Here is a 72,089-nt window from a genome sequence, read left to right on the forward strand (position 1 = left end):
GATCCGTGACCAGCGTAAAGGGGTTACCTCGGTTTTTCTCCTTTTCGTTCTCATGAAAAGAACCGAGAGGCTGGAACACACAAATAGTGTCAATGTGTTTAGCGAGTATGAGGAGAAATACTTCCAGTGTACCACATGAAAGAAATGTGGCCTCTTTATGACCTGCATGTGTCTCTGTATAGCGGCGTGTATGCTAATTTGGATAAATATACAACTTGCCCTGGGCTGTGAATTCTAATAATAATAATAATACATATAAGAGTCTCTTGCTTCTTTTAAATTCTCATTGGATCAAAATACCCTGATTGTCATGTTGTGCATTCTCCATTCCGCTGGAGATCTCACTTTGTTATTCAGCCAGTGGCTCCTTCCTTGGGAGCATATATCCATATTCATTCAGAACCTATAGGAAGTGTCAAATAGAGGTGTCCTAATTGTGTCCTTGATGAAAGGCTATTAATATTGAACACTTTCAGATTCACCCATGTGCCAGCACGGAGGGAATGTGTTCCCCCCTTCTTTCAGCGAGACAAAAAGCAGATCCGTTCATATCGCTAATGATACCTGATTCCCCGGGGGTTAGTGGCGAGACTAGCTGTGGCTTTAGCAGATTCATCAAACAAAATACGCTGCTCTTTCCTCAGGAGGCTGAGAGTCACATTGTATTATATCACTGTTAATTAGAATGAAATATGCAGTTCAATTATTCTTTGTATTGTTTCCTGACACATGCGCTTGTGCTAAGTATAGAGCGCTGATGTAACACCAAATGTTAGACAGCGTAACACTTTATTTCTTCTCCTTTTTTCAAAGCCTCAGTGCAGGTATTTTTATCAACAGTTTTTCCGTTTTTCAACACAACAAAGTAAGCTCTTACCATACAGGGGCTATAGACAATAAATGCATTTAATAGTTGGAATGTTCTTTGTAGCTCTCATAAGCGGCACTGATTGGCCGGGTGTCCCACGTGGTTCCCATGTGACATCGTTTTTTCCAGGCAGGCAGTAGCTGTCCAGTGGCCGGTGTCAGTACCCAACAACCTCTGATCCAGGATCAGCCACAGTCAGGCCTGCACCTGTAACACGGAGACCCTCTGTGCCCCCACCCCCCCCCTCCTATCCACAATGCAGGGGTGAGCTCAGGCACTCATTGGCCCGAGCAATACTCACGAGACGGGGCATGATCCCAGCTGTTGTCTTCATTTTAATGCACTCTGAATAATATTAAAGCAGAATCAGTTGAATTTATTAATGCAGCTTAGCCCTTAGAGAGATGCTTTTAAAGGCCAATGATTTAATTTCAGCTCTTAAAGGCCATCTTCTATTCTTGATGCTATAAAGAATGATGTCCTTTGCCATATCTTAACACCAGCGTGTACTGTGGGCCACAAAATGAATTATTGGTAAACTGGAGCTACTGAAAACAGCTATTAGAGAACATTTCTCTCCCTCTGTTGTTATCTCAGTCATATTCCCTCCCCTATTCCCAGAGACAACATCAATCCTGGTTACCGTGATTTATACGTTCTATCATCGGGAGAGACTAAAGCAATGTGCCGAGTGGTTAAGTTACAATCTGGAACAAACAGCGAATGCAGGCAAGCGCATCAATTTAAAAGCTCCCCATGCCGCCTCCTCAGGTAGATGTGCTCATATAGGCAGAACAATCCGCAGTCTGTTCCGTCATATGGACTGGGTTTCCACGGCGTCGGCGCCCCGGCAGACTCCGCTCTTTATTGGTGTCAGGGTTCTGTCTGGAGGCGGTCCGTCACCTCTGCACCTTTAATTTAGGCCAGTTGGGACTCGGAGCGCAGCCGCTGATCCCCGTGACCCGCTTCTCAGGTGGTACAAGCGGACCGAATAACACGCACAGGAGCTTTAACACATGTAAGTCACCGATGAGTCGTGCTTTTCTTACTTTGTCCTACTGTGCACATGATGTCTCTCAGAGAGGAGGTCAGAGCGCCTCCACAGCGTCGCACATGTAACAATTACTAAGGAGGTGCTGAAAATAGTGGCTTATTCAAATGAGGACGGTGTTTTTTTAGTTGTTGCTATGCATCTCCTTGTAAAGCGGCGCAGAGAGGACGGCTGCAGCGTTCTCTCTCTCTGCACTTGGTAGTTTGACGCCCGCTCCGGGGCTGAACATCAGACGAGCGGCTGCTGAAAAAACAGGTTGTATGGGTCCTTGCACACAGGCAGCCTGTGGTGCTGCCTGAAGGACTGCCATGGAAACAAGGAGTGTGACAGGCTCTGGGGGGGATCCGCCACAGCTGCAGGCACTTCCTTTCTGACAGCCTGATGAAGACATCACTGCCACACCATACACAACAACAACAACAACTAGTCGGGAAAAAAAAACGTGATCAGACAACGTTAACTGCTGTGTGGCTCGAATGTTCATTAGCAAGCGTGTAGAACATCCAGGGATTCTCCCCGCTGCATTCGGAGACCAGGTTGCACGGTGACTTCCTCTGCTGAGAGTTGTACCCTTCCCAGGAGGAACGACATTGACGAAGAATTCCTTGAATGTGATTACACCTCTGTGAAGAGGAGCGTATGGGTGTGCGCACCATATGCGTGTATGAGTATGTGCATCGGTGCATGCAGAGCAAAATCAACAATTGTTGTAAACCTGTCACACTCCTCCGTATGATCCATTGAATATGAACGATACAGCGAACATCCCAGTCCATGACCTCCGTGCCACCGATCCAAAGATTTGACAGTTTAGAGGCAGGAAACCATTCTGCCATACGACTTCTCGGAATGTCACCAGCCGTATTCGCCTCGATGATATATCTGCCACATCCGACGCACTATTATTTCAACTTAAAAATTGCTTTTCATTAAATTCGTATTATCTTTAGTTAAACGTGGCTCCGTGTCCCCAGTAAATCTCAGGTTTTTATTTTTATGGGTTCTGTTGGAGATTTAGATGTCCCGGTGCTGCAATTGAAATGTTTGCTGAGATGTCGTTTAGCAATACCCTGGGAGTATTGCTTAATTGGCTTCACCTCTCGGGGACACTTCGTCGGGTCTTCCCGGTGATCTCCTTGTACACGCCACACCTCCCTCCCCGGCTCTGCCCTCCTCTCAGCAGTCAGAACTAGCCCCCAGACCCAACCGGAGCCAAGAATGGAGGAGGGTTTCAGCCGGTGTGTGGGATTTAGCTCGTCAGAAGCTCAGGGTCACCTCCACACCCTCGCACTTTGAAATGGACCCCTGGTGGCAGATCCTGGGAGAGCCCAGTGATGTCTCTATCAGCCTGTCAAAAGAGATAGCCCGGGGCTCCACCAGGTCCCCCTGGGCCAATCAAACTCTCCACAAAGCACAGATGGATGCTCTTTCACCAGGGACCTGGCCACGATGTTCAGTCCCCCAATCAGTTGGAACAAACTCCCACTGGAGGGGTCCGAGCCTCAGTTCAGCCCAACTTCGGTTCTTGCTACAAATTCTTAAGTGTTTTCCATTTGCCTCCTATCAGAGAGACAGGAAGAAGGTGAAGGAGGGGACATGTAGGAGCAGCGGGAACGGCCTCTTATGTAGACCACGGCAGCTCATTTAAATGGTTTTACTTAGTTTAGTTTTCAGTAGAGCATTCATTTAGGAATACAAAATAGTCTTGGCTGTTTGTCCAGAAAAATGTCCAGAAGTGTCTATAAATTATACATATATATATATATAAATTGTCTCCACAATACATTTTACAAGAGGGTGTGTGTGTGTGTATATATATATATACACACACACACAAATAATAATTAGAAAAACTAATTATGGATGAGAAAATTTCCAGAGGATATACGACACCCTCTTCTTGTAAAACGTATTGTGGAGCGACAGATCGGAAAAAACCCGGAGAATATGTGTGTGTAACCATTAGATAGGCCAGGTGATTTTAGTGGAAATGTAAAGCACTAAGTGCTGAGGATGGAGAGAGTACTCTCTGTGAGATGAGCTCTTTCTCTCTCATCTGGACCCTGTTATTGTGAGAAGGCAACAAAGCAATGCATTAGGAAGCACACTGCAGCTACACAGCTTTGATGTGAGCTCGGTAACCAAGGCACAGCGGTGGCCGGTGTGTGAGCTCGGTTCCAATGGCTGTGTTGTGTAATCAGATGTGTTTACTGTGTATTCAAGTAAAGAAATGGTGTAATCCATCCTCACTAGAGTGCAGTCATTGAAATAACACGGGCAGAAACAAGAGCTCAAACTGATCAAGATTGTTTACTTAGGATTGCTGAGAATTCTCCATTTGATGAAGAAAACAAGATACGGAGTGAAAATAAAACTCTAATTAATCAGTCTAACATATTAGTTACATAAAAAGTCAGCTTGCAATAAAAACACATGCAGTACATAAATACATATTTGCTGCGAACATTAAAAAAATAAGAAAGCAGAAAGAATTATATTATATACATTAAAACCATACCACAAAAAGAATAGCATTCAGTACTCTGTCCTAATATGTTAAGTGTGCGAGAAACATATTGTGAGTATAACTTTAAAATCAATTGCGATATATGAACTTTTGATTTTGTATTGCATTATCACAGGTAATAAAAGAACATTTCCATGGTTTATTTTCCATAAACAGTTATGGTTATATTAAATTAACTGTGTAAGCAAATTTCTCAGGTTTAAAAGTTCAGAATTTAAAAAAAATAGTTTTAAAGAAGCAAAACAGTGGAGGTCTAAGGTAAACCAAACCCGGCGATTTGTATTCCTTTTCTAAATTATTTGGCTCTCTTTTCTTTACCTCCGGGCTGGTGATTGACAGCGCCATGTGCTGCCCTTCTAGCTGCTGCAGTTCACAGCTTCTGTCAGGGGGGCGGCCAACACACAAGCCAGAGAGCAGGCCGGCTGCCCCTCAGAGGCAGGGGGCAGAGTGAGGATGGTGTGGGGGGGGGTGCTCATGGGTCATGGGCTCTGCTGGCACCGGAGCATTGTTCTCAGGTGGACCGCGTCGTAGCGTATTCACCAGCAGAGCAGCCTCTCATCCCGCCGCGCTTACCTTTTCTTCCGCGGCTGGCTCTGGCTGCTGGGCGCCCTCAGCGCGCTGTACTGCACCTGTAAAAACAAACAGGAGTTTGGTCAGGGGCAGGTAATCCGAGCTCAGTGGAGCGCACGGTAATGGCTCCCCTGAGGAGAGCCGGTGCAGGGGAAAGCGAGGCGGGCTCGCCTGTAATGAATCATTTTTTAAACACAGGAGCAGAGGGGATTAATCACAGGGAGGAAGGATTTGAAGAGTCAAGGGTTCCTACCAGTGTGCCGCCCGCCCCCCCACCCCCTCATGCTGCACCACAATCACAATATTAGCAACAGAAATCAACTGTTGGGATGAGCTGCCAGGCCAGTGAGGGAGTTGCAAACTGCATAATCATTCACTAAGTTATGTCCCCTGAAGGAAACTTTGTTCACGACTGTGAAGCTGGAGGTAACCGACATCGGGCGGTGTGTAACTTTCCTCACGGCGTTGAAGACCCTTGGTGAGACTTTGATTTCTTCAGAGATAAACAAGACCTACAATGAGACATTTGAACTAACAATCTTGCTTTTTTTTCAAGCGTAAGATAGATTCTCTCATGTTTCAGTATTTCTTTTGCCAGAAACGCTTAGATGTTTAAGTACATTTACAAAATGAATGCATGTTGTAGAATCAATAAATTGTTCATAGTTTTCTCAATACGACCCAAATCCAAACAGGACTCCGGTTAAACTGAAAAGGAGAAGAGCCGGAATTTGAAAACTTGCTTTTGAAGCGTGCTTTCTGAGCTGCAACAATACGGCGAATCTGTTAAACTATATGCTAATTAGCTGGTCTCCATTATTAGAACGGGAGATGGGAAGTGGGAACAAAGTGACTTCCTCCTGCAGCAGAACATGAAACTGTCCTCAGAACTGACAGATGCTTCTTCTTTCAGGACGGACTGTTGTCAGAAGTCCCCGTTTGAGGCAGACTTTGGAGATGTGCACAGGCACTAATTACCAAGTCACATTTCCAAGAAAGACAGGAGTCCATTTTCAGCCTTTGTGGTGTTTGTGTGTCCACACCTATCTGAGGCTTGAAGTTCCAAGTCGACAAAAACTAAATATGTGGTTTATTGTTTCGAGTCTCCTGTGTGTATGATGTTCAGGTGATTCTTCACAGCACATAATGAAACGTACTTATGAGGAATCTTAAGGGTGTTTTGTTTGTTTCATGATTGGAGCTATTCTCAAGATGTAGTTTCTCCTTTAAACCAGGCTAAAAAGTATTGTTTCCATGAGATTTGAAAGAGTCGTTTTCAAAGCTCAAACATTGTCTCCCAATGGGGAAGAAGACGTACAAAGGATTCTGAATCAAAATGTATTCACCACCTTGTTTTGCCAACTCAGTCAGCCAAATCTCAAACAACACCGGCTCCCTCCCACATCACAGAGCAGTCGGCGCCGGCTCGCTGCAGGAGGACATCAAGGGTGCAGCAGAGGAACAGACTCGGGTGAGAGTGTCTTCCCAGATCCAGACTGTCAGGATGTCTCGCTGAATTCAGTCTGGCGAGTTACCTGGGAGATGAAGGCCCTGTGTGGCACTTCATTTCCTGTCTGAATTCGGAGTCCGGGAGCGGCGAGCACCCAGCACCACTTACAACACCCTGACAGCTCCCCTCAGCTCTGTGATGTAAATGCAAATGACATATCAGCCATGGCTAATATGTACTCGCATACGGCACCCGGCAAGGCGGCGGGCGCTCACGACTACATTAATTGCCTCTCCCACCCTGAAGTGACTGAGGCCACATCAGAGTTTCGGCGCTGACTGTTGTGTCAGCGCCGTCAGGAGCGCTCCGCCAGCCCTCGGCCAACCACTGACTTTAATGTCACAGCGCTTCAATCAGACGGACAAAACTGTTAATAACGGACGAGGCTGCAGCAATATGGCCGAGGACAGATCTGAGCATCTTCTCACTCGGGCAACACGGAGACGACATGGACCTGCACCGAGGAATAATTGGGCCAGGGCTGCTTTAAGAGGCGAGAGTCCATTAATAATCAAACAAAGGAGCCAGAGGATATATTTCCACAACACTTGGGAATTCTGGTACAGCAAATAATGCAGGCATCTCCAGGGAATTCCTTCCCTATCTGTATGTAAAATTGGACCCGTACCTTTTGAACATCAGAAGGCACCCTCTTGAGGAAATCCAGTATTTCATTATGGTCAACAGTATATGGGTTGCGCAGCTTCTTGGTAAATTTGTTAACGCCTGTGAAAACAAGAACACATTCATAAATAAAGATGTCATACCTACCAGAATTTTTTTTTACAGTGTCAAAAACAAACAATAAAAAGTGTTGTGTAACCCTATCTATATTCTCTAGAGTAGAGTTCCCACCGGTGTATCAGCGAGAGCATTTTATGATGTTGTTTGTATTGATTCCTTTAGAGGGACTGATGGAATTCAAGCCAAACCAAAACAATGGAGAAAAGTTAAAGCAATACGTAATCAATTAAAGCAGATGAATAAGGATAACTGTGATTTGAAACTAAGACACACATTTATGAAAACTTCTCCTCACTTTTGTTTGCTTCAGCCTGATCATTTCTGCATATCTATATTTACTTTGCACATGGCTGCATACCACAGGGAAACTAAACCATATCTCTGGGGTCCTGTAATGGGACCATTATATTCTCAGCTTGGTACTGCCTGTACCTCGACATGCAGACAAAGAACCTAAGGACTTAAATATGTGCAAGCAACTTGAAAGGCTTGCCTTGCAACCACAGAGATGGGGGTTAACTGGGGAGGCAGGAGTGTCTCAGACTGTGTGTTTTTTGTTTGATATGTTGGTTTTTTGGTATTGATCGTGTTGAAGGCAGTGTGGAAGTACAGTGGTTGTGGGCTTTCAGCTGGAGGAGGAGAGCCCGTTAAGGGTAGCATATCTCCCTGACCACTGAGATGACGGTCTATTCTGTATGACTACAACAGATAATGAGAGGCTAGACCAGGAGCCGACAGACTGCCCAAGGACATCATGTATTATACAGCTTGCTACTCTATCTCTGCTTTGTTTCCACACAAACCTTAGGCCTCTGCTCCATCAGCCCACACTGAGCGGAGCAAAGCTCTGCAGCTGCCTGATCTCTGTGCGTCTGCAGAGGTGTAGGCATGGCAGAGTTCTGAAATGACTGTACTTTATTATATCATGGATTTGTAGTGAAGTTGTGTTTTACAACAATGGCACAGCCGTTAGTTTATAGGCTTGTCGGCATGTTTTGGTCACAGTAATGACAAACTAAATAGTGGGATTTTGTCAGCTGTAAAATAATAGAGTTTTTAAATTGCACAAACGTTTATATTTTTTATTTTTACAATTTGTATGAATGTTAACTTGTTTGTTGGATGTAGAACTTACCCCATATCAGCACAATGTATCGCAGTGGGATGAAATACAACAGAGATGTTGTCACAAACAGCACCAAGCAGACCAGGCACGACAAGAAGGGGGTAGACCAGTTGATTATGCTATAAAAGGAAAATTGTCAGATTGATTGAAGTCCAATAAAAAATAATGAATGAATAAAAAATAATAAAATGTTTAGCATAAATATAAGATGGTCAAAATACTTCTTGATTCGCTCTCCGATGTTCGCGATTTCATCCAAAAGGTTCTGGACAACCAGCACTACTTCCTGCACCATATGTATCTTATCCATCAAACCCTTTTTTCCGGATTCCTAAAAAGGAAAAAAAACACTGTATGTCAATTTTTGGGCAGGGTAGACAAAGAGCAGTTTATCTCCGCTGTGCTATTATGTGTGATTTATCTATTGAATGGCCCATAATGAGAATACACTGTACATCTTCAGACTACGCTTTAGTAGATGAGACAGACTCGGGGCTCTGAAGCCGTTATGTTGACGGCTGAGAGATTTCAGCTTTTGTCCGCCACACACACACACACACAATAGAGCTGCTGCACAAGTGCCGCACAATCAAGACTCTCTGGCAGATGAAAAGTACACAAAATGGCCCTCCACAATCAGCCACACGAGACGACAAGCAGCGCAGGGGCCTCACGACTTAGGAAAGATTCCTTCCCAGCAGCCTGCACGGGACAAGTTTACACATGTTTTTACGAATCCGTCTGGCTTGCTAACCCAGCCGAACACTTTCTCTGCGTGAGAAGAACACTTCACCCGGCTTAGAACACCAGTTGGATGGGTTTCACTCTTTTCACTCGCATGATTCTTGTCTACGTGTCAACGAACACGGTACATGAAGTATGATTTGCTTTTAATGCACTGATATAATGATGACTGAGCCTGGCAAACAAATACATCAACATGCAAGGGGGTTAGAAGGGTCTCAAAGTAAAACATAAATGTGATCCCATCAAGGCTAGAAATAACAACGTGTGTGAAGCCTTGCAGAAGCAGAGGAGTGACCAGAGATAACACGAGTAACACGAGCTAAAAAGAGCTGAGAAGCCTCGCATCAAAAGGAGGAAATAATGACAGGAATGATGACAGAGGGCGGGAGAGGAAGAATGAGAGGGACTAAGGGGAATGAGAGTGTTGGGGGAGGGCGCTCTGATGGACCCGAGCAGGAGGCTTGAGGATGTCTATATGTTTATGTTACAAGTCAGCCGCAGCCTGTGTGCACTGACGGGGTCCAGACACAACGCCTTTATCAGGGCTTCGTGGAGCAGCCCCTGGGAACACACTGTCTGCCAGCACAGAGACTCCCCACTGCCAGGCCAACTCTTCTCCACGAAAGGCACAGGAAGAGAGCAATTCCCACACTAGCGGAGGCTCCCCCACGAGGCTCGGGTCTGGACAGACACTGGAGGCTGAACGTTGTCCAAAAAAGGAAAAACTATCTCAAATATGCTTTCAGATTAACATCTCAGGGTCTCATCATGGGGAAAGAGGACTATCTGTGTTTATGCATCATGTTACTCCTCTCCGTTGCCTTGGAGGGGGAAGAGGAGGAGGAGGAGGAGGGGGGGGAGGAGAGGGGGGGGCAGAGCAAACCTCCATGCATGTCATTTACTCCACATCGGGTGTTAATTGAGCTCTCTATCCTCAGTTTATTTTGAAAGAGGTGCGCGCTGGTAGACTCCGCTTACGATCTGTGCCGCGAGCACCTGATGGAGGCAGAAAGCCTCGCATTGAGAAATGATGGCTCTCTAGACACGAAGCCTCATCAGTCAGGCTCGCATTCCTTTTCATTTTTCCATTTTAACTTGTTTAAGCGACCAAATTACACAATTTAGAATTCCTACCTAATAAGACACTTGCAAGGTAAATTTAGCCAGGAGTAGAGCCCCGGGAAGAAAGAGAAGAGACACCATATTGGCTTTTCGTTTCTTAGAGGAAAAAACGACAAATAGATGTACTCTGAAGTATGCGTCGACAGGCAAAGCTCTCGTGATTATCATTATTCATGTGCTTTAAGATTCTTGAAGTCCTCCATCTCCTTAGCGACCATAACTGAAGTCCTTCCCACATTAATCATTTGATAATATTCTTTATCTTTGTTCATTTTTCTTTCAGCATTTACTTAAATGCAGCGAAAACAAACATTACTAAACGACCTCCTCCTGAAATGGAAAAGGATGGGGAAACCGGGGATGGACTAAATGAATCCTAAATGTCTACTGATTAGAAAACCTGTGTGAAATCATATTCTCATTTCAGATAAAATTGTAAAAGCTTGCTTTTAAGGTGCGGTAATGGAGAACCAATTTGATCTCCTGCACAAAGGTAAACATACTCTCACAGACATGTGGGGTGTTATCAAAGGATGAAAAAAGCTAATTTAGCATCATTCTAATTAGAATAAACTGTGCCAAATTTGAATTCTTAGGCTGAATATCTTTCGAGTGATTTTTTTTTTTTACAAAGATAAGATGTGCATCGAAATGAAAAACACCTGTGTTCCAAGAAAATTATCTCGCATTGAGATGAAATAAGCAAACAAAAAATTTGCTGGGATAAAACACGAAAAAGCTCTCAGGGGCTTTAATGTGTTGGCGGGTCCGGCACAGATCACGACACCGGCCGTGTGTCTGACTGGTGTGCTGGAGGAGACCCAGCGGTGACTGTGGACTATCGGGTGAGAGATGGAGTAACCCCCTAGCCCAGTCTAGCGCCCACACTATCAGCACCTCCCCCTCCCCCTAAAGTCCCCTGGGCAAGGCACTGGGAGCAAGTCAACCCCGGACCAGCACTGCCAGCCGGGGGGCAGAGAAAGGGCCGTTTCATCTTCCCTTTTGATTTCTATTGGAGATCTATGGACTTGTTTTGCCTCTCTGTTTCTTTATGTTATGATTAAATATTGTCTATCTGCACAATTGATACCTAAGGCCAAAGGGAAGTGACTTTGCCCACACATAATTTGTAAGCTGTCTCCTTCCCTGAGGACAGATTTGTTCACAGTCAGAGAATCTGTTCTGTATTATCCTGCTGTAACACTGCCTTGCCTTTCGTCTCTCTTGAACATCATGCCTTCACATTCTTGCTGCTCTGTCTGAGGTTTAAATATTTCCTTCCTCAAGGGGGAAAAGGGGGATAAAAAACATATTTGAGTGGTAATCATAACCGTCTCCGAGGGAAAAGCCTTCATTCGCAAGACTACGGGGGGAAAAAGAAAAAGCTTTGAAGTCATCACATTTAACACTGATCACTCTTTAACCCCAAATATTGTTAAAGAATACTTTGATAGGAGGTGTAAAGCTACACTGCATGATATCACATTCAAGTGACAGCAAGACCATAACAAGACTTTCAAAAAAGCCACTTTAAATTAAAGCTGACAGCTTAAAACAAACATGGGTGACTGCTTAATTAGTAAATGAAAGGAGATATTTCATTTCCTCTGAGTGTGAACGGGCTTAGGGAGGCTCATGGAAAACCTTTCAAAAAGCTTTAAGAGTGCGCAAACGCATGCAGCGTATTGAGAGCATCCTAAACCTTTCTAAAAGACACAGCTTTTTTTAGTGAAATAAATGGTAAACATTCCTCTGTTATATATTGAGGTCTCAAGGTAAAGACGAATGTAATAATCATTCTACAGAGCAATGATAATAAATTCAGTGCGTATCGGTAATCCTGTCAGATTCAATATTCATAAATACACAGAATTGTCGGTGTCACTGCTGTTTGTTTAAGCAGCGGTTTGCCTGTTCCTAGCGATGAAAGCAAGTGCGGCTTCTCACTTTGTGTGTGCAGACATATCATGCGAGTTTCATCTGGGAATTAGCCCATCCTTTCAGACAGGATTTGGTGGATGTGCCTGTGTTTTTAAAAGAAGCTGGCTTTTTTTCATAGCCCCAGGTCATCACAGCAGAATATATTGAGCGCATTATGGATATGAATCCTGGGCCTAGACACGCAGCACAAGGGTCATTGCTTGGAGGCTTTGCGTTAGCTCCACACTTCATTGCCATAAAGCAATAATACACATCCTGTTTACTCTTCCTTCTTTACAGAAAACAGTGGGATGAGTGTAATTGAATATTATGTGCTGTGGGGAAGTATAATTTTCAGGCTACTTAAAGATTTCCTGTTGTTTTGTTTTTCAAGAGACACTAGAGAGACACATTAATAAAAGTGATCATTTATGATTTCTCACAAATGAACAAGTGAAAAAGACTGATAACCTTTAGGGCAAAGTAAAGTTTACTGCTGTGTTACTCTACGGTGTTCATTTGTTCTGCTAGTAAAAGGTCACTCTTGACAAAACTAACCTATTTAATGGTACCAAAATTTAACAGCTGTACAAAATCTATTACTGGAGCTGTTTAAATTTGATTTATAGATTTTCAAAGGGCTGCAGTAGCTCAGCGGAGTGTATTTGTTGAGTGACACTGAATTACCAGAGGAACAGAAGAAAGATCTACATCCTACAACTGTTTTATAGATGTTGCCCTCATTTGGGATGCATGGAAATAGTTCTATTCTTAGTTAGAAAAGAGCTTCTGAGAAGAAACTGTCAGTGTAACTATGCTAAAATACAAAAGGAGAACCTGTGTGGCTCTTTGGGTGAATATTATAAATTTTCGCAGAAGCAAGCATACATTTGTAGAATAATAACATCTCTTTGCTGTATCGGGAATTTGTATCCAGCCAAGGCAATGCAGATATTGTTTTGCGAGTCGGATTTTACTGTGGTTATTCAGAAAGAAATATTAGCAGGGTTGACGCTTCTGATAAGTTTCAAAATTATTTTTTTATACGAGCCATTGAGTCGTGTCACTGTGAAATGTTAAAAGTTTGTTTTTATAGTTCATCATAAAAGATATATTTATGTTTATTGTGAAAACAGACGCGATAACATTCCACCAAAACATATTATCCCGTAAAATGTTACAAAGAGACAAGATAAAATACCTTTTCGTCTTCCTCTTCGTCTTCACCCATGCTCGTGTTCACCTGAGAGAAAATAAAGGGTAGAGGGTGATTTCAAACGAACGGGACATGTGGGCACTGGAGCATTTTTAACAAACACCTAGTAATGACATTTTCTTTGAGTACATTCACCCCTATTGGGAGAGGCTTGTTTCCATAGAGACTGCATCACAGGGGTGACCTCACACAAAAGGAGAGGTGAAAGAGGGCCTTCCTCACAAGAGCACTGTCACACCAAAGCAATCTCATTTCTCCACAACATAAGCACACAGAAAAACAGAAAGAGAAAAAACCCCAGAAAAAAACCACATTTAATTTGGATGCTGTTGCCTAGATCACTTTATATCAAGTCATCCCTGACCCCAATGTGTTGCACACTATGACATTGCCTGGGAACAGAGCTGTGTCGTGGCCGGCCAGAGGGTCACAGAGGGGTGGCAGTGTCTCAACACTGGATATGAGGGTGAGCCCGGGCTTTAACATTGCCCAGGGACGGCATCTTTGCCAGCAGCCATAAACACAATCACCGGGCCGGGGATGTTGCTTTGGGGGGGGGGGAGTGTGAGCAGGCCAGGCCCTCGGCTGGCCGGTGAGAAGGCTTACAACACAGTGAAATTGGGGGGCAGTCAGAAGTGTGAACAGCATTAACCTTCACAGACATGTGTAGGGCAAACATCATTTCCATAACAGTAGAGAGAGAGGAGATAGTGACATGTTGTGGAAAGAGCTATCGCCCTGCATTTACAGATGTAACCATAGTAAATCAACAGACTACAGGCAATACACACATTTACAGTAATTTGATGTTAGGAGCTTCTTATTTCTTGGCGTTTCATTGGGCCTCTGGAGAAACTGTAGAAACTAGTTTAACCAGCTATAAACCGTGGAATGCTGCTACAACCGGCTGTACTGTGAAGTGTATTTCATGCACCATCGTTTGTAATATACAGTGTACATGCAAGTGCAAGAGTAATTAATTGACATTAATTTAAAACTGCAAGTTGCCCAATGTGTGCCAAAGGGATTTAATTCCAGCAGGGTTTGACCAGAGTTGACATGCACCTACAGATCTTAAATGCTGAAAGGTTCGGAGTCCTCGTCACTCACCGGGTCCTGGTTGGAGCTGGCTTTCCACGCAGTGAGCTGTAAGTAGTGCCAGCCAATGAGCAGAAGCAGGAAGAGGGGCAGCATGAAGAGCTCCCACTGCCACACGGTCACAAGGAAGATCTGCGAAGACACGGCATGACAGTATAACGCAAAGCCCATCACACTGGAGCAGGGACCTAGCGTTCAAATCTCAGCAAGCCTGTTCCAAAAAATATATATAATGGGTTTAACCACGTCCTAAATCTCATGAAGAGCACTACAGACTGTAAAGCCTCGGAGATTTACAGCCGATGGCAACAGATTTTACTCTTAGTGGTTTGAAAGTAACTGACATTCAGGGACAACTTTTAATATCTTGAAATCCTATTTATATACACCAATAACACTGTGCTGGCAGAGTGCCTTACTGCGGAAAAGAAAGTATGACATGGATAGGCATGGAATGCCGTCTTTTAACTAGCACATCCAATCCTCTTAGATTCGGAAGCTGCGAGGCTCTCTGACGAGGCGCATATGGCAACTGGAGAAGCATTCGCAACATTTAGCCCCTCCATGGCGATGATACTGAGAAAAGCCAAGACCCCTGCTAGAAATAAGATGGATCACACTGAATGAATAATCCCTCATAATTCTGTAAAGGAGTGGTGCTAAGCACGTTGCACAACACCCACTGCATTTCACAGCAGAGCACTAATTGGACGGCTGCATTTAAACCCATTTAGTGACAGCCTAATTAGTCTCCAACTGAAATGATCAGGAATGTGTGAGGAGGATCACACCAGCCGGTTGACAGGGATGAAATACAAATGTCCCCGACAGCAAGCTGAATCTTAAAATCTATTATAGTTTGATTGTGTGCCAATACATCCAACATATGGTCCACTTTTATTTACCGCAGACATCTTTCAAAATGTACATTATTTCTCATGTCTTGTATACAACGTTTTCTATAATGAATTCATCCTTTTGCAGATACATTTCTTCACCTTTCAGGAGTTTTTCTCTCTCCATTTTTTACAAAAGTTTATTTCAAAACATTTAGTAAGAACTGCTAAGCTGAACCCACACGATGATAGCACTGTGCAGCCGAGGCTCAAAGTGCTTGAGGCTGCTTCGACTATGAACAATATGTTCGACTTAAGCCCGAGACAGGATGTGAACTACTGGGGCCTTCAGGCCTCAATAGCAGGTCTGTAAACAGCAGACTGTTCCTGTCATAGCAACCATACAGAGGCTGTGTATGGTGCTCTGGGGGCCAGTCTACCTACTGCCACACCAGGCCTAGGTTCAAACAGCCACCAGGGAAACGTGAACCATGAGTAATGCAGACAACACTGAGGCCCAACTGCCCTAGGCTTTACCACTGTACTGCTTATTATCCCTCAATACAACCTGGGAGATAGTGGGTGAGTCAAAGCGTAATGCACAAACACAGCAGGATGACCAAGGTAAAAGAAAATGAACATTGGAAACAATATCTTATAGCCTTGTTGTTGTTGTTGTTTTACAAGAGGATATTTGAATTACTTAAGCAGCAACATACTAAGCAACAAACTAGAGCTGGTGGGGGATAAAAGAAAAAGGTAAACAATGAATATGCATGATGTGCAGAGGGAGCTGCAGTACATCTCCTCTCTGTTATGAATAACCTACGTCATGTGTTGTCACCTCAGTTCCCATGAGGCGACTCGAAAGCGACGCTCCCCTCACCCCAGAGGATTTCAGCTGGCTGGTGGACAGGTAGCTTGTCATATTCCCAGTATTCTCATAAAAAAGGAAAAAGAAAAGGAGGGGAAATGTGCCTGCAAACTGACACGAGCCCAGCAGGAATGTTGAACCTCCTTGCCCTCGCTGCAAAAGCTGCTACATTAACCACTAAAGTCTAATTGCTTGGTCTCTGTCTTCCTGTGCAAGTCAACAGAGGGAGCCAATTCATTTCCACCCAGGGAGCCGGCAGAGAGAGAATCTGTCACAGGTATTCATAATCGCCCACTAATGCAAATTTCTGCTCACCGCGTTCTGGCTCAGTGGACAAGATAAAAGCCTACAGAAATACAATGCCTTATGTCTAAACTGAGTGCTTAAATTAAGGTCTAAAACAGAACTGTCAGAAATATCTTCTCAATTCCTCCCTCATGGTATGTCGGCCCATGTGTTCAGGATTTACATGCTTTTTTTAACACTAATAAAAAAGATGGAGCGAAACATCTGGGAAAACCTCTCAGATTCCTTCACTCAGGTGCGCAGACTGAGACTTTGCCGTCAGACATCCCGCAGTAATGAGCAGAGGCGGGACTAAACCTTTCCCTCGTCTCCCCACATTCTCCAGAGTTTCTGTGAAATGGAGACAGAACTAATTCCCCACTAAGTGGTTTATGTTTTATTAGCACGCAGCTGAGTGATTAAAGGACATGTTGGACAAAGTGCAACCTCTCAGGCGTAAGTATAAATTTGTATAAAAAAGAAGCCACATTTTAATTGCCATCAAAGAGGCTCCATTTCAGTCTTAAGGGCCTGACTGCGTATTTTTTCATCCGTCAACAATTTACGCACGACAAGTAAAACCTTTAACTTTTTAAACACGGCAATGCTAATATGTTGCAGTATAAGCGGTAACATTTTTATATCATTTCACCAACAAGGCCATAAAGCAACAAACAAAAGTAAGGGAGGTAATAATTAATAACACACCTGAGCATTTAGGTTTACACACTACAGAATTGGATAACAAACGACTTGTAATTGAACAAGTGTTAGTATGCATGTCTGGGAGAAGTGTCTCTAATGTAGGAAAACTCCCATGACAAACACCATTTAGCTGAAAAATGTCTGTATGATTATGCACAGGGTGCCTAGGGAGAAAAAAAAGAAGAATGAATTAATAAAACTATTAGCACACGGTGGAGGAGATGATGGAGATGCACTCTCCTCAGCCACCTGTAAGCGCTTGGAGAAGGGGGCAACCCTGGGCAGAGCAATTCTGCCAGCAGGGTTAAGAACAGCCTGACAGATTTGTTTTATAGTGCCATTAATATGATTCCTCTAAATGCATTCTGCGCCTTCTCATGCAGATCCCCTGGCCAGCAGAATCCAGTACCTAATAATAAAGCACTCAGCGATTAAAAGTGTGAATAAAATAACTTAAAGCTGAGCAAGCATGGCAGCTCCCACCACCCACACTCTCCCAAGAGAGGGAGACGAGATCGTAGCAGGAACAAAGGGACAAAGACACCCTCTAGAAGAGTTCCTACCATCCTGTAAATTGATTAACAGAAGAGGGGGTTGCCCAGTCTACCGACCCAAACTACCGACTGGCAGACGTACCACCAGACTGCGAGGTTGCCAAATGCTCTTCCTATACACTACATCAGATAACGGTCTATAAATATAGGCGTCACATCAGTGTAAAACACAGAATACTGTTGAAAAGCCAATTTAGTGTCGTGTCACAGCATGAGGACATACAATATCATTACAAATCAGCGCACTAAAAACTACTGTTTGTTTCACGTGGTACATTTTAAAATACCCTATGACTATGTACGATACAAAAACACGGAAGATTTAATCTAGGCTGTATCTTCATTACTCTTTTCGGTCTCACTCCACTTGGAAAGCTAGACAAAGCGAGGAGAGCTCCAGCCAGCATTATGAGGGTCAGTCATGGGGGTTGTGGACGGCTGCCAGATCGCGGGAACATATACTGAAAGAGTTTAACAAGACTGACTAACAAGCTGCAGGGTTTGTGCATTTATGTGTATGGTGGTCTCTGCATTGATGTGCGTGTGTAATGGACAGAAGAAGAAAAAAAAGCCAGGATCTGTGTGTGACAATGTGCAAATATGGGATGTATAGAAAATGTATTACAATACAAAAACAAAAAACATGCAAAGTCTTTACTCAGACTGAGATGGGGTTTTTTTCTGGGTGAAATCAAGGGCAGGAAAATTAATCTGCATTACTTCCTCAATTAAAATACAAAAAAAAGAGATTAATAATGAATCAAAGGCACAAGTAGCAGCTCAGCCCAGCTGAAACAGAGTCTGGCTGAGGGCTTATGTCGGGGACAGGAGCGGCAGGCTTTAAAGTAGCTGTAAACGCAGAGCAATGAGACATGTAATTTGTGTTGAGCTTGGGCCAGTGTGGGGACAGGCTTTCAGGGGGTGTCGGAGGCAGAGGAAGCACAGATAAGATTTCTCTTCGGGGCAGGTAGAGTGTGTGGGCAGCCGGGGTGCTCTGAGCCAACGCTGAATAAATATTTCACATACGCTCAGCTCAAGTCTTATCGACTGGGAAGAGAGAGGGGGGGGGCTACATACGAATAAGAGCAATAAAATGGGGGAATCTCATGTCCCTCTTCAGCGGGGTGAAATCGGCTCTAAAAGTCATGGAGAGTATTGCAAAAAATCATTAAATTTGTATATAAAATATGGTATCATGTATAGTAATATTCATATTTAATGTTATTATATTATGCTTACTAAAAAAAAGCTCAACAAAAATATTTTTGTCATAACATCATAGTATAAACAATTCCTTATCCTAAAATTCAATTGTAAAAATATTTGTCTATTTTCACTTGACTCACTATACTTTTACAATTTGTAAAAAAAATAAAATTAAAAAAAAGGCAAGCTAATGACAAACAAATGCCACAGCTTGTGTGACCGCACGCACAGGGCGGTGCAAAAGTGAGAGCAGCTCTTTATCAAAGCACTGAGGAAGAGCAGCCGTGCGAGGCAAAGCATGAGCATTTGCTCACAGGGCCAGCTCTGGCCGTCGTCTCCCCGCCTGTCTGACACATGCCAGGCCCAGAGTAGCGCCGGTACGGGGCTGGAGCAGGGCAGTCAGCGGGGGCCCCGTGGTGCCTGTCAGTGGTGGCGACACTGACCCTGCACTGCAGCACTGGCCACTAGTGTTTAATCCGTGTCGGGAGCGTTAACACTGAGCGACCTCCTGGGTGACAGATCTGCCATGCGAGCCTTTCCCCCTGAGGAGGTGGAGAGGGAGTGGCATTGACTCTCTCTCCCTGTCAGCTCAGCTCACACGGACGTTAACGCGTCGGGGCCAAGACCGGCCCTGAAACCTCCACACTCAGGGGCGGACAGGTCGCCACCTCAGCTGCCTGGGGAGAGGTGTCCTCTGCGAGTCGGAAGGTGGCGAATGAAGGCAGTCAAATATTGTATGGAACACACAATGGGGTAAACGCGAAGCAGACATAAAAATGGCAAACTATAAAGCAACCACGTATAACGGATGCACAGATAAAACCTCTACCGGTTGTATTCAGTGCAGCCAGCTGTTATCTATCTGAGCACTACTTGTTTGTACTTGAAAGTTACTTCATGCTGTCTGATACGAAATAATAGTGAAGAATTCGGTCAGTTTAAACTGAATCAAATGTGTTCGTAAAACTTAAATCCACGTCTTAAAACATGTGAAAATAAGAGAAATTTCACAGCCCTAATGAAGTGAATGTTTCTGGAGAAATCGTAATAATCCCACTAATAAGGGGACATGTCTCAAGGTTATACGCTGCATTCAGCCACGCTTTAGAGCTGTCAACTGATGCACAGCCATTCAGGGAAGCTAAATAATAACATGGTGGTAAATCGGGTGGCACTGCTGAGCAGTTTTAAAGTAGTCATAGCCTATCATTTAATAATTAATAGATATCAGACTCAAAACCATGAATACACACCATCGCCATCACTGTCAACATTTTTTTCTCGACTAGACACGTTCCCACTGCAGTGTGTGAGAATTCCCACAGCCTTGGAGATGGAGAGCATAACCCCATGAGACTGAAGAAACCCACTCCTGAAAGGCCTCCGACTTTTTCAAACGGAGAGAAAACAGATGCAGAGCAGAAACAAGCAGACAACTCACAGGCGTGCACAGTCTTGCTGTTCTCACAAAAGCTCGGCCACACTGCAATGCAGTAAACGACAAATAGGCAGAACCAAGACTCACAGAGCATCTCATTTTCAGGGACATTGTTAACAAGAACAATTATGAAAACTCTGATTATGGCTTTGATCTTAGCCAAACTGGTGTTCGGGTTAATGGCCCCGACGGCTGTGCCTCTACACATGTGGTCTCCTGAGACCTCTGGAGCCAGATCTGACCCTGTCCTGCCCTCATCTGGGGAGACGATGATTCCATCAGCCCCCAAAAAGTGCCCGTTGCAGCTGCCGAGGGTGTTTTCAGCTGCATCGCATCAAACGTTCATCAAATGCCATCTTTACAGTGTGTGGTGTGAAGCAATCAGCATTTCACAGTCTGTCAAATGATGTCTAAAGCGGTTGCTACCTGGCAATGACAAAAAGAAAATGGTTCAAATACTCACATACGGAATACAGGTTTCTTTCTAGTCCAACTCCTGACAGATGAGGTACCTCATATGTTAAAATATTAATTCTGCTTGAATACTTAAAGCAATCTAATGACAGCAAAGCTCACAATCAGCTTTCAAATGTAAAATATCCTCTTTTTTTTCTTTCATCCATTTCATGTAAATCAAAATTGTTCAACTTCTGAAACAGATTAATTTGGCTGCCTAATACACACTAATTAATCTCCCTTTTTTAATACTTTTTTCGTGGAGGAAACTTCTCTTGGTGTAATGCACAGAATGGAGGATTTCTCTCAAAGTTGTTCCCACGAATGTTGAGAAAGTAACTGATCTCCTCAGTGCCTCCATTCCCGTTTCCAGCAGTGCTGTAGCTCCATCTACAGGTCCTATTCTTGTGTGCAGCTAAGAACTCTGGGTGACCCCTCTGCAGTCACTGCTGATGTATAGCACATTCATCTCACAGTCTTAGCGAAAAGCACATCTAAAGGCAGTTATTTTATGAAGATTTTAGCTGTCACATATCCTCTCTCTCAGAGAAAGGAACATGCTGTTGTCAAACTCTTGAAAAGCGCAGATCCTAGGCTCATTACTGTAGCATAAACAAGAGAAGAAAAATAATTCAAATTTCCTTTCACTGATGAAAATGTTTCTGAGTCTTTGCTAGAACTTTGTTGAAATGCGTTAAGATTTTTTCTTTTCATACATTACCTAATTAGAGAGAGATTCTATTTTAAAACCGCTACACATTGGTGGGAAATCGAAGGCAACTTCAAACAGTATGGACTCTGCTGATGAGATTGCACAATCAAAACAAGTAGCCTCCTGCATTTGCAAGCAGTGACAACACTGCAAGTAGTTCCATTCCTCACACAATAACACTCAGGTGCGGCATGAAACTAAAACCACCAATCTGTAAATAATACATGGATACGTTTCCGAATGTGCAGCTTTCTGCCACTCATGAGAGAGAAGTTGTCTTGATAACAACGACTTCTCCCCCGCCCACCACCAAAAAATGAACTTCACATTCCCGTTCACTTAGTTAACATGAGCATCCCTCGTGCAAAATTTGAATACGACCAACAACCACCTCATAAAGCATACATGAATCTACATAAACAGGATACAAATGTGGAATGCATGCTGTGTGGAGGTCAGAGAATTGGCCTGTGGGACTGAGTGATATAATGGCTGAGTATTCCTGGTAAAGCACTACGCGAGCATCCCGCAGTCCCAGTAGAAACCACAGCAGCGGTAATGCATTACAGGATGTATATGGTGTAAAAGGGTAGGATCGGTCTGCCTGCTTGATAAATAATGTATTATAATGTATATTAAAGCTAGACCCACCACTGCAGTGTTTCCTACCGGCATACCCTGAGAAGCCCTGCACAGCCTGCCACTGTGGAAAAGAGCAGACACTAGTGGTATAATTATGCACATCGGAAAGGCAAGCAGAGGCCATCTGTCAATGTCTGAATCAGTTACCTTATTACCACTGCCTAAAGATATAAAGATAGGAGTGGGAGCTGCTTTCATTAAGGCACATGGTGGCATGCTGCTTTAGACAGCTCCCAACACTAACTTAATTGCAAATGATGACTTGGCGGAGGAGGCGGAGGAGTGGCCTTACAGTGGTTACCCTCAGAGTGGACAGAGGCACGTGTGTGACGATAGCTTGTAATGACAATCAGTCAAGACTTTGTTGTTTCTCTCACTGAATGAATGTTCCACTGTACTTGTTATTTGATGAGAAAATATTCTCCTCATTCTCAGTCTGCTGACGAGTGGGTGATGAAAACAGTGGCAGATTCACTCTGTTTGGGTCATTCTTGCCATGCCCCTTCGCCACTTGTGATTTTTAAAGCACACCTAAATCGCAGACCAAAGGCATATCGACTACAATTTGACGGTCTGCTTTTACAGATCTCATGTGTTGGAGGCTTAAAAGAGCAATTGTGTCAAATAAAATAAAAAGGACAAAGCAGCGACAGTCAATGTCACACAAATTACCATCCTCACTGACGGGGAGCAGACGACACAGCTGACAACAACTAGATTGGGAAGCACTCTACTACAATAGCAATGACGATACTAATGAAAGTATTGAGCGCGCAAGTCTTTTTCCTTCATTCTAAGATCTCCATTTGTGTGCTGCACTCCTAAACAGCAGGTGGAGTAGAAGTGGAAATGAAAGATTAGAGTGTGCCACCACACACTCCCATAGCCTGCGGAGGATCTAATTATAGGTGGAAGAAAATGGCCCCATCCCGCTGACCTGTCACCTGTCGGCCTGCCTATCCTCCTGCTCTCCTGCCCATATCCCCGCCTCCAAGTCTCTCCGTATCTGCCTTCGCAGACCGCACCCTTACCTGACGGTCTTCCTCTTTCTGTTCAACTTTCTTTCCCAGATAGTAGCCTTCCTCCCACTCTATCGTTATACAATCGCCCGCATTGTTCTCGGTCTTCCTGTCTGTGTGCCTTGCTGTTCTAAAGGCTGTGATACATTGAGCCTGGCCATTGCCTGGGGGGATTTGCACCTCAGGATCAGTGAGAAGGGCTTACAGAATACACCAGGTATGAATTGCATGTCATTCTGAGACAGAGCAGACAGAAGAAAGGCGGTGAAAGGAGAGTCCTTCACACACCCTGTCTGTGACCGCTTCCTCACCCTGACACGGCGCTGGCAGGGCTTTCATGGCAAGTGTACACTTTTAATCATGACATTACATGTGCTGTACTGAGGGGGATTCACCGGGTGATTTAAGATTAGGACCTTAGATCATATACCCTCATTAAAAACAGCTAAACAGAGACATTTAAACAAGGTTCAAATCTTGGAGGCAGACTGTCCCTCCTTCACCCAAGGAAGCTGAGACTGTGATCCTCCTTACACCGTCCCCCGGGCTAGGAGGCTTTGCAAAGAAGTCAGATGTACAAACGCGCAAACTCCACCCCTTCAAATACACTCTAATGTCATCAGAAATGAAGGAAAACCAAGTGGGGTTTGATTTAAAGGATCGAGCACATCCATCACATAGGCATGGGATGAAAACAGGAGGCAGACATTGTATTCCATGGGAAAAATACTAGAGAGAGAAAATGACTAAACCAAGGATTCTCCCCAACATCTAATTCACATCAAATGAAAGAGTTAAAACTGGGCTGCAATGAAATGGGACAAAACTTGTTCGCCCCAAGGCTTAAAGAGAGTTCATTAACGTGAGGCAATGACTTACCAGAAAGGCTATTAGACTCCGTTGCGTGCTCTCCCACTGAAAACAGCTTTTAATGTACTGTAACGTGTACAGAACTGCTGTGCTGATTTTTCGAACCCGACATATATTCCGGGCAAGAACCTAATGGGAAATAATTGGAACAAAACACCAGTTAGTATCAATTGAAACTGGACATAATGTTTATGACTTTGCAGAGAGGTCCAATGAGCTTTACAATCCCTTATTTGCTTCTTGTGGAGTTAGATGTTTAAAGCCAATGAAATAAATTAGTTTGACTATGTCCGATCCAAACTGCGACCATGTGAAGCTGTGCTGTGGATACTTCACTATCGGGATGTGAGGAGGACATACTGGCAAGACGTTGAGTTCCATCTGCTAAACTCAGCTAAAAACATCAATAGAGATGACCTTTTTGGAGAACTTCTGGTTTTCCTCCATTAATTGCGTCTCCTTTGGTTGGAAGGATTTGATACCAGCTCTGACCTGGGACAGAAGAAGGAAACAATAAACACTACCGTGTAACAAATGTCACGTTATATGATATTAAATATGATCACCTTTTTAACAAGCGAGAACATATTTAGTTTGATTCTTACTTTGTTGTAGATCACTTCCAGCACCAGTGTGAGGGTTCCTTTGGATCCATTGACCAAGTCTTCTTTCTTTAGGAACAGGCATATCTCCTGCCCATTCTGAACCTTTTAGAATTAAAAGCAAACCGTTATTTATAGTATATGCAGGTATATGTACGACCAATTAAATCCTGTCACAGTAGTAAAGTGGTGGCTGATCATAAACACACTTACAGTCAGTAAGGGAATGGCCACTTTTCCTAAAAAGTTTGGGGCTTTGTCTCCATTTTCATCAAGGACAGTGAACTCTATCACATCATGAATGTCTTTTATTGGGCTGTAACATAGAAGTCAAGAAACACTTCATTCACATTAAATAATACCACACAAACTAAGAAGATATTTTGTTATCCAGACGTCCTACAATGTAAAGGCTTTGTTCCAATCCGGGTTGGGGGTCTTGTAGATTGTGTGAGTTTGAAGTTTGCTGTTACAGAGCTCAACGACACAAAAAGCATTGCTTTTTCCTGCAAATGACAAAGAAGTGTTGAAATTTGTTGTTTAAAAAACATAAATACGACCATGATGATGGAAAACAAAAGTGAGTAGCTCTAATGATTACCATTGAGGTCTGTGGCATGAATATCATTTGCCTTTACAACTTTGACTTGAAGGAAGCCAACCTCTCCCACACACTTGTGTGAGTTCTTTAAGCTCTGAAATATAAAAGCACATTATAAAATCCATTTGACATATTCGCATTTCTCAATGAATAAACTGACATTACTCCAACATGGGACAAGGAGTGTCTCCCAATACTTTGGATACAAATGTAAAATAAAGCAAGAAATAACTTACAAATCTCTCCAATACGGCGTCTCTCTCATCAGCCTTCTCCAAGAAAGCGGTTTCAATGTCAGAGATGGAGACTCCCCAGCAGGGTCTAAGGGTGACCAGTAACACCAGCCTGCCCTTTGCTGGGTCCAGCACATGAGTGTAGAGCTGCCTCTCATTAAGTTGAAGTCTCAATAGGTCAATCTCAAACCTGAGACACAAAGGGAATATAGTCCCATTGACACACATGAGGCAAACTGCTTCTGTAGAGGAGCAAATGTGAGCTAAATGTGCACTTCCTACCAGGAAATACTCACATCCCCCATGACTCCTCACCCTTCCTCCCTCTCTTGGAGAACATCTCCACATGCAGAGGTTCCTGGTTATCTTCAAACTGATTGAAATCAAACTGCTCTTTCCACTGTGGATTGGCCTGAACGCAAATGTTCTGAGGGCAGTTAAGACACAAACTCAGCACATACAGTAAAACACAAACACACGTCAGGTTTCATGCATTTTTAGACTGAGCAGCTCCTGCATGAAAGATGGATTAATTCTTCATTCAGTCCAAGCAGAACAAGGCAGGATAGAGGAAGGAGAGGTGCGTTGTGTGTATGCATCTCTATTTGTGTGTGCTTGTATGTGTACACCTCAGCAGCCACTCTGGGATTGTAAACACTGACAGCTTCCAATTAGAATCAGCTTTGTCCAACAAACAAACAAGCAGAGAGGAAAGGAGAGAGGTTTACAAAGAAATGACACGACAACACAAGACAAGTGCACCATAGAATCATCAGGGGGGAGGCCAACAAGTACAGGTAGATGAACAGGGCATGCTGGGTATGCAAATGAAGGCAATGAAGCCCAGCACCCGAGGCACAGGGAGAAGTGAGTGGCAGCCTTGCCCAGTCTAATGAGCTGCCTCTGCCATGGCCCAGTGAGCCAAGGTGGAGGTGAGTCACTGACAGGCACCTGCTGAGCGAGAGAAGCGGGGAAGTAAGAGATAGGGGCTGGGAAGAAAGACTTGAAGTATAAAGAGCAGACAGTACAAAGACACAGGAGCATGAGAACAGGAAGTGTAGGAAAAGTAGAAAAAGAGAAAAACGTTAAAAAAAAAAGAAAAAGGTCCAACCTTGCTCTTGTACTTCTGATCACCGAGACGAAAGCGGACGTAAATGTCCCCTTGGCCATACTGCGGCAGGTCCTGTCCCTCCACCAAGGTGATAGCAACCACCCCAGTCCACATCTGGTTCTTCAGCGGAGTTCTCTGCACCTCCACTGACCGCGGGGATGGTGTGGCCTGGATCTGCTGCAGGCCAAAGGTACACAGAGAAAAAGGGTTTTCTTTCTTTTTAAAGCTCAATGTTTTGTGGAAGCTCTGCGCTCCCCCCTCTGTTTACCTACTCCCGCCTCAGCCTGGCACCTCATCATGTTCACAGAGTGCATGAAAGTAGGACAAAAGGTCCACACTCTACAGCACATCTCTGTTGGAGCACATTACCACATCTCTACTGACAGGTAAGCCACACCATGGAGGCTCCTGGAGAGCGAGGAAGAGAGGAACGTCAGTGAGCAGCCAGATGTCCCTGGCTGTGACAGTCCCACTCATCACTGGCTCCCAGACTGAGTGTGGGGAGGCAGGACACTTGGCATACTGCACAAGAGACAGCAGGCAGCAGTGAGTAATGATGCAAACCGCACAGCTCTCCCATCAGCAAATTATGCATACATGCAGAATGTATGGCTAGCATCAGAGTTTAGGGCGTGTTGGCAAATTCATCCAATATTTATCTAACCAGCAAAACAACAAATAGTTTCAACTAAATCTCTATTGAATCTACGGAAACATAAAAGATGTTGTGCATTTGAGGACCCTTTGGAAATCAAGGACAAGCCCAGCAAATCATCCACTTATCCTGCCGTGTGTCACAGCGGGAGTGAGAAAGAGAGGCCTTGATATGTTTCCATGTTAGAGTTCCCGTGAGGCCATGCGGTGATGGGCCACGGCTGTAAAAACAAACAGCAGAGAGGTTGTGTCGAGCTGACTGTAATTAAAGAGCAGGACCGTAATCTGCTCGAGCCTCTTTGATTGCCCAGCTCCTTCGACTGCCCTGGCGACGCCGCTTCAAACAGCCCCACTACAACTCCCCTGCCACTCCGGCCCCTCCTCCTCACTACGAGGTCACAACCCACATTGCCACCCAATCCGGAGGGATCAAAGCACATCTCAGGGACCTGAATTAACATGAAATACCACAGGCACAGCCCTATAAATATCAGCCCCTTCAAACGAAGAGGAACAGAGGGAGTGGAGGAGCGATATAAAACAGGCCTCAGCCAAGTCATCCCAAGTGTTTATCTTGGACACATTTCTATCTCAGCGGCCAATAAAACAATTCCACTTAACTGTAAGTGGCCCCTAAAGAGAATCTATTCCTGGTCCTAAAAGGGCTGTGCGATTGCTTCCATATGGTGGGACAGCATGGGGACAAGCACGATGAGCTCAGACCCAGGTCCATTTGGCTAGTACCTCAGCACTGTCCATCCACAGCTGTGATATTACATCCTAACATCTGGGTTATTGCCTGCGATGCCTGGGAATTATCAGCAGTGCCGATCTTAGGCATCCCACACTGGCAACATGCCTCGAACAGCAGAGTCCCCCCTCCCACTTCTCCCATACGCCCCCCTCCTGTTTGAAACACTATCACACAGCAGAGTTTTACTTCGGCACTTGCCATTCCCTGTCTCTGTGGTGGTAACACAGAGGGAGAAAACGATGTTCGGAAAGAGGGGGAGTGGAGCTGTAAGAGCTGGTGGCTATTCAGCACTTCCAGGATAGGTGTTAAATGCAATAAGATATTGAACGTTTGTCAAAAACGAAATGGGAAAAAAAATGGCATTGTTACATTGTTAAATTAGCACTGTGTTTTAGGCAGCCGAACATTGTGAAGAGTCCCATCACACATTTCTGCCTCCCTTTGAGTATCTTTAACCATCTGTAGTGGATAACCTACAATGTGTATGAAAATGGCTTCCTTCCTTTCTCATCTAATTTCAAATTGAGATTGTCTCCTAGACCATCAAGAGACTGAACAGTGGCAGATGTAGTGACTACATAGGTGTGAATATAAACCCACTCGCTGCAGTGTGAGTCCCAAACAGCAATCCTCCTATTTCGCTCTGAATCTAATTACAGCTGCAATATATTGAAAACCACTTGAGAGGATATGGAACTTTGTTTACCGCAAAACCAAATATCGCTCTACAATATTAATCAAAGGACTCTTTCATGACAACATATTCAGTCAATATTACTATTTAGGTTTTGAGCAGAATGTAATATTGCATCAATTTTTTTCATGGAAAATGATGCCACTGAAAATAATATGCATTGCAAAAATGCTTCACAATGAAACCACAAAAGAAATAGGCTCTGCAGAAACCAAGGTTACACACAAAAGCCTGAGTCCCGAGTATACACCTCATTCTTTGTTGCACCATAGTACAGTGAGCTACTGCCCCCTAGTGCTTTAGACCAGGGTAACCGTGAGCACTACCGCGTAAATGACAACATTGAATCATAGTGGCATTCCGGATACAATTTGGAAATGATTAGAGTAAAGTTAAAATGAAAAGAAATGATATACAAATCCACACCTTATTCTTCCTTGGTGGCCATTTCTACGAAGAAAAAAAAATACATGAATCAGTACAAACAATTCAGATAAGACCGGAGACAGAACTGCATCAACAAATACTGCTTCTATCAGAGACACTCTTACAGGGCTTCTCTTGATGGTGGCGTCTCGAAACATTAAGCAGACGTCAACAAGTATGACTCCCATGTCATCCTCTTTACTCTTTGGATCATCAAGCTGCAACTCCATTTCATAGGTTCTGTGAAGAGACGGGAGGGACGTGAAGATGAAAACTGATGACAATTTATGGATATCCTTACGATGATCTATTCCTTAAAACATGATACAAGGATATTTTCCTCACTTGTACAATTCAAGATTGGTCAGAATTATAGTGCTGGAACCCATGAACTCGTCAGCGGTCCGTTTTTTATTGTAGACCTGCAACAATATTACGAACATCATTAATAAATTAAAATAAATTGTATGCTCATGAATTGTAAGATAATGTACTTCTATTCAAACAAACAACTCCTACCCGAACGTCCACGGCATGCTCTTTGTCTCGGAGAGGATGGGAGAAGGACTCGTTCCACCGTGGACTCAGGGATTTATAAACCACTTTGCTCTTATAGAAATGTTTTCCTTCAAGTTTGAGCTTCACATAAGCATCACTGCTCCCTATAATTAAACACAAACAATGGCAGTATAGTTAGATAATGCTGTAAAACACAAGTTGTAAATGACCTCAACCACAGTGTATAAACACTGATTTACATAGAAATATATAGAAACACTGATTTATAAAAAGCAAACTATGTTAACTTTGTGTGGAACATATTGTCACTTAAAAAATGTACACTGTACATGAAAACACGCAACCACACCACGTACACACCCTTCCCCCATGCTGGTTGTGTGAGACACTGAAATATGTGAGGCGGGGGAGCACCTTACACATGGCAAAAGCATAGGGATGTAACTGTTTGATTGTGAAAGGGTAGAAACACTTGCCAGCATGAGGCAACCAGAAACCAAAATCTAGAAGCAACCAGTGTTAATCTCCCAAGCCTGTTAAGAAAGTCTGTCTGCGAGTGGGGTGGGGGTATGGGACTCCTTTGTTTCTGCAATTGCATGCAGATTGGCCAAAAAATGAAAGCCAGTCCCATGCCTTCATTTGTATAGGGGAATAAAGGGGGTGCTTGAGAGAGCCTGCAGGGAGGCTTGAATCACATGACAAAGGCCCTGTGGGGATGGGCTGTCAGGCCTGTCAGCTCCCCACTCCAAATGAACATCTCGCAAAGGCAGGCAGGACCCACAGCAGCTCCACCCTGCCAGCCTGTGACAGGGAAACCTCCAGGCAACTTGACAGGAGGAGAATGTGGCAGCTAGCAAGGAGAAAAGCTCTGGCATGACTGAGAACGGTGACGATGGAAATTAATGGGAAAAAAGAGGAGAACAAAAAACAAAGAGTGGGGGCTGGTGGCGTGGGTCCTTTCAGAATATGTAATGACAATGTATGCCACTGGTGAGCCTTTGGCATGGTGGTGATTGTTGGGCAAACAGTGAAGAGACAGGGGGCGTGTGGGGATTGCATCATCATGGTGCCATCTTGTCAGGGAAAGTAAGGTCTCAACTAGCGAGGAGTAGGGCACTGAGCTTGGAGGGTCTTCTGCCACCAAGCAGGGGGGGGGGAAACAGGAAGCATCATTCCAAGAAGGAAGTCCTTTCACTGTTTAGCTGTACCGTGATATCTTAAAACTAAAAGGAGCTAGAGCAAAGCATACTATTTAATATATTGGGTTAAAATGACAAATAGTCAACAGATTTCGATTTCCAATAACACAAGAGTGGCGTAGCGTTGACATATCTGTTTTGTAAACTTTAATGCATCCATAAATCAAAAAATTAGCAGTTTTCACTATAAGCCCCAGGTAAGATTAATCATGACACCCTCTACACCACCTCACTTCTGTCCAACAGACAACTCTCAGCTTGACAGCTTCGGTCTAAAGCTTTTTTAACTCTGTTTTGCTCTTTAATAACCTGCACATGATCAACTTGCACATCCTTATAGCCCAGTGATACCTCATTTAATTCAATAAAAAAAATTAAAAAACGACAAAATTACACACTTATGTATAAAGTAAGTTAATTTGTGTTGACGCATTTAACATGTATTCTAACATGTATTCTACTATATTCTTTATATTATGTAGTCTAAAGATGTATATCTTATGTTGATATGTATAATTACGGTGTATTTAATGTTGTGGATAACTTGCTAGTGTAATAGAATAATTTCCTAATTTGGGATTAATAAAGTACATCGATCCATCGATGAATTTTCTCCGGTTGCCGTACCTCTTCTGGCCACCTGAGGTCGCTGCTTTCCCAAAGCAAACTCTACTGAGCCTCAGATGGGTCAAGCTTCGTTGATTGTGTTTCACACTTTGTCTCTCTATCTCTCACTGATCAAAATAATTATGAATGGATAATAAATTCTCAAAAAATCATCTAGTGAAATAAACTCAATCATACGTGTTAAAATCTAGACCATCATTAATCGTTCATGCTTGATTCTATATCAGGATATGACAAGAAGAAAGAAAAGAAAGAAATGTACACTTCTATTTATCCCAGTGGGGAAATTCTTCTCTGCATTTGACCCATCCTTAGTTATTAGGGAGCAGTGAGCTGCAGTGAAGCGCCCAGGGAGCAACTGGGGGTTCAGTGTCTTGCTCATGGACACTTCGACATAAATAATAGTCGACAAATAATAATTTCAACCAAACACAATTGTTGTTGTTTTGTTTTTGTTTTGAGAAATTAAATCTAGCAAATAATCTAGTACAAATAGAACTGAAATACTATTTAAAATCCCAGCTGTTTAAATAAATTCCTTGTACACTTCATAACACAACGCGACTGCTTTAGCCCAGTTTTTGTCATACTGGTCTGACTGCATACCTATCTAGCGTTTTGTTTTTTTGCATTGTGCATACACCACATGAGAAGTCATCCTCACAAATGCAAAACATGAGTTCATGTTCTTTACACACAACAAACACATTTCCCATATACAACTGTCCACTGTCCACTATCCTCTGTCCACTGTCCACTGTTCACTATCCACTGTCCACTATCCACTATCCACTGTCCACTATCCACTGTCCACTATCCGATTGGCTCAATAACCCACGATTTTCAAGGTGTATGAACCTGTGGCGTTTAATCTGATCCCCTTCAGCTGGAGCTACAAGACAACTAACAAATAACTGCTCTCCTCTGGAAAGTAAAATAAATAAATAAATCTGGTATCTTTTGATCTGTAACGATCCACCAAAGTGTTTCCCTCACAATTAAAAGAACAGTTTGATATTAGCTAATAAAGAGTTAGCAATTATCGTCTCATCTATCTCAGCTTCTTCGTCTTACAGCCTGTTAAAGACCAGGACTTTAGGACCACCTGCAGGTTTCTTGACCTACCGGAGCGCTTGTCTCGGATGACCAGGTTCCTTCCATTCTTAAGGTTGATGTTCAGGAGGTATCTCTGACACGGGTCAGGCGTTTGGACGTCAGGCCCTGCTGACAAAACCTGCATTGGAGACAAACCACACTTATACACGTTCTTATACCAGATACTTGGCTAACTTAAATGGGCAGTCCACTGAGTGCTCACAGGGTTTTCCAGAAGATCTTGATTTTCATCAAAGAAATCCCACGGTTCACTGGACATCTACATGGAAAAAGGACATAATGACATGTATTATCATAATGCAGACACTTAATAATAAAGTAGTCAAGCTGAGATGTCTAAAGTAGCTCTGTGTACTGCTTCAATCTGAAAAATAGAGTAAATCCTTTTTAAACTGCCAACAGCAGTAAAAAGTAAGATATTATCTGACCCTTCAGGTACTTTTTGGAGAGCACTCCCAGCCCATTGTCTTTATAACTAGTAATACACGTTTTCAATTGGTCTCTAAGAGGCATCAAGATAAAAGAGGACACACAAGTCTGAGTACCAGCTCTAGCCAATGGCTGTATAAAGTCATATTCCATGTGGTCACTTCCCATTTAACACCGACCATCCATGGAGGCTTTTAATATGTTGCACCAACAAACTGAAAAGTTACTGTCACAACCGGTTTGTAAACTATGTATCTATGTAGGTGCTATAAGGATAAAGTGTAATGAGCCAACAAGCCTGAGTTTGAGGTTTAGAAAAGGAATGCCAATTTCATGCCAGGTGTCAGACTAGAGGCACAACTATGTGCACAACAGCTGAAGTGTGTGAAAAACCAAACCACACCATTTGAAAGTGAAATAAATGTGTGCCGATATAACCGATGTGAGAATACAATGCATTACATGCTAGACTAGACTAGAGCTGGCATACTTTTATCTAATTCCTATGAGATTATCACTTCCTACATGTATACAACAGTAGTGGCTCTAAAGGTTAGTGAATGCACAGGACTGGATTAGTTTGGATTTGCATTTGTTTGATTTGTCAATGTGAAAGGAAATCACACATTTTAAAAACGGAATAAAAATATAAAAAATGTAAACTACAGTCTACATTACATGCAAACTTAATCTGAGATTATGTTACATGCAATGTAAACACACTTGTAATAAAACTGACCTCTGTTGGTTCTTCCAGGGTCTCTTCAGATTGGGCTTGTTCTAGCAGAGCCTCTTCGACAGTAAAGTCTCTCATAAAAAAAGGAACGCAGAGTTCTCGGTCCAGTTCCTCCGAGTCTGTCGTCCAGGGCATGTTGACTTGCTCCTCAGTGGTACTGCCACAGGCAGAGTCCAACGAGTTGCCATCAGCACTCTCCACAGGAGTGCACAGGTTATCTAATATCAGAGACGCAGCTGCGGGAGCGTTTGCTCTGATTGCTGGATGAGTTCCCTTTTCAGAAGGTGGCTTTCTATACTCAGACGATGTGGCACTCTGTTCTTTGTATGGGTTTACTTGGTCTCCCATTGAGCTCGCCCTGGGCAATAGTGCATCAACAGCACCCGATTGCACTGCAGGGTTGTCTTCACCAGAGAGACTCCATCTCTTCCCAAGGTTTGGACTTGGTGAAAGTCGGTTGGGAAAAAAAGACCTCGGTGTAGGAATAGGGTCCAAATTAAATCTAGGTGGATTCACCTTGGGTCTTTTATCTACTTGTGCATACAGGCCTTCTGGAATAAGGTTCCCGGTATTCTGTGAGCCCACATTAATCATACCATCAGTTTCCTCATAAACGTTTAATCCCACCGGTGCACTCATTCTATTCAAAGCAGCTTCTATGCGACCAACGGGGACTCTGAGTCTACTTTCGGAGACTGAATCATTCAGTTTGTCTGCGTAAAGTGATCCATCGGCAATCGAGCCACTTGCAATAGAATCAGTATCACTCAGACCAGCGGCGATACCATAGGACCTGGAATCATAGCGAGGAGACACCAGGTGGCTGTCAGGAGCCCTTAGGTCTGGGACAGAAATACTGCGCCGATGGGCCAGCTTCCTTCCCCGCCTCAAGTTCTTCTTCCCCGGCTTCTTCAGGTTGGCAAACGTAGCTTTCAGATTAAAGTTATCCAAGAAGGTCTTTTTCTTGATATCCATCTTGAATGCTACCTTTCAGATGAAAAAAAACAGTACGATCAATAGCCCTTTTTTTTTTTTTACATGTATACAGGCCAAAGAAAATGCAGCAAGGTGTCCTATTAGCACATAGTCTCAGTAAAAGTGATCTTTGGCCAGACAGCCAAATGTACTAGAAGTAATCACTGATTGAACACATCTTCAAAAATAATTCTTATTTACATTTCGAGCCTAATTCATTACTGTACATAATGTACAGCGATTCAAGTATAGCAACACAGTGACAGATTAAGGACATCCGAGGGCTTGTCCCCACACAGACGATAGTCAAGACATCTCTGTAGTTTGTTTGCCATCTGAATCTGCACAGAAGACAATTTTCGGCCTTTATCTATTGTAATAATATCAAACAATTCCGACCCATAACTTAATTAACTCATTGAAACCAATACTATATCATAGAATAATCTTACCATTAGCAGGATAATATCGGATCTTACAAACATTTCTGAATAGACTTCACCTAAATTATTTCCAGGAGTATTATAATATAATTTAGACAACAAAAGGAGGATACGATACCTGTTAAGTCGACCTCTGCCGTGACAAAGCCACACACTGAAGTCAGTCTCCAACGAGAGTGGCAGGGAAACTGCGAAGAGGAAGCTCAACCATCCTAACTAGGAAATCAAACGACATACACGTCGTGCTCTTTCCTGCTTTATGACAACTTTGAAGGCAGGTGACTGGTGACGAGGTTGAACTGGGTGAAACTGGTCATTCCAGTCACACAGGGTGAGTTTCAACGACTCAGACAACGTGACGTGTTGAGTCCTACCCACGTTTAGTAATGTCTTGAGCTACATACAGTCTGACTTTCATTGTGATTCTGACAACTATTGAATACATATAGACACAGTTCCTGGAGATTAAATGCACAGTGAATCACCGACACAACACCATGATGAAACAGTTCAGCTCAGTTTGCTTACTGCCCGTTTATTATTGATTTGAATATTTATTTACATGTGTGAGGCTATTTGTCTGTTTTAAGACTTTACAGACATTACACTTCCTCTAATACATGTTCTCTTATAGCTCCAAGTATTGGAGAAAAATACTTAATTCCATAATCTACCCTAATTCTACATTACAACTGTCCTTCTTATCTGTCCAAAACGGTCCCGAAATACAACTGATGGATTCTACAACATGACTGAGGCATATGAAATGTTGGCTCTCTGTTCCGTCTCATCTCGTCTCTGATCTGGCAGTCGGTGGTTGCCTTGTCATACCAAACTCCATTTCTTTCACACAGCCCTATATTTGTTTACAGAGGAACATGGTTTAGCCTAAACTCGTCAAAAGTGAGCATTGGTGTTTGCAAAGTATAAACTATAGCTTTCTGTCCACACATCGAAGCTAATGCAACAGACCCACTGGCATTCCCTCTCGCTCTCCTTGTCTGTGCCTAACAGCGGAGACTATATGACAACAGATGTGTTTGAGTCTGGACTGAGTCTTGTTCAATATTTGCTGATGTCTTAAGGAGATCAGGCCCACATGAAAGAGCCCCGACTTGGCTCCCAGTTGAAAGGCAGGGCTGGGGATCTGAACAGGGCAAGCCCCTATGGCAGGTGGCCTGTCACCCTCCTTCTCACACAACTCAAACAGACCCAAACCCTGCTTGGTTACTCTAAACATGCACACTGGGCCTGGTCCAGACTGCAGCACAGCTGGTTTGATGGACCGGAAGCCAAGTACATGCACTCGGGGACGAATCTACTGAGTGATGCACATACAAGGCCTTCCCACTGAAAACCACCGGGCGGGACTGAGCTTGTCAATTACACCCGTTTGTCTAGCTGCGTTTCCTACTTCATTTATATTTGAGCTCAAATGTATATTGACAGGGCTACTTAATTGAGGAGCAAAACCACAACGGAGAAAAATGCTAATTAGGCACGCACAAGCAGTGCACTTTGCGTTGCATAAAAAGTAGTTAACTGCTTTGAATAACGTTGACTAGCGTTAACTCGACAAAGTTAAAGTTAAAGTTTGGGAGTTTTCAGTTAAAAATGCATTACATTTCACGAGCGTTAACGACGTTTCTCACCTTTGAAGAGCAGCTTACAGGTTGAACAGACGGACAGTTGAGCTAAGCTAACTATCAGCTACCTGTAGCTGTCGTAACGTTAACTGTTAACCTTTTGCGAGTTAGTTAATGGTTTACCAACTTACCTTTAACTCAGCGAGCAAGACGCACGAGGCCACCTACAGCTCGGTGTCATGTATTGTGCGACAGTGCCACCTGCCGGCGAAGCTGTGGAAATGCACGAGGTCGTCTTGCTAAAACTGTTCTACCGTATTGTCACATGCGAAAACACTTTGGTCTCGACTGTATTTGTTATGCATCTGTATTATTTGCAGTACAAGAATAAGCTAAACCAAACAATAAGTTCATTCCACTAACTTCAAATTAACAAAGATTTATTTGTAACTTTGAAGTTTGTGACATTATTTTAGGTTTAGACAAAGTAACTATGTACATGTATTCAAACCCTATAGTTAAGTACAATGTTAAGGTATTTGAGAAAATATTCATGTTATTGTACTATTTAAAACATCTGAAACTACCCATCGATAGGCTTATGTATAAATCAGCTCTCTCAGATTGAGTTTAGACATCAGCACACTGCTGAATGCCATAGTATAATAATCCAATAATAAAATTTAGATGGCGAAGTATTACTCGTATAATGACAACTCCTGATTTTTTTACATTTCAATAATACAATTTTATTTAAGATTTTTAATGAAAGACTTTTGCTTGTAATACAATATTAATTTATTTTTAATTTATTACTTCTCCAACCACTGGATGCTACACTGCATGTAGCTATTAATCCAGTATGTCTGAAATACTTACAGTAAATATAGAAAGCATGTCAAAGAATTCTCTCACATAAAGTCTGTGAGAGGAAGATCTTCACCAATGGCAGTAGCCTTAGTGCACTAGCTAATGCACACAATGAACAGCAATGCAAATTCTAGACTAAATTCAAAGATGAAAAGACATTGAGTTCAGGTTGAGCATACACTGAGGTGTTTAATAAAGTTGACAGTTTCTACTGTTTGGGACTTCACAGGAGAACAAATTCTATGTAAGAGTTCTTTACTTCATTTTATACAGAATAAGAGAGATAAACTAAATTACACATTAAAAGCAAATATTTGTACTTTTGTGATGAATACAAATTTTGTACAACAATATCTAGCATAGTATCTTAATTGTTTAATAAAAAGTTCACTTGAATATTTATTGTATGATGAAAATAAAATAACACATTCAAGGGAAAGAAAATGTTAACTTAAAATTTCTTTCAATTTTGAAACAAATAATTTCAATATTGGCAACAAAGTCCAGCTTGTGCCGCCAAACGGTCTGAGCAACCAAACCGAAAACAGCTTCTTTAGTTCAGTGAACTATCAACTACAAACACTTACCAAACACATAGTTCTGTTTATAAAAGCCAAGAAGCAAAGCAGTGTCCTTTTACACAGCAAAGTGAAGAAAGTTCTCTCCGGGTTGATAACCTTTTTCTTTCACATTCATCAGTTGTGCACAATTTCAACGTGGACCAAAATAGCAAAGTGAAGTGTATCGCCGTGCATTCACCGGGCATTTTCTTATGTGGGTCTTTTCTGAGAAGAGGCAGTTCTGGTTACGTTTGAGTGATATCTGCATTGTCTTTTTTCTTCTTTTTAAATAAGAGAGAATTAAATAAAAATGGTAAGTATCATCTTTCTTAGGGATAAGGCATTTCCTAACTGTGCATATAGACCGACAAACTACAAAACTCCCTGATGTGTTATCAAGTGCTAAAGTATGTGCTCAACTATGAGGTGGTGCTGCCAAAACAGGCAGACTATTTTTGTTGTAGCCATTTATTATTGCTATTTTCACCTGCTTTGTTAAACTTGATTACATTATGGATTACTACATATTATGTAAAGTATGTCTACCAATGTATATGAACGTGAAGAGATTGCCCCGGGGTATCCAAATCAATCATTTAATCATATGTATTGTATGTAACTCCAGGTGTGGCACTACAGGATAAGAGGCTAACAGTCAATCCTCAGATGCTCTTCTTCCTGATGCCCTGTGGACTGAACGTGACCTATGATGACATCATATTCTTCATATGTGCTGTGAATTGGGGCTAAAACTGCATAGATCCTTACGGTTGTATATTGAGAACTACCATGGAGCTGATGATGGGGCGGAGAAACCTCAGAAGCACACACAAGATACGTCCCGGTGAATACAGAGCGATATCTTTCGCGTACAGCAAACTTCTCATATAAATGTGTGCAATCCAGCGGTGAGATTGGGGTCGATGACATTGTGTCTCTGATTTAGCTGCTGAATTATTTGCTCCTGTGATGATGAAGAAGAAAACAAGTCACAGCCTTTCTTTTCCCTCCCTGTCTCTGCACGTGGTGATAAAACTGCCGCAACACCTTCTTCAACGCCTTCAGATTTTCACTTTTCCGGCTCCCAAAGCCTAAAGTAGTCTTACTAGTACTAGGGCATTGATATAAGATACAATTCATTTCTGGGGCCAATTCAGGAAACACATAAGTATTTTGTACATAATTAGGACTGATATTTACAACCACATATGTATGCACAGGCATGATCAGTTTTGTCTGAAGGTCAGCAGCCACTTCTGCCACGTTTTGTCTTCTGCTTTAAATCAGTGAAGCATTAACAGGATAGTGGAAAGAACTTGAGAGATGACAGTTGAGCTACATGCAATAACAATGGATTATTCTTCAGTGTGGGGCTGGGACCTCAGGGTTGAATTTTGGCAGTGCATTTAGCAGCTGCTGGTGTACAACTACAATAGGAGGGAAGAAACACTCATTTCCCCTAGCCTTGTGATCATCCTTCACAAGTTAGAAAATAGTGGAACTTCAACCTCACAGCGTTGCTCTTACAATGTATTCAGGACAAACGGTCATCACTAATAAAGAGAGAAAAAACAAATTCAATTCAATTCAATTTAGATGAGATTACAGTAAAATTAACAAAATAGCAAATATTGACCAGTGAATGATCTACTTTTTACAGTATACTCTTGTAAACTTGGCTGAAATCCACAAAAATATACTTTTCTTGAAAACGGTGTTGGTACAGTACTTACAGTATGTACTCACACCCTGGTGATATATATTAAAGTCGCTATATACATAACAAAAGAAAATGTTTGGCTCAAATTATCAATTATACAAACAGAACAGCAAATGTTCATGGCTTTAGATATCGATTCAAGATCTGGTTTATATGACTTTACACTGTTTGCAATAAAGCACAATAAAAAATAAAACTGATGACAGAAATGGTGCTTTGAGTGACTTGTAAGGAAACTGTAGCAACTGTACAAAACAACACAAAAGAATAGCTTTGGCTTATGTTACTGATGAACTGTTACACAAATGTGAACATGTTGATTTTCTCACCAGCTCAACTGGACAGGTTCGCATTATCTAAATTGCACATTTATATATCCTACTCTTTTAAATTATAAAATGAATAGTATGTCATTATTGCAATAAATTCAGTTGCTATTTTGTTTTTTACCTTCAGTAAAAAACTGTATTTTTTCATTTTTTCCATTAAAGTAGTCTCAACTGTTATTATTTACTGTGTGATCCAATTTCCTGTGTAGTCTTAATTCTCTGTATCTCCTGAATCAATAACTTACAAGAGGCCACTTGAGATAAAGGTATTGTGTGGTTACAGCATGATTTTAAAAGATAGTTCTTGCAGTGAACATCATATGTAAGGGTCCTCAGCCTGAAAGCAACACAACTTTCTCTGATTGATTGCAACTTGCGAGCAAAACAGCAATATAGCAACTACATGTAAGTGTCTGACTAGACCAGTGACTACAATAATCTACCGCCTATTGTTTAACAATTTCCATTAAACATCTCTCTTCAGCAAATGCCATCTGAATTGCACCAAGTACCTGATACCAACTGCTTGTGCATAATAATTCAGTCCAGCTAAGTGAGTCTTTTTTTAAAAATCTTACTGTATCAGTTTAAGAATTTACTTTAGATATGTCCTGACACATCTTATAACATTTGCCACTCAGTCATCTTACAAATTGAAATGGAGTTGGATAATAGTATCATAATGATAGCTTTAAGGACCCTTGCTCTCTCTTTTATCTCCACGTCTAACCCCTCCCCCTCTCTGACTGACTGGTGACTGAAGGCTTCATTGGAGCTTTTTATGTCACCCATGTGTCCATGCGCAAGCGCTTGACCGAGGGGCTCTCCCTGTCCTCAGAGCCAGCAGGGGGCCTGCCCAGACACAACGGGGAGTGGAAGTCTGGCCGGTGGTCCTCGCGATCGCTGCCGTCGTAAGAGCTACAGGAGGAGCTGAGGCTGTCAGCGGGTGAACGTCCCAGGATTTCCTGTCGGCTGGACCCTTGCTGCAGCTGCTGATGGGGAAAGCAAGATGGGGGGACACGCTCCCGTGGCGGCGAAATGGGCTCGGACTTGATGTTTATGCTCTGGCTGGTGTTGATGGAGAGGTTGGAGCCCTGAGGTAGGTGACCTCCACCACTGCAGAGAAGATAAGCATGACAATTTGAGCTCAGTCGGAAAATGAGACATCAAATGTGAAGTGCGGCAACGTGAGAAGCCAGGGATATGTAGATGTGCGATTCAGCATGATATCACAGAGCACAGTGGGTGTTGCATTTATGTGAGGGCGTCTGGAGAGTGTGCCTTTGTTTGCAAGTGTGTTACTCACACCAAAGAATTAAGAGCTGCCTGGCCCAGTTGATGCTGTTGCCATGCCGACATGGAGCCCAGTGAGAGCCCAGGAGAGCTGAAGCCCTGTAGGGAAGAGATCTCCGCACTGCTCAGGGAGAACTCTGGAAAAACAAAAACAAGCCAAACACTGTGAGAACTTATTTCAGCTACAACACCATGTGTCACTGAGAAATGAGCAAGAACCAACAGTGTGTGGTATGGTAGAGGCGGTTGTTTTCAGTCAGAGGGGAGAGGAAGGCCAGACTCACCAGCTGGGTTGTAGGAGGTGGGTATGGCGGAGTAGACCAGTCCCTGTGGGGGTAAGCTGGGGGTGGTGACAGACACGACTGGAGTGGCCAGTGGCTGGCTGGAGTGGGAGCTGCTTATCCTTTGGTTGTTCTGCAAAACACAACAAAACAACAAGGAAAATGGATAAACATAAAATATAACACAACAAAACAACACACTCTAATACTAAGGAATGGACACACTGTCTTATCATTTAAGACATTTAATTTGGAGCAATGTTTTAAATTGGCACATCGCCCAAACTCTGTTTAATTTTAGTTTAGTTTTTTGTTAATGTGTAATATTTATTATGCTTGCTATGTTTTATATATAATATGTTCTTTATATAGTTTACTTCAATGATTTGTACACACTATATGTATATTGTGTAGGTAATCTGAGTAATCAATGCTATAACAAAGGCTACCACCAGGTGGTGGTGTAGCTCCATGGAAGTCAATATTCTGATCGATATGTTTGTGTTTTTACAAATATGTCAAAACGAGTATAACAACACTGGAAGAGACGTTCAAAAACGAATGTACTTGTTATGGGATTTTATGATATGACCCATATATATTTCACTTAAAATATATGTGTATGAATAAAACAAACAGAATGTATCCCCAAAATAATTATCACAGGCTTTAAACGATTAAAAAGATTAAAAGATTTCAGTAATCACATAAAATATATATTTCAGAGACAAGAGACAGAAGTAGTCATCACAAGAACCAACATGCAGCAACAGACACAACACATTATTAATCACTTTGTAAGATGTTAAAAATAACGTTGTTTTAGGGATAGTGTGGGTGAGGAACACCTGCGATGGGCAAGCCCCATGCAACAGCATCTATTGGCGACTCATTCGGAGATCAAAGGGAGTCCAGTGATCAGTTTTACAATCAAATCAACAACTCTTAACTGAGGATAATCCCAGAGTGACGTAGAGTGAAGCTGCTATGGTTTTTAGTGCAGTGGCCGGCATGCAGTCCACACAAATGCACACCTACACAGCACGGTGGGGTCATGCTGCAAACTGCGCGGTGAGCTACAAATGCACACACTCCAACTCCACTAATCAATGCAGGTATAGTTTTAAACAATACTGTAACAAGTCGTCAGAATACAATGTAATAAACATCTGTGCAGCTGCCAGCGGTTACATGTGAAGCAGCTTTGCATCATGAGCTAGCTGATGGTTTCCTTGCATTGTTCTCCAGCCAGATGACTTCACCAAACCCTCACAGCATGATGTCATTTAGAATGATGTCATCTTCTCTTCTTAGGAACACTATTAATCATTAAGATTGTTGCCCAACACCAAATGTATTCTTAAACTTTTCAGATTATGCCTACAATAGAAAAAAAAGTATATTTTTTAATTAGCACACAGCTTCCTCTCTCTCTGACTCTCACACGCTTAGTTTCTCTCTTACACACTCTCTCTCTTTTTCTCTCTCTCTCTCTCACACACGCACACACACACGCACGCACACTCCTGGTGGTATATGACTAACGTTGACGTGTTGGGAACGGAGCAGCCAATTTAACAGGCTGAGGCAATTTTCACAGGCCAAACCCAAAACATGCAGTGACAAAACATTTTATTTATTTATTATTGCTGGCAGTTCTAAGAGCCAATCTCCGGTTTGAGCACTGCCTTCGGTCTTGCATGTGTGATTGCCGGAAGCATGAGCACATTTCAGCCATTTGCCCAGGCATTTATCAAAACTCACCAAATCCATTTCCTCCTCCTCCGACTGCCCTCAACAGAAGAGAAGAAGAGAGGCAGAGTTACAGTAAATCTGTAAATCGCTCTGAAAAATTGTGCCAGCTATCTAGATTTGACAGTAAAAGGGGCATTCAGGAACATAAAAGTGTGCATGACTTCTCCAGTCATTGTGAAATCACACATGTCTATAGTCTGTTGTTAGTCGTAAACCATTTCTTTGCAAAGCACAGGCACCCGATAAGCTTGTCTCTATCATGTAAATAAAGGACTAATAAGCAGTCATATCCCGGACAAACGACAGTGAGAATAGGAAATAGTATAGATTTGTTCTGGATATTGATAACACTAATCTGATCCTGAATGAGAGACTGCAATTATCTCTGAACCTGAAATTACATATGAAGCTTCTTCGCTGGTAGCAACAACGGCCACAGAGTACTTAGTAGAGGAGAGTATTTCAAATCCTCCCAGTGCTGAAAGAGCAACCGCAGCCCATCTTCCATCTCTTCTGTGCTGTGGGACATACTGCGACCAGGCCAGGGCTGTCTTAATAACGACACTCAATCAATAGCGGCAGGAAGACACGACAAGGGCGACAAGATATTATCCGGCTCACACCCTGGGCCCCTGATTAAGTCTTCATCTACACTCTGTCACACTGAGATGTGATTAATTTAATACCATTATGGCCTAATGACAGGCTGTCTGCAGACCTGCCACAGCCGGCGCCCTCCACAGCCTCTACCACTCCAAAAGTACCAACAGCACCTCTCTGCCGAACCTGTTTCAGACCTCTTACAATGCAACATGTCCTGCTCTCCCGATTCCATGCCGACATTGGTAACACACAATGTTTAGAAACGGCTCCAGGCTACTTGAAGCACCCACAGTAACCCAAGGTTTATTTACCAAACACAATCATTTTCCTGGAGTGGCTCCTGTTGCTGACAACATCAGGAACATGCAAAGTTGGAAACAGTATATTTGCTGGCCGGCTGTCTGAAAAACACTTACAGTTTGTTTTTTAACAGTTCAGGAGAGTCTAGTTTAGCCTCAGGTGTTCGCTGTGGTCAGAGTGCTGTGCCCCTTCATTATTATAGTTGGAGAAAGCCCCTCATTTATACGTGAATAAGTGAGTGTGAGTTATGACACCTAGGTTGCAGATCCTTGGCTCTTCCCGCATGTTAATGGCGGTGAAAGAAGAAGAATACAGCACGAGAAGAACGCTGCTCAGGTGTGGCCTGCTCACCCTGTGCGTGAGTCACACTTGGCAGATGAACAGTCCTTCGCAAGCTACACGTCCAAGTGATATTATCAAAAAACGGTTGTGGCAAAATGTTGCAAAACATTCTGCTGTTAAAGTGGAGATGAGACTAAACACAGCTCTGATCCGCCCTGCAGCAGAGGTACTTAAAGGTCCTTTAGCTGGGGATACTTGTGTGCAGTGGTGTGCTCCGTACTCACCAGTGGGGGCATCATCCCTTTGCTCGATGGAGGGATAACAACCCGTAGGTCTGGCTTGCGGCCTCCCATTCCCATGTTCCCTCCAGGTGGTGGTGGAGACTTGGTGGGCATGACTTTCCCCAGGCCATTGCCGCTGGGTGTGCTGAGGACGCCTGGAGAGCCTCTGGGGTTAACAAAACCGTTCCCTGCAGATGTACACAGCGACAGAAACACATCATGAAACCATGGACTGTGACTGACAACACTCACAGTCATCAAGCAAACCTCTCACACAGCGTTGTTTTCCAGCTTGCTGCAGCATGCAGCGCTAAGTGTTTCCAACCCTCTGGGAAGTTTTAATAGACTTGGATAATTATCCTGCACATTTACAAAAATAAAATGTCCATTTCAAAATTGATGAGCCCTTTATTTTTATTGTGAATGATTACATCAAAGTCAATTCTTTGCATCTTGGGACGAGGAGCAGTTCACTGACAAATGTACTGTGACTGCTTAAAAGAAATAGCTGCCATTACAGTTGAATAAAAAAACAATAAAGGATCTGTTGGTGTTGTTTTTACACTGTGCACACAAACAACAGCAAAGTGCAAGACACACTTTACACATTCATACCTTGATGCGCATGGCATCGTCACGAGTCATTTCCTTTCTTAGCAAAGAGATTAGTCCCCTCCAATGTATTTTAGGAACTCCAACCTACCTCACTCCCACTCTATTGCTGGACAACTATCCCATGCAAAGGGTGAATATTATCAGTGGTTGTGGACAGAGAACCATTTACTTTGAGACATACTCCAAGAAATGATAAATACTCTTTTTTTTTTAAACACAGGAGTCAAGAAAAGATAAATGTTCATGTTTTAGTCGACCTCCAGATTCCTTTTTTCAATTGAAAGCTACTGTGAGTCGATCTGAATCAGGCGGGATGCTGCCGATTCCACACTAATCCACACTAAACCGAAGAAAAATGAAGCTGTGAGTTGTAAAATAAAAATAAAGAATGCAACATTTCAAGTGCGCATGGATTTTAAGTAAAAACTATACTTTTATGTTTAAGTCTTGAAAACAAAGGGATAAAGGATTTAATGACGTCTAGCGCTGCATCAACAGATCAGCAACACTTCAACAAGTGGCTGACTTCTCCATTGTGTTCAGTGTGTCCCAGTGAAACACAAAGTGTGTGCACCATGAGTAGGCTCTTGCTAAGGAACATAATGGAACAATAGCCCTTCTGACTACAGATAACGACAGCAACAATTCACGGTCAAATAAACAGTTATGAAGCCGACAATCGTATCTCACAGCTGAATCAACAGTACGTACAGGCAGCTATTGCCGCCCGTTCTGGCTTTGATCATAGAAGACTTGGCTGCTGCAAGAAAACAATGTTTACAGAATTAGCAGAGTAAATGTCCAAGGCCCTAAAAATAGCAAACCTGGTTAAAAGCAGTGGAGATGTCATTCAGTGGGCATGACATGTTAGTGCAAATAGACTGTCATGTAAAGGAATTGTTTGAAGCTTGGCAATACGGCAAGTTAAGACTTTCCAATAACAATCAGTGAGCGCTGATGTTGTGCTTGTAACACAGAGACTCAGCTTCACGAGCAGTGATCAACAGCTGTGTGAGAGACTCCCGAGCTCTGGTTGTTTTCCTTTGGCTCGCTGGAATCTTGTAAATGCCATTAGGAGCACTAAGAGGAGGCTGAGGAACCATATTTTCTTTTATCCGGATTCTCTGATTTATGCACTACTGTCAAGATAAAGTGACGGAAACAAAAGTTACCAACTGAATCTTTAGTAACGTTGGGATTTTACATTTCTTGACCCTGGTTTCCCCTGTTTTTGTGTTGAAGTGACTAATGGGGACAACAATTTTTGAAACTGGTCCAGTATTGAGCCACAGTGCTGCAGACAGCAGCCACAAAACGAATGTGGGGTAACTACTCCCCATCATGGTATGTCCACTTGGCCACAGACGGGCTCATATTGTCCATATAAATCTCTGACAACACTATGGACAGGACCCTACAGAGAAATAAAAATGTGCTTCTTCCCCTTCGCTGGGAACAGGGACAACGTGAGTGAGAGTTTGAGAGATGTTGGTGTTGAGAGTTTGTTGTGTTGGAGTACAGAGCGAATAACTTCACATTATCTTAAATGAAATATTTTCATTATCATGTCTGAATAGTTAGCTGATTTTGACAATATTGTGGATGCGGCATTCAAAACGAGAAACTAAGACAGCTAAGAAAAACATGTTATTTCTCTTTCCTTTCCATAATGTTGTCACACATTAAGAATAACAATCTGAGTCAGTGGCCCAAACAAGCACCTTTAGTGGACGTTGAGCAGCCCGTTTAGCGGCGGCCACCTGCAGTGCTCTGGCTCAATACTGTACCAATTGTAAAAGATTGCTGTCACCTAGACTCAAGCTGAACGTTGAAAAATATCAGTCACCCTTTGGTTAGTTTCTATTTCTGTGTCTCTCTGTCATGCGATTACAAGACATCAAACATGTTTATCCAACCTCAAAAATACATATATGATTACATTATATGTATATATTCCTTCATTTAACATACATATGTTAATGCTAAATGTAATACATTGTGCACTGTACTCCAGAAAAAGAGCTTATTCTGGAATTTATGTTTTTGAGCAAAATGTACACAATCTTGTTACTGGCTATTTACTTATTCTATTAAATACATCTGTGTCTGTAGCCTATCTGCATTGTTCACTGTCCTTTATAGTGTTGTTTTTAGAAAATGTTACTTTAACAGAGCCAAGAACAATAAACATATTGGGTGCCCAGCCACAGTGAATGTCTAAATCTTACGCTGCATTAATCCACTGAATTTAATAAACAAAGCTGTTGCTGTAACTGTTATATTATTTAAGACTGTTGCGTCTTTTCTCCGACATAGAACGTGACAGAAAAGAGGATGCGCTTACACAGTTTCTAGAAACATTTCAGTAATCTTCCTTGTTCACTTCTCAACCACCAGAACCAGTGCCAGTGCTTCACAGGGTGAAGACAGACAGACGAAGAGTGCTGTATTCACCAGCTAATTTAGACTTGGATTAACCCACCTGACTCACATATCTTTGGAATCTGCCTCTGATTATATCTTCAGATGTCTGATGATACATAAATCCCACTTCTTTCAAATACTTGCCAAGAAGGGAACACATGTCTGATCAAATACGCGGACCACAAAGTTAAGTTTGAGCCAAGGTAACAGCCACAAGTTAAGACCCAGCCTTTCAACGGGAACGTTTCAGTGGGCTTTTCGGATGTCTGCCCCTCATTCCATATTCAGTCTTCATTAACGGCTCTGTAGTACCAATAAATCCTCTCTGACTGAAACCAGCGCGTGTTGAAAGCTGTTTGGTTTCTGTTCATTGTCTTGAATTATTAACACAGTCTAGGAAGGGGCATTACATAAGTGTTGTGTTTACAACTGAAACATTCAGGTTTCATTTTAAGTTCAGGAAAAGACTAGCCGATCTGTGTCATGTTCAGGCGAAAGAGAATATTTCTTGATGAATAATAAGAAATAATAGACGCAAATCAAGTCCTCCAAGACCGTTTTCTAATAATAGATGCTATTGTTGTGTCTCAGAAAACTACGTCCATACAGGATGTGCAGAAGGTGATTTGTTAAGACTAAAAGGCACATGGCAACAAGGCTAATAATTGCTCCGGTTGTTTTTTTTATTAAGCAAGAAAAACAAACCCATCATCGCCCTTTAACTTTGAATATGTTTCATATTCAATCCACCAACAATAAAAGATTTGATGACACTATTTCAAAAGACAGATCATGTTCTTGAATGAATCCTACCCGTTCACCACAACTTCTAAATTCTTGCCAGTCAAGGACCAGCTTGTAATTAAGTGTAATTGTATGAGCTGTTGTAAGAAAATATCTATTAAAGAACTGCACACCAGAGTAACAGTATAAAATTAGACACAAAGAGATTGTTTTTGTTGAAGGTGTAGTAGTTGTAGAACTATAGACTCGGCAAGAACAACAACAGATGGCTTACTTAAAGAAATAAGTCTTACATTTGTTTGCATGGAAAACATTGCAGAATGTTCGTGTCACAATGAACAATGTGATTGCAATTCAGGCAATTTTCAAAATCAGCCAATAAGTTTAAAAAAAACTGGATTCCCCAATTAACCCAGCTGCCCATCATCAACATGGACCCAACAGTTGTGTGGAAAAATAATCTACTAATCTTCTATTTGCCATTTAAAGAATATACAAATATACAACTTGGTGAGACCGTCGAACAGGAGTAGAGATCTCACACAGCACATCGTCCATCTGGCCACGTTGAAATGCTTCTGCTCTGGTCAAAGCGGTTACTTGTGAAAAATCAGAGCTATGTCAGGAATGGTCATCTGACAGCAGGGCTGGAGAGGTTCCTCCAATCTCTCTTCTGTTCTACACACTTGGTACAAACAACAGCTGCAGCATTCTCACACTGTGCCAAATGCTGACGCACCTGGCAGAGGATCCTAACTCTACCCCGACCCAGTACCACACCCTAAACTTAAGACCTCCCCAGCCCTCTCGATAAATGTTGTAAACCGATCCGAGGTGCTCTTCATAAGTTCTAATATCTCATTGTAAGCCTACCTTCTTGTGGTCGTCCACAAGCTATGAATATTAAATATTGTATCAGTTTGTAACAACAAACTGCATTTGGTCAGAAACGTTATGTGGAGTATGGCGAGCTAAGTGACAAGGAAAGAGTTAAACTCCACCTGCCTTCGCCTCTCACACAGCACATTGCAGCCATGACAGGCTGTCCGGTCATTGTGTACTGAGGACTTAGTGGGATGTCATGGCCCGAATACCTAAAGGGTTATGCTGGCCGAGGCATCTTACAGACCTTCTCCAGCCTTATAAGGCCTGCCAGAGCAGTGGGGGGGAAACAGATGCACCTGTCAATAAAGGGAAGGACACAGGATGAGGGAGGACTACACAGAGGTGACAAGTGTAAAGAAAAGGCCGCATTTGTTCACCTGTCAAAGTCAGTTGGACAGCTGATTGTGACGCCTGGTTTTACTCGGGTTGGTTTCAAGCACAAACACCACCCTGTGTGAATGCTGCGGAGCCATTTCCCATCTCTCACACATGCATTTAACAATCATAGTATACGTTGCCCGGTGGCTAAAGCCCCGGATGTTTTTTAATTAGCCCCGAATGTTAATTTAAAAATAAAAAAATAAAAAGATTTGGCACACAAGTGGTTAACACCTCCAGGTCGCACGTGACGTCATTCACCCAAAACAGCGGAGTCAGGCTGGCAGCAGGCGCACGTAACAGCAAGCTGCTGTCTGAGAGTGTTTCTATGTCTAAACATTTCGCTGCTTCACTCTTCTGGGCTAAGCCCAGCGCCGCCGCTCCCATAACGCGCACTACGCGCTGCGCGTAGGGCACCAAGTCCTGAGGGGGCACCACAAAACAGAACAATAGATATATTTAATCGCTCAGCACCCCCGTTAACACTTCTCGGGTCGCTCTGCCGTGATGCGCGCCGACACATCCGCACACAGGTGAGCACACTCTCACCATCTGCATCCTTCTGCAAGCTAGCAGATCATGTGATGGAGATGCTAGACAAGACATGAAAATGTCATGGAGCTCTAACTTCACAGCGCACAAAAGGGAGGCATGTGCTCTCGCCAGTGTCCTCGTGATGGGAACATGTTCGATATACTGTATGACTAAAGAGAGCGACATCGAGCTTGCAGAATGTTGTTTTGTTAGGTTTATAAAGTCGGAGATGGTGATTACAGAAATCCATTATGAGGATTCAGCAGCGACAAGCAAGTATTCTTCTCTTAGAAATCATCTGCTGTATTCTCTTCTCAATGTCACAGGAAAACTCTACCAAGTAGACGCTTTAAAGAGAAACACCTAAAACAACCAGAATGCAAGTTTTGCCACATGAGCATGGTGTTAGCTTTAGAAATCTGCTGCTCCGATAAGAATCAATACACATAAAGCAGTGAATAATCAAGAGACAGGCGTCATTGTGAAAAACAGCCAAGTGAACCCCTGCGTTTGGGGAGGTGTTAGACAATTATTTACATGTGGTTCATTTTGAATGAAGCATTTCACAACTTGTTGCCTGTACTTCTATCGCATGCAGTGGAGCTGAATCTTCAAAAGCCGTCTGGATTGACTGAGTCAGAATACTCACAAAAGTACTAATGTAGACTGACATTGTTGTTCCACGATGCAGATAGTGTGATGATGAGCATGTTAGAGGGTGTGAAAAAACATCACACAAACATGAGCTCAAGTGTGTTATGACATGATTGCTTGACCTGAGGCCGTTTACATCCAAAGCCACCGAGAAATATAATACAGCTCTACATGCATCGGAGACAACCAGAAAAACCAGAGGAATAATTTCACACATACGCTTATTTACTGTCTTGCAGAGTTAGATTATGAGATTGATGCCAAACCCATGTGTACACGCAAAGTATGAAGCTAGAGCCAAGAAACAATTAGCCTAGCTTAGAGAAAATAAAGAATGTAAGCTTTAGGAAACCGCTTGCCTGACTCCAAGCAGAAAGATCTGCCGAGCAACACTGGGAAAGTATTGTGGTTTTACAGGGTGATGTGCCATAACCATATCTTGATTGGATGGAGTAAGTGGTGTTATCATCAAGCTACCAGCAAAGAGTCTGACACAAATGCTAGACAACAAAAAAAAGAAGTGTTTTTGAGCGTCACAGGAATACGTTGTTTTAAGTATTGAAGAAAACCAAGCTAGCTTTTCGTCCCTGCTTCTTCTCAGCTCTTTATTTTTCCATCCCACTGTCCATCTTTTTACTCTTTTTACTGGCTATACTAGCCCATTGCACAGACTGTACTATTTATATCACTTTGCACACTGTAATATCTGTATAATATCTGTATACACCCTACTCCCTGTGAACATGTTCTCCCAATGTGTATTGTTTTTCTACTGTGATTCTACTGTGATTTGTGTATGTATGTTTGTGAGTTAAGTTAAGTGTATAAGCTACTGGATGACCTAAATTTCCCCCGGGATTAATAAAGTATCCATCTATCTATCTATCTATCTATGCTATGCTAGGTGATGGTAACGTCTTCCTGGATGACAACCATCACTTGTCTCCAGAATTGTCAAATTGCTCCACAAACAAAACATCATTAGAACTAGAATGGGCACTCGGTAGAGCGCATACCTTCGCATATCACAAGATTGGGCATTGAATTATGAACATTTTGGCATTAGTTGCATGCCAATTGGACAAAAATGTATCGTGCTATGGTAAAAAAAGAGTTTGACCTTTCCATAACCTTGACCTTGACCTTTGACCCGATTGATCCCAAAATCTAATCAAATGGTCCCCGGATAATAACCAATCATCCCACCAAATTTCATGCGATTCAAGAACATTTTGACCTGTTCATGACCCTTGACCTTTGACCCGATCGATCCCAAAATCTAATCAACTGGTCCCCGGATAATAAACAATCATCCCACCAAATTTCATGCGATTCGGTTCAATACTTTTTGAGTTCTGCGAAAGAGTTTGACCTGTTCATGACCTTTGACCTTTGACCCGATCGATCCCAAAATCTAATCAACTGGTCCCCGGATAATAAACAATCATCCCACCAAATTTCATGCGATTCGGTTCAATACTTTTTGAGTTTTGCGAATAACACGCATATAAATAAATAAATAAATACACGGCGATCAAAACATAACCTTCCGGCATTTTCAATGCGAAGGTAAAGATGATATAAATCGCATAGGAACACACACAAAGGGTGTTTAAATCAATGAAATGAATCCCACTGAGTGGTCTGGATCATCCTCTGTGCACCACTTTGACCAAATAACAGGGGTTGTTGTCTGCTAACCTGCACTGGTGGGCCTCTGTTGTCCTCCACTTGAGCCCACATGCCTGTGCAGAGAGGCCTGTGGAGCGGACAGCATCCCGCTGTCACTCAGGGAGGCCGCGGCTGCTGCCAGGGCCTGGCTGCCCAGAGTCCCTCCTGGCTGGTACATGGCATTCGGGTTGGATACAGGCACAGCCACATGCATGGAGAAGTTCTGCTGAGGCAATGCTGTGGGCTACAAGAGGGAGACACACACATACAGAAGTTTACACACAAACACACTCAAAACCCAAGGTCTAATGATGAATCTGTTGGGTCAGTGGTTGTCATGGCATCATTAACAGAGAGCTTCCCTCGAGGGTTTGCTTTAATAAACAAGGACATACCGCAGTGCACATTTTAAACTTGGCTGTTGCTTTGTAACAAAACATTTCAAGAAACATTTCTGCCTGACATGAGGGCTGTTGATTGACACCGTATAACATTCCAAAAAAGTTTATTCCCATGAACATCATACACAAAGAATACACACAAATCTTCAGTGCTACCGCCACACACAGAAAACTGAAACACATGCATTCAAGTGATCACTTTGGCATTGCAGCAGTCAGCACTACATATGGATGTTTTGCCTTTTGAAACACCATTGTGTTTCTGAGCGCAGCAGAGGGAGGGGAGGTGTAGGGGTGGGGGGGGGGGGAATCGCAACTACAAGAATCGTGACTCACTTGCATTTACCTACAAAGTACTGACTGTGCAAAGCGTAAGTGAGAATGGCAGGTGGCAGTGAGAACATTTCATCATAGCATTATCTTGTGAGCCAGTCAGGTGTTATCATTAGTTTGTTAATGGCAAAGTGATGCTCTTCATGTCAGGAACATAGAGAAAACGACTGCTTAGTAAGCACTAGGTTCTTGCAAAATTCTAATATTGTCACGTATGATAAGATCACAAAAGATTTGTGGTATTTTAAAGGGTGAGCAACTGTGGTACTTGATGAAGGAGAGGGAAGATGCTCAATGATAGTGTCGTGTTAGTGTGCTCTGGGAACACTTTAATGCTGGAGCTGTTCAGGAGTAAGATATATTTTATGCTAGAATGCATTGAATAGAAAGATTCAAAAGGAAAAATTGTCAATTTTACGTTACCAAGGAACTGGGGTTTTTTACGTTAAAAGATAAAAATCAGGTTTGAGATGAAAAAAAAACCCAACCTGCAGATATTTATTATAAACTATCATGCTATGCGAGGAAGTATTTACTGTACATTCCTGATGTGTTTAAATCGCGACTGCTGTTTGATTTATGATAACATGGCCATGATACTAGGGTGTAATCTTTTCAGCAGAAGCATGCAACATTTCACCTGTTCACATGAAATGTGATCTTATCAGGGTGTGCCAAAATATCAGTTGCAGAACAAATCAACATAAGAAACAAATGCACACCCAGTGAAGGGGGCATTAATCTTAAACTAGAGTAGCTCTGAAAGAAGTTGACAGAGGTTCTGGGGGGGTAACAAAAAGAGGAAAAAGTTAAATGAAAAAAAGAGTGAAAATCCTTTGTGCCACAAAGCCAAGCAAAAACGTTGCATTGACAGTACTTACGATTTTATGATTTCTCATCATATTATCAAACTCCTCATTAATTTTTTTATACTTTTCTTCTGTGTGAGGAGTGAGGACATATGAGGCATCGGGGTCCGGGCTATCACAACCTCTGTGTTCTTTCTTGTTTAGCGCCTGTAGTGAACATCAACATAAAGACAGGAATCAACAAAAAACAGCAGGAGACAAAGGAAGTACTTACACCACAGCGCTTGTACATTAAATCACTCTCTTCGTTTAGTTTGCCGAAATGGTCGTCCATGAGGGGGCTGTGCCCAAAACAGTCTTCAGGATCAGGGCTAGCACAGTCATTATGGCCTTTGTTTCTCAATTTCTGAAAGGAAATTGCACAATTGAAGAGAAACAATACAGCAGTTGTATTTTGTGTTGCTTGTTATGCAGAATAGAAAATATAAATCAAACATGTACAACAATCATTATATGTCCTCCAATGTCTTTATTTTGTCATAGTACAACACAAACAGCTGCTACACCAGTGCTAGGCTGAACTGTAGTTCAATACAAGGCTCTGCACCAACTGAAATGTCACTATATCCTTTCACCCTTCACAAGTGTTCAGGGAAGCTAAATATTGTCCTCCTCCCCCTTCTTCTCCACCCTCCCTCACTTCATCCCTCTCTGTTCTTCCTTCTCTTGCTGCAAGTGCGTCTTTGCATTTTTCATCATGTTTCAGTTATCATAACCCAACCAGCTGGAAGAAACCCCTGCGTATGAAGATCCTAGAGTAGAGCACTTTTTTTTTTTTTTGGGATTTTTTTTTTATTAACAAAAATGTTGCCCCACAGAACATCCGCAGTGGAATAGCACCTACAGTTTGTTATGCTGAAAACACTACTCTACAAAAGAAAATACACAAATGTATAATCCTGTGGAAATCACCACACAAGGATGATGTTTTTTGTTTTTTTAACATAAGATAGAGTAGAGCACTTTGAGTGAAAGTCCCAGTCTGTAATTCTGTATAGTTGTCACTTGTCAAATCATCAATGTTAATGTGGAAGAAAATGGATAATTAAATGTGGTCAAAGACGCTTATTTGAGCATAAAATGTAGCAGTTATTGTAAAAACAAAGTACTTATAAGTACACACGGTGGTGTGGTGTAATAAATAGCCTATTCTAACTTAAAGGGAAAAAAAGAAAGAAAAGATGTCTTACAACTTAAGTGCAACGCAGTGCTCTTTTGCTCACTTTCTTACAGGCTGTTCTCTGCTCCTCATTACAGCTCTGAATAGCGGCGTTAACAAGACTTGCTGACAGCATGTGACAGCATGTGATATCAAGGCAGTGTACATCAAAACATGATTTATGTGTGGCTCTCAAGGTTCCTCTATCAGACTACTGCAGGTCCACAGTAGCGCCCTGCCTTGTCTGTGGGCTGCCTCAGAGGCCTCGTGTCTACAGGAAGGTCACTGACTCCTGTGGATGCAGGGGTCAGAGTGTGAGCCCGACGAGAGGAACCTACACACACTAATGAGAACGCACTCTCTGTTTCTGGTCTTCATCACCCAAGAGAGTGGAAAATGTGTATGTGTGTGTGTGTGTGTGAAAGAGGGAGAAAGAGAAACTATATGAGTAGGAGTGTGTGTAGCACATATGAGCAGTGTGTGTGTGTGTGAACGGCAAGTGTTGGGCTGGGGGGGGGGGGGGTATTTCTACAGCTGCTACATCCTCTGACAGCGATGTGACAGTACGTTTAGGTCTGTTCAGACAATGCGGCTAACCCAGCAATTCTCACCTCAACCTCAGTTACATTTCCTAAAACCTTTGCCATGGCTTTATGAGAGTCCTGCATAATATCGTTGCTCATTAAAACCAGCTGATTCTCAATCCCTCGCTGCTCACTCCGTGCCCATGCGTTCACATGCAGACGTTTTCTCACGGATGTACGTTTTGGGGCACAAGAATGTTAATATACAGTAACATGACGCTGTCCACCAAAATACAGAAGTTCAGTCCGACACCCACATCTCTTCAACCATATGAAGTGTTGACAATGCCAAGAGGGAGAGAGAAAAGAGAGAGAGAGAGAGAAGAGAGAGAGAGAAGAGAGAGACACTTAGATAGTCCTCTAGATAATGAATGGCCGGCATTGTAACACAGATGCATTACTGTTTGGTGCGGTACAGAGCAGTGGCATTCTTCTCATTCTAAGAAAACGCCTTGCTGGTTCATTTCCTGTTTACTGAATGAGCCCTCTTTAGTTAGGGTCCTGAAAGGCAGGGTTAGGGTTAGGTGTTTACTGTGGTTAAACTATGCACTTTCTCCACCAGTGAGCCAAAGATCTGATCTCAACCTGCACATTTAGGTTCCAACCTGCTCATTATGGGAATATCTTGGTCGGACTGGTCGGGCACGACTGCGTGACATGGGCAGGGCTGCTCTACTTTCACAACAAGCCTGGCCAGCCTTCAGTACGCCGCACCCACCAGCCCGAGCCATTTAGGGAGGGGTTGCAGCACCACAGTGGGTGAGCGGGAATTACCAGATCGCGGTGGACAAGGGCAAGCAGCAGAGCTGTTCCATGAACTATTACATGAATCCCTCGTACATATTATCTTCACAAAGATGCATTGAAGGTGCTGTGCATGGACAACACGCGGTGTGCAGGAGTTAACCGTCACTGTGGCATTCTGATGCATGAAACATTGAAGGCCTGGGAAAGCATGGCCGTAATTCTTTATTAAATGACTTGGCCCGTTTTGGGTGTCCCACAGACGCTGCCCACAGCTCCCAGTAAATGGATCACTGGACCAGCACATGGACAAACAGGTGTCCCTTTTCCAAACACCTGTCAAGATCTGGCTCCCCACGCAGGCCAATCAGAGGCAGCGGCGCAGAGAGATGGCCGTAGAAGGTACCACATGAAGCCCTGAAGGCCACCCGACCCCCGACCCACTGTGCCCTTACATGTCAATGCTGCAGACTGCTCCAGACACGACTGTGTTCTGACCTGGAAGAGGAAAACTGGACAACTTTTGATAAAAAGCGGTTTCAAAATGCCTAAAGCGTTGAATCAAGTTGTAGGGTTTCAGATTTGGAAAGTAAAGTTGGCTGGATGTGAATCCAGCTGAAGTTTGGATTTTCAGTTGCATTTCGAATGAAAGATATCGGCTGTTTGTTGCGGGAGGGGGGCTCGAGAGAGAGTATGGACAAGGGAACTTGTGTAATCTATTCACAAGGTCCTGAGAGGCTCACAAAGATGAGTGGGAACAAGGCCAGCTGCTATTTTCTCACAGCAGTCCAAACCTGTATTGAGAGAAATGTGGCTCTTCAAATAAAATGAGACTCTGAGTGGCTGACGTCAAACCAACTGGGCACCATTGTCTGCACATGTATGAATGTGTGTCCATCAGTCTGCTTGTGTGACAATTGAACTTCTCTTACAAAAAACATGTTCCATTGCAGGAGGCCTTGAGGTTTCCTTATCCTGAAGAAAACATTGATTTGTCATCTCCACTTGAGCCCTGACTATTAACCTACAGTCGCTGTAACCATGGGGAACATTCAGCACATGCCTCTCCAGATTCAGACTATATGTTCAGTCCAGAAGACTACAGAGCTGTGAAGCACAACCTTGTATACCACTTTGATTTTATAAAAATATGATTTGTTTGTTAAATGAGTGAGTACCTCAAGAACTGCTTTAAAGATATATAAAAAAACATTTATACACAGCTCAATTCAGGGCCTTATATTGACACTTGTATTCACATTTTCTTATGGCAAAATTGAAGCGAACCCTATTCTATGGATTAAACACTCAAACCATTGCATAAGCCCCCTACATCACCTGTTTCTTGAGGAGTACTCTTTCTCGAGGAGTGAAATGGGCCAGAGCAACGTGCAACGCTGCGGTGAGTCTTGGAAAACAAGTTCACTCTCATGTTCCCCCTCTCTTGTGTGAAGAGAGCTTTCTGCATTTCACTTATTCATGTACTGTACAACATGTACGTGAACAGAAGGCAGGGTGAAAGGAGAAAGATAGTGGTTTGGCATATAAAAGATGAACTTCAAAATGGTGGGGGAGTTGGCTGAAAGGAAGGCATGAAGAGGCTGGTTTCTTCCATTGTGCCTGAATCACATCAGCTTTCACTTAAAGTAGCGTTCACTATTGATAGAGCACCTCCTGATCTATGACTGCTGCAGCCGTGCTCTGATTACAGGCCCCGCAACAGCAAGATGGCGAAACAGCTGGAAATGACACAAAGTGTTCCAAAAGTGGAGCGCCACAAGCATGTTTAATGCATTGTTCCAGCTTTCCCTAAAGTACATACAAGCTATATTTTAACTGATTGTGGGGCTGCGGCCTCACCTCACCTCATTTCACCGGGTCTCCTCGCCCTGCAGTTGCTGTGAATTAGCTTTTGTGCCCGCTGCTACACTAAGCGAGGTAGCGTGCTAATCCTCATGACATCACCATTGTGTCCAGGCCGTTCCGTCTAATGTGCTTATCAAAGGGCTTCTTTGAGTGTGAACGCAAGAGGAAACCAGCGTGGGGAGGCGACTGACAGGAAAGCTTTTATCTGCTAAGGAATATTTCTGCTCTTATATAACATCTTAAGAGACTTTCACAACTACCATCATCTTCTCTATCCCCTGTGGTGCTGTAGTCTTCACTTGAGGGGAATAAAACCATCTATTGGTTGGTCTTTAGTGGGGCCCTGTATACATGCCATGGACAAGCTCTAGGTTACTGTGGGATGCCTTCCTCGTCTCTTTCTCTCACCATTTCCCCACCGCATAATGCCAGTTGAATGTGAGGGGCAATTAGATAAGGAGACCTCCGTAATTCCCAGACATATGTTTTTTAGTCTCATGAACATTACACATTACTGACTGATATGAGGATATGAGGCTGGATTCATGTCCTTCCCGGGGCCCACTCTATTGTCTAGTTGCACAGTGGACAGGAAGAGCAACAGGAGGGGGCAACTCGACCGTCTGCACTTTATTTTGTTCTTATTTTCTTGTAGCTGCATATACATAGTGAGATTCAATCCAACCTGACATAATGACAATGGACAGACCACAATGAACTGTGAGCTCAAAGTCGGATTGTATTAAGATATTAATCCAAAATGAATGGTGCTCACAAAATCTAAACCAGAAATATATAAATACTAGTGCTGTGAAAAATAACGCGTTAACTCAGTTAATTCAATTACAGGTTTAACTAGTTTTTTTTTTTTAACGCATTTAACGCATGCGCAGAATGAGCTTCCAATCCGTCTGTTGTTGGTCGTCGGGACGAAAAAAAAGTCACTTGCAAAATGAGCTTCCAATACACCACTTCAATCTGAACTCTGTCCGCTCTCATGCAGACGGTCGTGCTGTTCATCGGTAATGATCCTTCCGCAGGTTCACCTACGGAAACCTTGTTACGACTTTTACTTCCTGTAGATCAGGGTCTCAACACGTCGATCGCGACCTGCCAGTCGATCGCGGCGTAGTGTTGGTAGATCGCATGACATTAAAAAGATTGGCCCGCCCCCTGACATGTTCTCTATAGCACGTCTTTGTTCTTTTATCAAACTAAACGTCTGTTGTTGATCGTATCTCCACAGCAGCATGTCATTTCTGTCTCTTCGCGTTGCGTTAAAACTTATCGATCTCCGTCTCGCGCGCCACAGAGCTCCGTGCGCGCGCATTGGGACCGAGCAAAAAAAAAGTCACTTGTCAATCTGTCCACCTTTAGATTGTATCATGGTGGAGTTAATGGTTGACAAACAAGAGAAAAATGCTCTGTTTAACCCTCCTGTTACCTTTACATTTCCGAACATATTTTACCCTCGGGGTCAATTTGACCCCAGCAATTAAAACCTCCAGAAAATTATTAGAATTAATATTGCTTCCCAAGTTTAAGTGTGAGGTACTTTATGTTTGTTTGTTGACTACCTAAATAGCCCTTTAAATAAATAAAAAAGTTGATATTTCTGATATGTTTGAAACAGTGAAAAACAGCCTGGGGTCAAATTGACCCCAAAGAACACCGACATTAAACATTGAATGGGGTCAAATTGACCCGAAAGGTAACAGGAGGATTAAACATTCTGTTTAGGATGAAGATGTATTAATGTTCCATATGGAAGAAAACTGCTAAATAACTGCTGAGTTGCAGCACCATTGTATAGAAGAATGTATAAATGTATATATCCGTCTTTTGTCATAAATCTCTATGTTCTCACAAAATATACCGAGAATATCGGTAATATGTGATTAATCATGATTAATCCACAAAAACCTGTGATTAATCAGATTAAAATTTTTAATCGTTTCACAGCCCTAATAAATACATGAACAAACTAATCATATTCCATATTGTATACGGCAAAGGGTTACCTGCATTTGACCAACTAAATTGCCAATTAAAAATAGCACATCCATCCTACTGAATAAGAGGAAATTGCTGTGCAGTGAGCAGTCCCTTCAGAGCGTTCTGCTCTGAGACTGGTGAATGACTGATGTGACAAAGCTATTAGCCGCCATAGTCAGAGGGAACAGTCTCAATCAGCGGACTGCATATTTTCAGTATAGACAAGAGGGAATTCAACTACAAATTGAGGATAAAGGCAAACCAATGTCATCATTATCTACAGATTAAAAAGAATGAGAACACACTTTCTGTTCCCACCCCACATAAAGAAAAGGTGGCACACATTAAAAACTGATCAGACTATATTACACTCCAGCCAAAAATATTAACATACAGATTATTGCAAATCTTTCAAACCGTTTCTACTCGCCGTCTCTCTGAATCCCTCTCTCTCTCGCTCTCTCTCTCTCTGGTCATTGAGTGGATCATTAGCTGTCAGGGCCCTTGAAACCATACCCCCCAACCCTGAACTTCCATTCCTGCTCACCTCTAAAATATTCATAAGGACAATTAGGAGTTCCGATAAGGCGAGTACGGAGGGGCTGGGGGGCGTGCGGCAGAGACGGCAGGATGTGCCAGCAGGACGTCTGTTCTGCAACACTCTATACCCAGACCACAGACCTGTCCTCAACAATCTGAGACACAGCAGCCACCCTCTTTGCCCCCAGTCAGGCCAGGCAGTCAGAGGAAGGTGGCACAGTGCCAGCTAACCCCCATTCTCCTCCCCCACCTCAGTCCCAGCAGGCTTTGCTCTGTCCTCGCCCCTGGGCAGGAGGGGTTGGCGGCACAGCACGCACAGAGGGAGGAGAGGGGCACAAGGGCAAGCTGATTGTTGCACAAGCTAACTCGCAGAAGCCGCTGTGCACGAAAGCCAGGTCTCATTTCAGACGCTCAGACCACAAGGTCATTGAAGAGCGCAGAGGGTGGACTCACGGCTTTTGTGGGTTTAATGATCTTTACCATAGCTAGCATCACTGTTGCTCTGTAACTAGATCAAACCAAATTAGGCAAGCTCAATGTCTGACCTATTTCATGTTCATACCACAGTTTGTGACAGGTAAGTGCTTTGAGCTCAGTTTGAGAAACTAATGTTCGGGGAAGAAATCATGTAACCATTACTTCTCTTAATAGCGGATAATTAGCAGTTACAGTACTCATTGCAGTACATTACTTTTGTGCACCCTGCACTCCTGCGAAGTCTATAATGTAAATACTGTCAAGTATCCACAAGCAAACCTTAATTTCAGGAATAATGAAAAAGTCGTAATTTCAGGAATTTTAAGTCATTTTTAATATGATGTCATTGTTAGATGCTTTTATGCCTATGAATAAATTCAAGAAAAAGATCAATATGCTCTGAAGTATTTAAACACTGACCAGCAAAAATCAAAACACATACATAAAAGTTAATTAGTTAGATAGTGTACAATTAGGTTGCAAAAGCTTAAAATGTCAACAAAGAACAATATATCAACAACAATTGATTGGACATCGAGAATGATCATGTCTTATTTAATTAATATTCAATATTCAATGAATTGAAACATTATAAACTGGCAAAGTATTAACTACAAAATAGTGAACATATGCTTTATTATGTTTTTAATGTTAAGATAACAATTGCAGACAAGTGATGCATCCTTCTGTGGAAGCTGAAATAAAGAAGAAGAAATCCATTCTATTCAGACTGTAGTGCCTGTACCTTCAGACATTTCTTGGAGCATTAAAAACAGATAAAATAGTAAGTAAAAACTTTGAGAACAGGATTAAACTATGCCCAACTTAATGTGGAAGTTCGGTTTTTGCTCCAAGGAGAGATAAATAATGTCCTCCATGTTGAAAACGCAATACATCTTATTTATTTTTAATCTGAAGTAATTCAATATCGAATATTATACAGTTTGGTCATGTCTGTCTGCAGTCATTTTTTAAATATCTGTGTTAGCAATTTGTCAAACCAACCAACTGACGACCAAGCTCTGGTAACAAGTTTGATCTTCCTAAATATCTTGAAATAAGAGACCAGTAACTTGTCTGAATAAGAAGTGGGGGGGGGAAACAGGAAAAAAGAAAATGTAATGAAATCAGCTTAAAAAATAATATGTACATCTTGTTTCTCTATGGTGAATAAACTGTATTGTTTATTCCTTAAAGTATTAAGATATTAGCGTCAATGGAACCTAATATTCAGAAGAAGCCAGCATGGCTTGTGGTCTTTCGTTGTTGTGTCTCCTTTTATTATATGCTCTGACGTCAGTGAAGTGCGCGCTAAAAGCTCAAATATCTTCGCTGTAACCTGGTAACAAGCATCACACATTGGAAACACTAGTGAGATGTAATACATGATGGGTTTTTAAATGCACAGAAAGCCATTCAGCAATTCAAAGGATAATTGTTGAATATGGGAAAAAATCCCAGATAAAGAGCAGGAATAGTGCTGATTAAGACTAATCTAATTCCAATAATCAAGCTACATAAAAAAAAAAATCAAAGTCCATTAATCTACCATCAGCTGGCAATTACTGTGCATCTGTTCCAGCAGCCGACACCTTTTACAGAACAGCATGTGATATACTCACATGACCATTACCACAACTGTTTCATTACACTCAAAACTACAAAAGAGGACTGCTGCTGACCCTTTTTCAATGAAAGCCCAGAGGAAAATGAGTCCTTGTCCTACAAAAAGGGGCACTTTGAAACCCAGCGTGTCGCTCGAAACAGAACCATTAATACCGCTCCACTCACTGTGGCAGGAGAAGACTTTTCAGACCAGTCTCACCTGAGTCAGATCACTCCAGAAGTGAGATCAATGTAGATGCAATGCTGTTCATCAAGAGTGATAAAGGGAGTGATAATGAATTAAATGAACTGGAGAATTTACACCATGTTCCTAACTTTATAAAAGAGGAAGTAATACAGTATTACAAATACAGAATGTATAAAACCCAGAGGGTGCATTTTGAATTGAAACTACATACTATAACTGTAAGTCACAAGATCAGAGGTATTCTTGGGGCAAATAAAGATAACCCTTTTCTCTATTTTATTGATATTATTTGAGAGGTATGTATTTTAAACTTGACCTACTGCACTAGTCTCAAAATAGACGCTGGTGTTTATTTGACCAACAACACAAGTTAACCCAGGAGCTGAACACTGACCAAAAGGTGAAATGACAGCTATCAGACATACAAAACACTGTGCACAGAAAATAAAAAGTCGCTGATATCATTTTATGAACCCCAAATGACAAAGCAGAAATATCAAAGACGCTCGTTAATGACTGCCCATTCTGTTACTTTACCATCCCCATCCAGAGACAACAGATTGACTGGCAGGTTTAGTATTTATGTGGCAACAAAAAACCTCTTCAACCAGCATCACAGAGAATGTACATATCTATGTATAAAAATGAAATACCCGTACTTAAGGTACAGTAATATCATCATACTTAATATAATCTGCAATACTGTGTGTTGCCTACAGTCAAAATAGAAATATAGAAAATAACTGTATTATCTCTCAAATAAATCACTGGAGACCAAAAGTGCACATACTTTTTTTCTGTAATATTAAAAATGGGCTGGCAGAAAATGTCACATATATTGAAAAGCCCTGACAAATCAACATCAACCCAATAAGTCTATGTCAACAGCAATGACATTTGATTTAGCTTAAACAGGATTTCTCATCAGTGCTGCTGTGACTCTGAGCTGAAATATCAAAAAGAGGAATACAGTCATATGGTGATGGCATAGTGGTGACAGAGGACTGCAGTAGATAAATAATAGCCAAGAGCTAGATATGAAGTGTAATCAAGACTTAAATCGTTGAACAATACATTTAATTGATGACACTTCAGTCTGTCTTTATCTGATCTACTTCACACCTGGTGCTGGAAACCAAAGGGAGTGCCTTTGGACTTAAGCATGTTGCTGTTGCTTATCGACTGCAGTTCACCCAACAACCCATCTCTGCTTCACTTGCCTAGTCAGAACCAGTGGATAGCCAACTGGGAGCAGACTCTAAACGTATTTCACATGCGAGACCGTGAGTGAGCCGCAACTTAGGTTTTCCTGTGAGTAAAACAGTACTTCTCCCGGTGACAGACTTGATACTAACTTAAAACACTCAAAATATTACTGCTAGCAAAATACATCTGCTGATTAAAGCCATGCTCTCATTTATAGCCTCAGCGGTTTTGTCAAAACAAGCAACTAATATGGCTGATTGAAAATTACATCTGCTCGGTGTATTTCAGCTACGTTTGTGATGGAAAGTAACCATGACTCTGGAGAGTTTTTTAGGGGCGGATTTAAGGATTTAGGGCCCCAAGCAAACTATATCTTGTGCTTTCTCCAACTGGTATGTTGGTATTGTCAGTGGTAGAAGAAGCATTCAATAGTACAACTATCAATACCGCAGTGTAGCCTGGTATAGGTATGGTATAGTATAGTCTATGCAAGCAGTGACACCAAGCATTTGTTCTGAACAGGCATGTTTTCAACAGACACTAGTTGGATCAAAATTTTAATAATTTAAAAAGATCTAAATTCAGACTTGTTATTTCGATAAAATAGCTGCTTTCCCTTTCCGTGCCACTGTAAATTGACCGGTAAATGATAGATAATGATGCAAAAAATAAGCACTTTGACCAGTCTCACGATATGAAATTAAGGATTTTTTCAACAACAATAACAGCTTTTATCAAGTCCAATCTTCTCAAGATATAACATGTTTAATTAACTTGCTACTCTATTTTCTTTTTTAAATGAATGATAATAGCTCAGAAATGTAATGAGAAAAATAAGAAATAAAACACTGAGAACACAACGCATGTTTCTCTGAGGACCTGAAGCATCAACCAGAAACTAGAAGAGAACAATTTGGCTAGAAAAAGAAAAAAGGGGCAGGGGGAGAAATAATTATCTGAATATATTAATGTTTTAATACAACTCATTAGATTAGATTTTTTTGTGGAGAAAATAGACCTAAAATCAGATCTCGTATGTCTCTAAACCTTTTGATACTGTTATTCTCTAGGATAAATAGATTGAGCAGCAGCATTATTTAGATTATGCTCATGATTCATGAACATCAACACAAATAAACGAGGTACCAACAGCCGGCACTGAGTTTGGTCTTTGCAGAGGAAAATGAGCTGTTGCAAAGGAAGTGATGTAGTTTACGTTTCGATCAATAGCAACATCAGTTACTTCAGAATAAACAGACAAAGACAATAGAAAATAGTATTATAAGCACAAAACTAAATAAATAAAGATTTTTTTTTACACATGGAATAAAGATAAAAAATCTTCTGAAATACATGAAACTTCATTAACACTACCAAAGTTTACTGGTATCATACATAATTATGCAAACTACAGCTCAAAACCAACAACAATAGTACGAGTCTAATGCCTGTCCTTATTCCGCCAATATTATGGTTAGAATGGTTAGAATGGACACCACTGGTGACCTCATCCAATCTAATATGATCTAAACAAGTTTTAAACTCAAATACTTTCATTTATAAAACTAAATCATTTGAATAATAAATAATTTCAAATACATCAAAAAACATAATATGTTAAGATATCTCTTTCAAATAAAACAATTATGGGAGTTGGCACATTAACTATATGCTGCAAACTATTATCCAAAGAATGAATTTTTGTTTTTTTAAGAACACGACTACACTTACTTTCATTAATTGCATAATTGTGTGTGCTTTGCTATTTTTAGATCAATCTATAAAACTGATAAATGAGTTAAATATAAGTTGCAGAATACATTTAATGTTGAGTCCTATTTTGAGTAAGCACTGACAGTCTTTTCCAGGTATCATGGGTTACACTGTGCTCCAGTCTGTTTGTCTGACAATAACGGAAAGAAAATCCACAGATGAATTGAGGAATATTTTTTTGTCCAAATCCTGTCTCGTATTTGTTCTCCTGAATCTGGAAATAAGATGTGCACGTACATTGTTTATCGGAGTTGACCGAGTCATTTCTTACCTTTAGTTATTATGTCATGTTAATACCAGCTTCAACGTAAGATGTGTAGCATAACAAACTGCTTTATGTGCCGACAATCATAAATGTACTAAATCAAGTGAGCTTTTTCTAGATTTAAGCATCCAAATAAATGCAGATATTGTGTTATTCATATACAATAATTGTTCTACGAAAAGACCAATTCTTATACAATGTGTTGGAAAGTTTTCCACAAAAGAATCTGAACTGCTTCACAGCTGTACGGTGTCCACCATCGCTCCTGTACTCGCTGCTGCATTAGTGAACATGGTGGCAGTGACAGTTTCCCTGCGTGCCAATAAGAGCCTCATTTGACCGTCCTTTTATGTTTCTGTGCCACAATTATAAATACGCACTGAGGACAGTCTGCCTCTGCTTCTCGGATAAGTCTCACCAGTGTGCTTTGATATTCAAGGATTTTTGCTTACTGTTAAAACAAACACAAACAAGCTGCGCAGCACACTATCCTCGACAGACTTCAGAGTTGAAAGAGTACTGATCTACTGAATATTTGCATGGCTGAAGCTCATTTCTCACAGGAATATTTGATCAGAATATCTGCTGATGGAGAATCGCATTATTTAAAATGCAAATTGAGTTTTTGTTCATGTAAAGTTGATGCATCACAATGGAAATGCAATACAAAAAAAACGAGGTAGAAAAAAGTCACGATTACACATTCAGAGCCACATGACCTATATTAAAAACTTTGCAGCAATAATACACTGTATGTATTCCTTTGTTTTAATCTGAGAAATAGAACCTTCTGATTTTTTAGCTAGTCTTTTATGTGCCAAACTGGGTGTGCGTAAGTTAAAAAAACAGATAAAATGACGTCTTTTTCAATTTGACTCATCTCTGTCTAGTTTCAAGAACTGTGTGTTAAAGAGAAAGGCCTCTTTTGAGGAAAATGGAATTCAATTATTCTCGACTCTAATCAAATAAAGCATTTCATTTATTCAGTTTTGGACAGTTTTCTGTTAATTCTTTCTTCTCATGCTCTTTTATCTCTCTTTCTACCCCCCACCTCTCTCGTTCCCCAGCCTCCATTTCCAGGGAGCCACCAGCAGAAGGATAATTGATCAATCATGCTAATTGAAGAGTCTGGACAGCTAGCCCACCATAGCAGATGTGCCAATTTGCATTCATTAAGATAGAAATGAGTCTTAATCACTGCTCAGCCTTTGATTGACAACATAAACATCCCCTGTCTGAAATTCATGGTGCACATTCAGCCCCATTAGGGGTTCGTGCCGTAACTGGCAATAAAATATTTTTTAAAGCTGTACATTGCTGAAAATGCATTTTTTAAGTAATAGCGGAATAATGCATTGATTGTCTCCATTGGTGAAAAATAAATCAAATACAGAATATGGCACACGATGACAAATGTAACCCTTAGTTGTGATGATTGTGTTGCTTCAGTCAACGTAATATCGGCAAAGGGCAGTCGTGAAATTCACAAACAAAATAGATTCAGATGAGAACAAAGGCGGTGTCATTCAGTAATGGTCAAAATTTGCATATCTTATTGAATGATTAATACAGCTCCCTTCATAACAACAATTGATAGAGATCAGGAGATAAAAGCTAATGGAAATTACCTGATAATTTTAGTCTCATTTCCTCTCACTGTAGTGGTCTTGTGAGAGGGGGGCGTTCCTTCATAAATAGAGAGGGAATTGTCTTTTTTTCCCCCAAGTCACATTAACAATGGCTTCCCCTCTTTGTTATGAAGAAGATAGGCAGAATTTCCCTATGAATGTTGTTTACGCTCACAAATCATCAGGGTAAAAGACAGTGAAAAGTCAATGCATTGTATATGGTGCTGCCATGGTATTTACAATCATGAAGCATTGGTATTTGACTAAAATTGGATTCTTAAATTTGGTTAAAACTATTCACAGCCCAGTTGTAATAAGATTACAATTAAATGTTGACTTAATGCCTGCAAACCTGATTAATATATTTCATATAAAGATAAATACCAAACGAGGCCTGTGAAGTTACTATATGATTTCAAGGGTTCTTCCGCAGACACAGTGATGCTCTGTGTGCTGAAGAACGGTGTGAGGTTTTGGCGGAGCATGAGCAAAATCTCATTAGCTCCACGAGCGGAGAGTGGTGGAAAAATGAATATTATTAGATTAATCTAATGACTAACGGCAGCATTTGGATTTGTGGCATACACAGAGTTCAATAAGAAACACAATAGGAAAAACACCATCAAACCGTGTGTCATCAAAAGCCTGCTCTGCCTGGTTCACAATAACACAACCGTATTAAATACCACATTCATTTCCAGAGAAATTACTGTATGTTGATCAGTTTTGAGACATTGTTGCTCTTCTGCATTACAAAATAATAGAGATACAGCAATGTGTTCTTTTACAAAGCAAAATAGAACATCTATTGGTGTTATATCTTGTGTGTACATGTCTATGTGTGCTTAGGGACTCGTATGTACTCTACAATATGATAAAAAGACAATGAATACAGTCACAACAACTCAAACAATAACATTTCCCCTAATACTGTTAATAATTGTACAACAATAAAAAATACAAAAGTGACTAGATAAGAGGAGACAATTTATATAACGGTTCCCCTGCCGCCTGGAGTGTTGGCGAGGTTAACACTATCAACACGTGCAGACGCACACAAACGCACACACCGACATACAGATAGAAGAAAAACCTGCGCCTAATGCTCTGCTTTGGACTTTGAGCCAAGTTTGAGACAAAGTCCATGGCCCTCCACTGAGTTATCAAACTGTGGCCCAGGCATGCATCCATCTGTGGAAAACATGGAGCCTGTTCTCCCACACTGCACAGCTCAGCCTTTATCTACAGATGGTACTACTGAGCAGGAATGTGACCTTTGATTTAGTTTCTCACACCGAACGAGCGGGAGAGGGTTCTTCTGGCCTCCCATACCGGACAAACGAGCACATGATTGTTTGCATGGCATAAGATGGGTTTCACACAATTACAAAATTTAGATAAGTGTCCAGTGTAAGTGTCCTCATGTGAGACCCATTTCACGAGATAAAAAGAGGAGGGGTTGGATTCTTGCCATCAATAAGGCATCAGCTCCTCCATGTAGTGCATCAGGATCTGTGCAGCTGGAGAGAAGCACAAAGGCAGAACAAAGTCTTTGCCAAAAGAGGCAGCCAGGAAAACTGTTCAGATTAGAATTCCTCTTAAATTATGACGACATCTCACAGATTATGAACCACCACTGATAAGGGCTTTATGGCCAACTGAGTAATGGGGGTGTGTGGTGATGCTGAGAATTGGACTAGGTTGGTTACTTCTGCTCTGCTTCCTCACTTCTGAACCTTGACCACGTAGCCAGCAGGCAGAGGGGCATGTGTGCATGTGTGCAAAGACGCTAGCCGAGTGAGCGGGGACAACGGCGGCTTGTGCTCGCCTTTTGTGCAACGGGGAAGCTTACTAGAGAGTAGCCAGAAGGGCTAAGTGGGAGATCAGCATGGGACTGCTGGTACTACATTATGCACAATGCATATTACAATTACATCACGCTGTAAACATCAACATACATTGCTAGACCACAGATTCACATATGTGAAATAAGGGGAATGACCCCACTGGTAGGCAGTGGAATCCCGATGAGGACTCAAGAGTTTGAAAGGCCGTTGCGTTTGCCTTTTTAAAGTAAGACAGCCATCAGAGTCACGGCAAAAATAAATGTGTGGTCACTGTTACGTAAGTAAGGAATGTATCCATGTATTTTTTATGCAGGTGAGTCCCTGCTCTGCTCCGAGGGCCCCTGATGGAGGAGTGACTGCATGAGTCTACTGGATGCCAGAGCACTCCTCTGCAGCTCTGCCAAGCAGGTAATTCACAAGCAGCAGCAGCATGAATAAAAGATAATGGGCCACAGCTGACTCCTTTATGCTGCATGTAATGTCACTAATTCCTCCAAGTGAAAGTCTTTTCCAAAGCAAGGATTCTTGAAATGTTTCAATCTCACCCATCTTTATCCCTTAATGTCTCTTAGTCGCGTATCGGTAAAAATAGATATGTTTAGGTGTCCGTAAAGACACCAGAGAATTGTGATGCATTGTGTAATAGAATGTATCTCAAGCTAATCTTATTACAAATGAATAGGCACCTATATATGAGCTGTACCAGGATGTTATCAATAGGCATTAACATACATTGTATATGCTTTCATGTAGTCAGAATGAAGATGCCATCCCCTTAAAGCACATCTTGAATAACCCGAGAAACCACACAAGTGTGTGCCACCAATCAAAGATGTTTGGAACAGGATGCATCCCTAATCATTCTCATTTACTTTGGCTTCTACACTTTTGGCTGACAGTTTTGTATGCTGGCATAACAAGTGGTTTACTCTTCCGCCAGTCGCCGGGCCTGCGGGAGCTGCCAGGAAACCCAAGTGCTTGTTTTATAGAGCAGTATGGAATGTACAAAACACTGTATTTTCACTGCAGCTACGGCCAAGCTGACGGCCTGTGACGAGGAGGAGCCCGAGAACTGAGCCCTACAGGTACAATATCTATGGGAAACAGGGCCCGGAATGGTGGTCAGCAGCTACTGTGGCATGTATGCGCAGAGATAGGTTTTCCACGTCAGTTGATGAGCACAAGAGAAGCTGAACTTATCAGGCACTGCAGACCTCCTGTGCCCTATCTGAATGTGGACTAGAAGGAAACAGTTACTTGTTCCCTTACTCTTGTTTTTGTCTCAAACATTATACCCGTGGAGCATTTACAGAGCTGTACAGTCGCAGGATAAAGATCTCTTATAGTCTGAATCCAGTATGAAAATATTTAATTAAGCCTAATTCTATTAAATGTGAGTGTAAATGTTGTGTAAAATAGAAAATAGGAAAAAGGAATGATGTGAAAGAAGATTTTTCCCACTCACCTCCACAATGTCACAGTTGGTTCTGCTCTCATGGGGCTCGTTGTACTCTGTGTATTTCAGCAACACTTTGTCCATGTCTGTGCTGGCGTACTGGAACAGTTTGTTAGTGCTGTTGAAAATGATGAGAGCTATCTCACAGTCACA

At 42.1% G+C, this 72,089-nt stretch overlaps 2 protein-coding genes across 7 annotated transcripts in view; both read right to left on the bottom strand.

Moving 5' to 3' along the window:
- Positions 1 to 4,210: 4,210 nt before the first annotated feature.
- On the bottom strand, positions 4,211 to 34,787 carry mctp2a (multiple C2 domains, transmembrane 2a). The gene is made up of 22 exons (XM_056416845.1): positions 33,801 to 34,787; positions 32,835 to 32,891; positions 32,642 to 32,771; positions 29,691 to 29,833; positions 29,517 to 29,593; positions 29,297 to 29,411; positions 29,172 to 29,195; positions 26,644 to 26,820; positions 25,829 to 25,959; positions 25,536 to 25,722; positions 25,300 to 25,393; positions 25,102 to 25,204; positions 24,912 to 25,014; positions 24,702 to 24,803; positions 24,514 to 24,588; positions 24,106 to 24,225; positions 14,512 to 14,631; positions 13,387 to 13,428; positions 8,618 to 8,727; positions 8,406 to 8,515; positions 7,155 to 7,252; positions 4,211 to 5,075 (listed from the first exon to the last, which is right to left on the bottom strand). Exons 1-22 carry the CDS (start codon positions 34,770 to 34,772, stop codon positions 5,016 to 5,018), a joined length of 3,150 nt encoding a protein of 1,049 aa, XP_056272820.1. The 5' UTR covers positions 34,773 to 34,787; the 3' UTR covers positions 4,211 to 5,015.
- A 3,047-nt stretch (positions 34,788 to 37,834) lies between these two features.
- The window catches only part of mef2aa (myocyte enhancer factor 2aa), an 82,002-nt gene continuing 47,747 nt past the window's right edge, over positions 37,835 to 72,089 (bottom strand). For 3 of the 6 annotated variants that reach the window (XM_056417621.1, XM_056417622.1, XM_056417620.1), the window contains 8 exons: positions 71,946 to 72,089; positions 54,596 to 54,730; positions 53,011 to 53,224; positions 45,079 to 45,263; positions 43,619 to 43,642; positions 41,858 to 41,987; positions 41,587 to 41,710; positions 37,835 to 41,396 (listed from right to left, as the gene is read on the bottom strand). The exon at positions 71,946 to 72,089 is cut by the window's right edge and continues 60 nt beyond it. In XM_056417621.1, the coding sequence (XP_056273596.1) occupies positions 41,060 to 41,396; positions 41,587 to 41,710; positions 41,858 to 41,987; positions 43,619 to 43,642; positions 45,079 to 45,263; positions 53,011 to 53,224; positions 54,596 to 54,730; positions 71,946 to 72,089 (1,293 nt within the window). In that variant the 3' untranslated portion in view covers positions 37,835 to 41,059. Of the gene's footprint in view, positions 41,397 to 41,586; positions 41,711 to 41,857; positions 41,988 to 43,618; positions 43,643 to 45,078; positions 45,264 to 53,010; positions 53,225 to 54,595; positions 54,731 to 54,797; positions 54,930 to 71,945 lie in introns of all 6 variants that reach the window. The other 3 variants (XM_056417624.1, XM_056417625.1, XM_056417626.1) reach the window with 3 other exon arrangements.

The sequence above is a fragment of the Pseudoliparis swirei genome, chromosome 6 (genome assembly GCF_029220125.1).
Source record: "Pseudoliparis swirei isolate HS2019 ecotype Mariana Trench chromosome 6, NWPU_hadal_v1, whole genome shotgun sequence".
In the NCBI taxonomy this organism is placed as follows: Eukaryota; Metazoa; Chordata; class Actinopteri; order Perciformes; family Liparidae; genus Pseudoliparis; species Pseudoliparis swirei.

Bases quoted from the DNA above. Each gene is read 5' to 3' on its own strand.
- mctp2a (XM_056416845.1), bottom strand. From the start codon at position 34,772: ATGGATATCAAGAAAAAGACCTTCTTGGATAACTTTAATCTGAAAGCT. The intron at 24,226-24,513 runs GTCATCTCTATT...ATTTCCCATTAG, and splicing joins ACCAGAAGTTCTCCAAAAAG to GTTCTTGCCCGGAATATATG. The intron at 8,516-8,617 runs GTATTTTGACCA...TTCCTTTTATAG, and splicing joins ATCGGAGAGCGAATCAAGAA to CATAATCAACTGGTCTACCC.